The sequence below is a fragment of the Pelecanus crispus genome, chromosome 2 (assembly GCF_030463565.1).
Source record: "Pelecanus crispus isolate bPelCri1 chromosome 2, bPelCri1.pri, whole genome shotgun sequence".
NCBI classification, from domain to species: Eukaryota; Metazoa; Chordata; class Aves; order Pelecaniformes; family Pelecanidae; genus Pelecanus; species Pelecanus crispus.
In genome coordinates, this window is record NC_134644.1 from 35759830 (window position 1) to 35831918 (window position 72089).

The 72089-nt window shown below is 40.6% G+C and overlaps 1 protein-coding gene across 1 annotated transcript; it reads left to right on the forward strand.

The window, feature by feature from the left end:
- Positions 1–12136: 12136 nt before the first annotated feature.
- ABCB5 (ATP binding cassette subfamily B member 5) lies at positions 12137–45099 on the forward strand. Its single transcript, XM_009483885.2, has 28 exons — positions 12137–12185; positions 13224–13311; positions 13431–13479; positions 14518–14671; positions 15127–15193; positions 15429–15620; positions 16754–16925; positions 17943–18067; positions 20400–20574; positions 21559–21672; positions 22553–22663; positions 25027–25152; positions 26397–26600; positions 27746–27916; positions 30499–30660; positions 31153–31392; positions 33335–33481; positions 33915–34019; positions 34784–34861; positions 35972–36055; positions 38001–38204; positions 39053–39153; positions 40514–40654; positions 41133–41289; positions 41889–42086; positions 42993–43199; positions 44222–44368; positions 44902–45099. The coding sequence occupies exons 1-28, from the start codon at positions 12137–12139 to the stop codon at positions 45097–45099; spliced, it is 3966 nt and encodes a 1321-aa protein (XP_009482160.2).
- The last annotated feature ends 26990 nt before the right edge of the window (positions 45100–72089 follow it).

Genomic DNA, 72089 nt, shown 5'->3' on the forward strand with positions numbered 1-72089 from the left:
CAGGCACATAAAGGAATATCAGTATATTTCAAAAGCTAGTCTCTGACAGGCTAATCTTTTTTGGCAGTCTGTTGCTAACTAGAAAAGCCTAACCGTTTCCTGAATCTTTACGAGCTATTCAGGTATGTTCTTCTGCATACCTTGGAAGCACGAACTCCTCCTCAAAAGGAAATATCCTTCGTCAGACCTTTTTGATGCCCATGTTAATATAGGTCCAAACAGAAGTTCATTAGAGTTCTTGTAATCTGTTTAGAAAGTAGTACAACAGAAGGAAAGTTAGGTGAATGCCGAAGCATGACTGTGCAGTGATGCATACAGAAATGTACACTTACATAACTAGTTTAATATTGCAAACACAGTTAGAGCTAAAAGTTCAGCGCTGCATGAAAACAGTACAGACAGTCCTAATCTAGGTTTTACATCGTAGAATCATAGAATGCTTTGGGTTGGAAGGGACCTTTAGAGGTCATCTAGCCCAACCCCCTGCAGTGAGCAGGGACAGCTTTAACCAGATCAGGTTGCTCAGAGCCCCGTCCAACCTCACCTTGAATGTTGCCAGGGATGGGGCCTCCACCACCTCTCTGGGCAACCTGTTCCAGTGCCTCACCACCCTCATTGTAAAAAATTTCTTCCTTATATTCAGTCTAAACCTATTCTTCTTTAGTTTAAATCCATTACTCCTTGTCCTGTCACAACAGGCCTTGCTAAAAAGATTGTCCCCATCCTTCCTATAGGTCCCCTTTAAGTACTGAAAGGCTGCAATAAGGTCTCCCTGGAGCCTTCTCTTCTCCAGGCTGAACAACCCCAACTCTCAGCCTGGTCTCATAGGAGAGGTACTCCAGCCCTCAGATCATTTTTGTGGCCCTCCTCTGGACTCGCTCCAACAGGTCCATGTCCTTCTTGTGCTGAGGACTCCAGAGCTGGACACAGTACTCCAGAGCAGAGTAGAGGGGCAGAATCACCTCCCTTGACCTGCTGGCCACACTTCTTTTGATGCAGCCCAGGATACGGTTGGCCTTCTGGGCTACAAGCGCACATCAACAGGACAAAAACCAGGATCTGTATCTCACTAGCTCCCTTAGTTGCCTGAGCACTCCCCAGTACAAGTGAAGGGTTTTCTTCACTCTTGTGAGTGTAAATTGTTAAGGATTACACTGGACAAAACATGCTCCTAAACTCTGCTCACCTGTCAGCTGAAGGACTGGGTTAGGAACTAATGGGAAAAGGAGGTAGTTTTAGATCCCAGTCTGCAGAGTATGCAGATAACTAAGGTCAGTGAACACTGTTACTTCTCAAGTGGAAGGAGGAAGAAATAAAAAAAGGAGATCGTAGTGATAACTGGGAGTCTACTGCATGGCACTTAAAAGGGAAGGATATTTAAAAGATGCCAGCATCTTCCTTTTAAGCACCGGTGTTTGACTAAGTCAGCTTTGGGACATGGAGTTCTTGTTCTGCCTCTCATCACAAGCTATCTACACGTCAGCGAGGTGTAATACTTTGTTCCTCCCCTCAGCCCTGTCAGTCAGTCTTGTTCCCTCTGAACCAGAACTTGGTGCCATGGAAGCCAGCATCAGGACCGGCCACCACGGACACAGCAATATCTGAGACACAGGAACCACTGATTAGCAGAAATCCTACTGCTGTTGTCTGAAGTGCCAAAACATTTTTCCTCAGAAGAGAATATGGACAAGCACATGGGAATGGGCTGTCATGGAAAAAACCCATCTACCTCAAGGGAAAACAACATTGTGACCACATAACGCAACTTTGTGAGCAGAAGTAACATCTTCTCTAACCTGAGAGATTTAAGCCAGGTTTACAATTAGGATAATTTATTCTGGTGATCAGTTGTAGTTTGTGCACAAGTAGTAAAAGGCAGCTGCCTTCAGAAATTTGCCCCATGTCCCCTGTTCCACGATAATTCCTCATTAATCCTAGGATCCCTTTTCCCATTCATGCCCTCAGGGACCATATAACTTGGAGGTGACCATGAGGTGAAATGTCAGGGGATAGGTAGGATTTTCAACACTCAAGGCATGGAAGAAGGATTGGGAACTTCTAAGCAAAGGAAAAATGTGGGGTTGGAGTGAGGGAAGTGGTGATACCAGCTGCACAGGCAGGTGCTACAGCTCTCAGAAAAGAGGACAACCATGGTGTGAAGCACTGTGGGGGAGGGTGTTGTAGCAGGTCATTTAGGAACAACTGTGCTCCTGAACCACATGGCATCACCTCCAGCCCAGTCCTGATACAGCCACCTGCTCCATCAGTTAGGAGGTACCTATATATGTTATTTAAATTGGGAGCTCAGTTTTATTTGTCTTCCTAAGAGTTTTATTTCAGTTAGGGCTAAATGTTTTAACATGTGTCTTCAAACACTTATCTTCTGCCTCTGCTTTTTAAACTTTCCATTTCCTAGATTAAATAGTATCAGTGGAAGGTCACTGTCCACACACATCTTTGCAAAAAAAAAAAAAAAAATCCATTTTAACCATGGTCTGTCCTGGCAAGGGAAACACTCAGTGATGTGCTCATAAGAGTCATGAAGTGCATGCTCGGTGAGCAGGGATGTTTACACTAATTCCTTCAGATTAAAAGGATCACATTTGCTGACCCTTCGGAGCATATAAACATTTAATCAGAACATCATTCAGTAGTAAACACATGCACCTGTATGAATAACATCTGTTTGATTCAGTCATGTTATTTAAATACAATACATATATTTATTTATAGATAAATATAAACAAAATTTACAAAATGCTAGATTATCAGAGGGGGAGAGGCTAGATAAAAAGAGAGGGGTCCTTGCCCTCAAAACTTGACATTGCATTGAGAAATACAAATATTTTAAGGGAAAATAATTATCACTTGTTAATTTCCTCTGAGGGTCTGGAACTAAAGAATAAATTAACTGAAATTCTCTGTACTGCCCACACCCTGCACAGCGCTGCACAGCACATTCAAAATGTTGTTCAGGTCAAAGAAAGGGGCTTGGCTGGTGCTCTCCTTGTAGTAAAGACATCTGATATTTTCTTCATATTTTCATATGTGAACTGTTGATAATTCACCATCACCTAACTTTTTGATGTGAGATGGGACAGTCCTTGAATAAGACCTTTCAGAAAAAGAATACGTGGTTTCTACCCACACAGCTTCTTCGTTCATCCCAGAGTTATGTTAGTAAAACACTATGAAATCCTACCAGTGAACAAACCATATCAGTAGCTATGTCTACACTGCTAAAAATATATAACTCCTGAAGAGTTCCATGGCCTTCATGGTTTCAACAGCTTTTATCCACTTTATTTAGAAACATCCCCTCTGGAGTGGACTGGCCACATTACTATGGTCTACCACTTAATCTGAGTTTCCTTTGCATCTCATGTGGTGCACCCAAAACCCTAAGACATACTGATTACTTCTTGTCTTTTAACAGTCCATAGTGCTGTGTATGAGTGCTGAGCTGTGTCACAGTGATGTTACACAGAAAGCAAAACCACAGAGAGATATTTTTATAGTCCAAAGTGAAGGATATGGATTGCATGCTCTAGGATATGGCATGATGGTGTGTAGAAAGGAGGGCACAAGGACCATGCTCCAGGGCTGCAGAATATAGAAAGAACCAAAACTGTCCTATAGAAGTTAGTTTTTGAGAGCAAACTCAGGAATAAACTATTCTCAAAACCAAATCCCACTTTCATCTGAAAGTGAACTAATTGGTTGACTCAGAAAAGAAGTCTACAAGTTAATACGTTCAGCATGTCAATGACACACCCCGGGATATAGACTAGGTAGTGAAGTCATTTGACAGTGCTTGAGATGGCACCTGGCAGATGTAGGTTAGAAGAAGCTGAAGAAAAGGACGTTATTAATCCATCCTTGAAAAACACCATGTCCTCTGAGGATAGGAGTTCACTTCTACATCACCTTTTCTAAGTGCTCTGCCATTTGTCCAATTTCCCATCTCTCACCAGCAGAAACCTTCACCAAAACTGTTGCCAGCTGTTCCACTCACTCAGTTTATACCTGACCTCATCTCTTTAACCAAAATACAAGATGTACCAGCTTTGTTCCTTTTTGTCCTTCATTATGCTTATCAGCACAACAGAGAAAATAGAGCTGATGAGGATCTCAGAAGACAATATTATCTTTCCCCAAGCCTCAAGGCAAAATCATCTACACCAAACTTTTCCTCGTAGACAACTTCTTGACTTGACCTGAAAAAAAAGAAAAGGAAAAAAAAAAAAAAGCCACTCTCCTAATAGCTACTTTTTGTCTTTCTTACCATAAAACAGTGCAACAGTAGATATGGAAGACACTGGATTACATTGGTTTTGCAACAGTCCCTCATATTTTTCTAAACTGAATTACATGTTTCCCACTACATCAAACCAAATTCCATCTGTCTTTCCTCAGAGGTCATGTCTTTTATACCCCTTTAATTTCACTTTCTTCCATAATTCCTATCACCCACATCTTTCTTGAAAAAACGAAAATTAGACACAGCTCTCCAGCTGAGGACCTAACAGCGCCAAGCAGAGAAAACACTACTCCATGTGTTTCACGTATGACTCCTCTGTGCGTTTGTGAATTTTGCCTTTTTTCACAGCAGTTTGACATTGCTGGCTTCTGTTCAGTTTTCCATTCAGTAGATCTCCTAGATGCTATTCTGCAGCAAACCTGCCTACAAAGTCATTCCCAACCTCTACTTATTGATAGATTATTCCTACATGAAGATAGTATCCTGTGCTTCTGCATGAAAGAATGACCTCTTACTTGTGTTTCAAGTCCATAACAAGTTTGTATTAATTGCTAACTCTTTTTATCCCCTTTGCTCTTAGACTGCCTTTCCATGAGTAACAATGATCTTCCTATACTCACTTATTTTCTTTATTCTGTTGTCATTCCTCTCTTTTTTTCTAAAGAACCATGAACTTCTTCATTTCACCAGCACTTCCATGCAAATTTTCTTCCTTAATCGCATTCAACTTCTCAGGACGAAATGTAGAAAAGCCCATCTCCGGTTAATTCTCTCACATCATCTTCCTAATTATTCCTGCTCTGACGGAACAAAACCCATTGGTTTGTCTTTCTCCTGATATAGAGAAAGCCTTAGAATAAGTAACTTGCTTACATAAAGCAATTCTTCCCCCTTTTCCTTTTCTGTCCTACCTGTCTTTCTGAAATAGGTGCATGTCTTGACATTCAGTCCTGTGAATTATCTCTATAGGTCTTTATCAGCCTAACTCACCATTTTGATAATGTATGATGTTTTCCTGTTTAAGGTATATAAAGGGTTCAGCAGAATGACTGCCTTCTGTGCTTCGTATGATCTTACTACTTATATCACCCTATTCCTTAGAAGAAAAAAAATAGGTATTTTCTCTTCTTTTATAGAAAGCAATGAACCACAATGACGTGACTTTTTTTTAAAGGCAAGAAGAATTATAGTAATTACTTGAGAAATCTGCAAATTCTTTATACATATCAGTTAAGTCTCTCCTAACACAGACATGCAAACTTCACATACTTGGTTTTGTTCTTTGAGCAAATGTGCACTATAGAGAATTTGTAAAACCATTCCGGCCTCAATAAATTCTTGCAAGTTGTTCTGGTTAGAAACAATTACAATTAAATAGCTATCTTCAGTATAACTCTGTTTAGTTAAAAGAATCAGGTATGTTCCTGCTCCCCAATTTCAGGAAAATCACAAATACATGTTTTGCTTGGTTAGAGTGATAGGACTTTTGGACAACATAGCTCAGACTTTCTCAGAAAGTTCAAGAAGTGTCATGACATATTTCTTTACTCTACTTTATCTGATTTTTAATTCTTCCAACACTCACCTCTACCCAGACTTTCTCCATCCTTCTCACCAAATCCCTGATAGCTCTGCAGTTGTCAATACTATAGTAGTATACATAGAACTTGGTTTTGATTTGGAGAATTACACGATTTTAGTTAGCTGCTCCCTGTAAAGAAACTAGAAAACTTCTTAACTTCTGGTTTGCAAATGTGATTAATATCCCCAAACTTTCTCACTAGCTTAACCAGGTGTAATTAAGCTTACCTTAGTAAACAGAATTTACCCCAATCTCATTGCCCGAGCCCGTATTCTGAAACTGTGGGCTTTCTATTTTGTAGTACCTCAGCTAGGTTTAGCGTGGATCACTGTAACAGAGAATGGGGAAAAAACTGTCTCCTCTGAAAGACACGGAAGCCCACAGCTGCTCCACAAGAGTCCTTTTCATTCCCTGTGGGTACTTGGTACTGCCAGTTTGTATAGCTCAACTTGGTAGTGATGGAGAAAACCTACCCTCCCCCAGACATTAATTAAGCTTAGGCAGAATCTTTCTGTTCATTTTTTATATTAACAAAAGGTAATTATGTAGGATATATTCATAAGTCCCATATTCATACCCAAATGACAAACATACATAACTTGTTGATCAGTAATTCAGTGAAGAACTTTGGATGATAATGAGCCACTCCTTTTATGCCCACCAAACTATGACCCTCTCTCAGAGTAAGGCTGCAAGTACTGTGCCATGACTACAGCTACCACCAGTGGTTTTTAATAATATTACTTTTGAGCTTGATTACAATACATATGTCCCTGTACTGCTGTAGATATGTGGGAGTTGATTACACCTAATGATGACTAGCCCACAAGACCTACAGTATCAATCTTCCATTTTGGTCTGATTTCTGACAAATAAATAAGTGTCCTGGTTTCGGCTGGGATAGAGTGAGTTTTCTTCCCAGTAGCTGGCATAGTGCTGTGTTTTGGATTTAGTAGGAGAAGAATGTTGATAACACGTTGATGTTTTAGTTGTTGCTAAGTACTGCTTATGCTAGTCAAGGATTTTTCAGCTTCCCGTGCTCTGCCAGGTGCACAAGAAAGTGGGAGGGGGCACAGCCAGAATAGTTGATCCAAACGGACCAAAGGGCTATTCCATACCATATGATGTCATGCTCAGTATATAAACTGGGGGGGGGGTTGGCCGGGGAGCAGTGATCACTGCTCGGGAACTGTCTGGGTATCGGTCGGCAGGTGGTGAGCAATTGCATTGTGCATCACTTGCTTTGTATATTATTATTGTTATTATCATTATTATATTATTATTATTATCATTTTACCTTATTTCAATGATTAAACTGTTCTTATCTCAACCCAGGAGTGTTTCTCACTCTTACTCTTCTGATTCTCTCCCCCATCCCACCAGGGCAGGGGGAGTGAGCAAGCAGCTGCGTGGTACTTAGTTGCTGGCTGGGGTTAAACCATGACAATAAGAAAATAGGACTTTTTCATTTTATTTTTAAGTGATTCTAGCAGGTCATTTCTGGCTAAATCACATGTACAACACAGATGCAAAAGTCACAAAGCAGCTAACACTGAAGAGCAGTAAGTAAAGCTAAAGGTCTTCTATAGCTCCATCCTGTTAATTACAACCCAGCCGCAATTAAGGTAATGGGTCAAGTACTAGCCCTGACTCCCCACATGTTGTTTGTGGGTGCAGGTTGGGTGTCTTGCTGGTGCTCTTCTGGTCTGTTACAGAAGTCAAAAAGCAGTAAGCAGCTATGATACTTGTAAAATACAATACACCTTCTTTGTATTTGACTGTTATTTTGAGGAAATGTTCCAGTAAAGTTGGGTGTCTACTACTTTTGCATACCATACATTGTATTCTCTTCAGCGTTAATGCTTTGTTGGGGAAATGAGCTCTCATTTCCAGATTGTGTTTGGGGGTTTTTTGGTGTTTTTTTTTGTTTGTTTGTTTTCAATAATATTGTGCTTATGGTTAATAGTTGTTTAAAGTAGGTATCTTTTCTAGTTCAGCCAGTTATGGCTGGTCTTAATTAATGATACTTGACTGTGTTTAATTTTGCTTTTCCCGTCAGTGACTGCTTTTGGACAGATGAACCAAACACATGGAGACATGGGTGAATATTGTCTGTTTGGAACAGAATACTTTTTGGATGTGGCAAGTATTTTCCAAGGTTACACAAATATTTTTGGATAAAAGAAGAAATAGTATTTCCCCTCCAAATTATATTATGATATTTTATCATAATGTCACCCCCAAAATTACAAGGGTATTACTGTAAACTACCATTTCTTGTGTTTCCTATCTGCCTTCTTTTGTTGATGGGGCCTTCTCTGCTTGACATATGCACTTTTACTTCTGTGAAAATGTCAGATTGTGTTAATTTATTTTTTTATTATTTAAGCACAGAGTAGTTAGCTGTATTTAGACTACAAGTCCATGTTTCTCAGTAGTTTAGATCAGGAATATTTTTCTAGGAGACTATTTTTTACTCCTTCTTTTATTAATTTTCTTTTTAATCTCATTGTTTATGGTTTTGGTTCCCCCCCCTCCCCGCTTTAGAGATGCTCATTAACCTGCATAGATTATAAAGTCACCCCCAAAGGAAGAAACCGAAGGCAGAGAAGGAAACAACTTTCTTCTCAACACCATATGCTTCTCTCTTCTGTGCTATCAGTTGTTTGTCCTGCTCATCTCACACACACTTTTTGGACTGCCTTTTCTATGCAGGGGAACTCTGAGGCTTTTTCTTACCAGGCATGCAGTTTGTAGAGCAATGGATCTGAATCATAATTGACACTTTATTGCTACTGTGTGTGAATAACTGACAATGAACTTTGAAAAGTGCAAGTATCTGTGTTTCAGAGGTATCAAACACCCCTTAGCTGCCAGTGATCCCGAGTAAGATATGTGGGTACTTAGCAGCTCTGAAAACTGGTCCAAGTTTTTTTAGTTCAGACTACCTTTGTTGCTCTACTTTGTTATCTATATGCTCTGTCAACCCCATACCTACCATCAAATCCAGGCATTTGCTTTCTAAGTGGGATGTCCCTATGTTTAAAATTTTAAATGTGATGATGTTTTCTTCTGAAAATAACAGTTAATCACCTATTTTAACAAAAACTGAGACATGGTGAGGAGTTGTTCTAGCTCCCGTTGGGATGAATAAGAAAAAACCTGTTGCCTTTGGTGAAGGAAATACTGTGTATGACTGTGAACCTTAGGGCTGGGACAGTGAAGTACTTCAGCTTGCTGTTCTGTCTCTTCTCCTAAAAATCTGTCAGTTCAGATTCTTCATGGCAGCGGAAGCCAAAGCTTTTCATTAATTTTCTGGAACAGAGAACACAGCCATGGATACGCATTATGCAGTCTTAATGCTGATTCTGTAATATAAAGCCTGAGTAATGCTAATGAGATAAGAAAGTACTAAAAAAGTAATAGGTCTGACATGCAGGCATTTGAATCTAACTGAACATGTCAGGTCCCAGTGGGCAGGAGACAATGATGCCTAATAATGCCTTTTCTTCTGAGGTTCTTTCAGGGCATCATAACCAACATGTAAAATGTAATCTGAATCCTGCAGGGAAGGGAGAAAAGGGAAGCTTAAATTAGGCTGAGTCCTGAATTTGTTACTTGAGAATAACTTCAGCTGAGTAACTAGTTTAATTATCTGGGACTTGGCTTTGGGATAATGGCATTTGAGTGGATGGGAAAATAACTAGGAGTTTATTTTTCATAAACACTAAAGGCGTTACTGGAAGAAAACGATACAGGATCCAATATGTGCGGGTGGGGTAGCTGAAGAACTGTTGTTTTTAGGGTTGTGCAGGAAATCTAATTTGTTTACCTGACTTCTTCGGGGGGGGGGGGGGGGAATGGGACACACGAAAACAAACCTCTGAGCTAACCCAGACCAACCAACAGTCTTACTTTTGCCAAAACAAAACCCCACAAAAGTTGTGGGAAAGAGGTAGGAATTAAATGAGCAAAATGTGATGCTTAGCTTATCTAAAAACAATGATGAATTTAGCTAGCTTCGCTCTTCATGTCATTTTAGAAGCGGGAAATGAAAACACTTTATTTAATAAAAACATTTCTTAATGTTAATTCACCAGCATATCATAGAATCATAGGATGCTTTGGGTTGGAAGGGACCTTTAGAGGTCATCTAGCCCAACCCCCTGCAGTGAGCAGGGACAGCTTTAACCAGACCAGGGTGCTCAGAGCCCCGTCCAACCTGACCTTGAATGTTGCCAGGGATGGGGCCTCCACTGCCTCTCTGGGCAACCTGTTCCAGTGCTTGTTGTAAAAAATTTTATTTTTTGTAAAAAATTTCTTTCTTATGTCTAGTCTAAATCTATTCTTCTTTAGTTTAAATCCATTATTCCTTGTCCTGTCACAACAGGCCTTGCTAAAAAGATTCTCCCCATCTTTCCTGTAGGCCCCCTTTAAGTACTGGAAGGCCGCAATAAGGTCTCCTCACAGCCTTCTCTTCTCCAGGCTGAATAATCCCAACTCTTTCAGCCTGGTCTCATAGGAGAGGTGCTCCAGCCCTCGGATCATTTTGGTGGCCCTCTTCTGGACCCGCTCCAGCAGGTCCATGTCCTTCTTGTGCTGAGGGCCCCAGAGCTGGACGCAGTACTCCAGGTGAGGTCTCACCAGAGCAGAGCAGAGGGGCAGAATCACCTCCCTTGACCTGCTGGCCACGCTGCTTTTGATGCAGCCCAGGATGCGGTTGGCTTTCTGGGCTGCAAGCGCACATTGCCGGCTCATGTCCAGCTTTTTATCCACCAGTACCCCCAAGCCCTTCTCCGCAGGGCTGCTCTCAATCCCTTCATCCCCCAACCTGTACTGACACCGGGGGTTGCCCCGTCCCAGGTGCAGGACCTTGCACTTGGCCTTGTTGAACCTCATGAGGTTCACACAGGCCCACCTCTCCAGCTTGTCCAGGTCCCTCTGGATGACATCTCTTTCTCCTGGTGTGTCAACCGCACCACTCGGCTTGGTGTCAGCTTTACTCTTAGTTGAAATTTGCCAAATGCAGTGAAGCCATTCCTCAAATTCGATACGGCCCTGCAGATAGCTTTCACAAGCCTGAATTTTTCACCAGACGAGTGACTCTTCCTCAAATACCCCCTCACCTCCGCTAATCAGCAGTTTTCCAGACTAAAATTCTTTCGGTTTTAGTAATGGGGAAACCGCAGGTGGAAAGCGGCGCTCCCGTAACGGGGCCGGGGGGCTGGCCGGCTGCGGTTGGCAGGGCCGCGGGGACTGCGGAGGGCGGGAGCCCGCCGGCCGAAATCCCCGGCCGAAACCTCCCTGCCGGCCCCTCGTCCACGGCGTCTCCTACCCGGCTGCGGCACCGGCCTTCACCTGAAACCCGAGCCGCCGGCGGGCGGGGCCCGCTGTTATAAAGCCCGCGGCCAGGGCGCCGGCGGCCTGGCCCGCCGGGACTGGGCCGGGCTGGAGGCCGGAGGCGCCGCGGGGCAGCGGGCAGCGGGCAGCGGGCAGCGGGCCGGGCCGTGAGGGGCCGAACTCACCCATGGGCACGGCGTGGGTTGGGAAGGTGAGGTGAGCTAACGTCAGGGGAAAAAACCCCGCAGCCAGGAATCTGTCAAAAAGGGTGTTTAAAAATAATAATAATTTATTTCTATGTCGGGTTGGTGATGCGTTTTCTTATCACTATTATTTTAGCCTTCATCAAATTCACGTGTGGGGTTTTTTCCCTTGGCTTTGGGGTTTTTGTTTTGTGCTTTTGTTGTTTTTTTTAAACCTCCGTATGAGATACATCAAGAAGAAAAGCCTAGGGAAACTTGGAGCATCAGTCATTTACCGCCTCTCAGTCTTACTTAGTTGGTGTATGGCGTAATGTGTACGTCTGTCTTTAGCCCTCATCATCATCATCGTGCTACTGCTGTTCAGTAAGTTCTGATCAAACATAAGATAATGAGGGAAATCCTCTCTTCTGTAATAAGTCATCCACAATAATTTGTATATGAATGATCTAGGGATTTAGCATAAAAGACTACTAACAGGCTACTGTGTTAGGTTCTGTTGTAATAGTGTGCACTGTTCTTAATATCTCATCAAAAGTAGTTCTTTATCACGCTGTTACCTTTTTTTATTTAGTCATTATATTTAAGTAGGACAGTGTTGAGACCAAAATGTAATGAGTTATGGAAAAACCCACAAATATTTTAATGTGATGTCTTTAAATATCTACTATTTCTAAATGTTTTGTTGCTTTTTTTAATGCAGGTTTTGATTAATGTGACTTTATCTCCATAAGCATATGACAAAGAAGAAGAATGAAGGACTGTTTTGTAAATTCCACAGAAAAGGACCTCTCCGATGCTGGTAAGCCACAGGCATGAAAGCCGTGTGTGCATTTGAGGAATATATTCCACAGCTCCGAATCTAAAGGTGCATTATAAGCCTTTCCTGATTGCCATAGTGGTCTTATAGGAGATAACACAGGGAGTTTCCAGTCAACTAAAGCCACCACCTAGAAAACATTTATGCATGAATCATTCCACCAAGTTCAACAAAATTAATTTACATGGGTAAAACTATTTAGGCAGGTCCTAGCCTGGGCATGAAAATGCTCCTAAGATAAGCTCAGTAAGGTGGAAGCACATTATTGCCTTCAAATGATTGTCTAAACCAGTCTTCACAGACTGACATTAAAAACAGTATGTGGAAAATTCTATTCATAGTGAGTCAGCAGTTAAGGTAAATGTAAATTGGGGGTGGCTGGTGTGTGGAGCCCTTTTCTCCCCATGCGATTCACAGCTGGGTCCCTGCTGTGGCTGCTCATCAGTTTCTTTATCCATTTATTACATCTCATTTTATGCATTTAGAGTCATAAGCTTTCTGGGGTAGGATTCCTCTTTTGTGTAGATTTCTAAAGCCCTGAGCACAAAGGAACTGGGACATGTGGCAACTACTACAATATAAAGAAATAACAAAGATGGTTATTACAGGCAAAGACATGATTCTTCAGTTAACTCGCATCTATTCTGTGTTACCTACAGCATAAGCAATTCCACTTACTTCAGCAAGGCTTCTCCTCATTTGCATTCAGTTGTGTAGGTGTTTGCAGAATTAATTCTTGCTTTTAGTCATTGACAGCCTTTCTGTATAAATATATTTTAATTGTAAAAATGAAGTTTGTTTCCATCTCAGAAATGGAGCTGGAAGCTTTTTTCTGGAGTAGAGGAGAAGAACTGAAGAGAAAGGAAGTTTCAAGAAAAATTCACCAGGCTGTTCCAAGAACATAAGAAAAACTAGTCTTTAAGCTTTAAATGTGGAAGAATCAGCAGGGAAAGCTGCAAGAAAGTGGTACAAAAGATGGGTTATTGTGTTTAAATAAAAAGTCTGCTTTTTATTTCACAGAATCTGCAAGCAAGGGATATGACAACCCTTCTTTCCAGCATGATGAAAGTCTTGAACAAAGTGACCAGTTAAAGCACGAGAAAAAAAAGTAGGTATTCTTTGAATTTAACACATTGGGTGCTGGTGTACTGGGTGTATGGGGGGCAGAGTTTAATACAGCTTTGCTAGAAAAAGATCATCTTAATTAGTCTTTGTATTTTCCTCTAGGAAGGAAAATGAGAAGCCAGAGAAACGGGTGGTTGGCATTTTTGAATTGGTTAGTGTCCAGTTTGATGTTCTGCTTTATATTTTCTTTTCTTTATTTGTCATTGTGAGTTGTTTACGAATTGCAATTAATAGGCAATCAAAAACCAGAGAAGAAGCCTGAGGCCTACTGATGCTAGGCATCTTTAAAATTTGGCCTGTTAGGTCAGATTCCCCCAGTGTATTGGTGGCACTGACAGCAGTTCAACCTTAGTGCTGTTGGAGGATGAAGCTCATCCCTGCTGAGGCTGATCTAGGACATATATACTCTACAGGCCCTTGCCTTGGCTCTATTTATAAAGGATTTATCCCGTGTTTGACATCTGAGGGATCTGCTCTCTGAGAGAACCAGTGGTATGGTTTTGTGTCAGTTTTCCATACAACAGCTATTCCCAAATAACTCTTGCACATGGACTTGCTTATTCTGGAACAAGAGAAGTTTTATTCTTCTCTGGTTTATTCCATGTCCATTTATACTTTGGAAGAGGGTTAGGACAGTCAGGAATAAAATGTTCTGATTTCAGATTAACCACATCCAGGAATAGCTATGGCAGTTTAAATTCACATCCTTCTTTAAATCAAACAAACGTTCAAGGGTAGACAAGCCTTAAGATACAATCTCTGCTGCAAACATTTTCTACTGGTAGATGTAACCCAGGTGCTGGTCAATAACTCACTCTTGTTTACATTTCAAAGGTATTATCTTAGTAAACATGTAACTTACTGGAACACAAAATGCAATATATTGTGCAGAGAAGATCATCACTTAGAAACATGTAGAACGTACACGTTGGGTTTTTCCTGCTGAGTTGGGGAAGAACCATGTGTCCTGCCAACATTCCCTTAGCAGCCTTACTGAGTACTGTTTTAAAGATGTATGGGACCTACTACAAAATTCTTATGTTCTGCGTTTACCTTCAGTTGTAGTATGTAGAATATGCAGGTAGAAATAGAGCATGTTCTGTAAGTCTGCTGTACTGTAACCAATATGTGAACTGTCACACATAACTTCACTTTTTTTTTTCTCTTTTTTTTTTTAATGCTCACATAGTTTTGCTACGCTGATTGGGTGGATGTCCTTTTGATGGTAGTTGGTTTGATCGCAGCTGTTGCAAATGGTACTGGATTGCCGCTTATGATCATTGTCTTTGGAGATATGACAAACAGCTTTGTGCTAAGCGGCATGAAATCAAATGTGTCAGAAGGTAAAAAGTTAAAATTAGAATTCTTTACATACAGTTATGTTTTGCAACAGGGGTTAAGATGTTCCCCCCCCCTGCCCCCAGACTATGCACTGCTGCACATCTAAACAAGTACATAATGAGCAAAATTCATCCTGCTGCAAATTACCTAATTGTTTTAATCTTTAATGGCTAGACCAGGGCAAAAGCGGTGCATTGGATGTGCTCTTTATGAATGAACTTCAACTTTGGTGAGATAGTAAGGAGCATGACCACCTTCTGAATCATCAGTTATCAGGCACTAATTACTAGAAGTTCCTTAAAAATAAATGAGTATTTGCCAAATGAATTTGTATTTTGCAAAACCCCACTTGCAAAATACAAAACATTCCCAAACTGATGACCCTAGATTGCCATGATTTATCTTCTGCATATAATACTTTCACAAATATTGCTACTTTTCTTTCTCCCTCCCACAGATACTTCAGTAAATAGTTCCAGCTGTCCGTCAGTTCCAGGCATAGATATAGAAGGTGAAATGACAAAGTAAGAGTCTTTGTAGTTAATTCTGTTAACAGAGTATTGAGGGATTTTCTTTTACTGTGTTATCCCTTTGAGCAGAAGCCAAATGTTTGCCTTCTCAAAAAGGCTTCCCAATAATGTATCACAGGCTTCAGTATTTACTTTGATGGGGTAAATGAAGACTAATTGTTACTTTGTGTGTCTGACTTCTCTCGCAAGACACAGTGGGGTCATATGGCCTTTTGTTCCCTTATCACAGGTTTGCTTACTACTACGTGGGAATTGGTTGTGCTGTGTTGATCCTGAGCACCATCCAAGTATGGACGTTTTTGATTGCTGCTACGAGGCAGACAGCAAGGATCCGGCAGAAGTTCTTTTTTGCAGTGCTCCATCAGGAGATGGCTTGGTTTGATACTACCCAGATAGGAATGCTGAACACCAGACTGACAGAGTGAGGGTTCTGTTCATTTTTTACACACACACACACACATGTACACAAGTATGACATTTAAAAGAAAACTGCCATTTATCTTCTATGGAATGGCCTATAGAGGTTAAAAAAAAAAAGACACAAAAAACTAAAGTGTGAAATACTACAGCCCTGAGGGAGAAATTCGTTATCCTTTTCAGCTTCGTTTGTGCAGTTTCTGTGATATATGCATTGGAAAGGTTTTTGCTGTGAAATGCCTGACATTGGCTTTCTTAATGTCCGTGAAGTACATGGCAGACACTACTAGATAAACAGCTTTGCTGTCTCCAGCTAGCTTACAAACACTGAAAGCTCCGACACTTTATTGAATGGAAATGAACTTGCATTTACATCCAGCCAGATCTCAGGCTGGACTCTGTCCAGTCCGTTAAAGTCTTTAGAGCTTTTCCATAGACTTAAATAGACTTAGGGATGAGGACTGTATGCTTCAAGATGCAATGGGACTATATACATGAGCAGAGATTTTTTTTTTTTTTTTTTCCCCCCTGGATTTTAAGGTAGGTTTGGACAGAGCTGTGTCCCAAAAGGTGTAAGAGAAGCCTAAATGAAACCACTCTCAGCTCTAACATCTGTATGTGCTGGGAAGAGAAAATGGGGAAGGAAATTTGTATGAAAAACAGAGTTCTTCCAAATAATGGTTGTTCCGATAGAACGGAGATAACCCTTGATCCAAGTCTGTAGCCAAAATTAAGAACATAAAATGCATCAGAGCACTGAGCGGAAGGAATCATTTGGAGATGGTCACAAGAGGTGAGGAGGCTGTTTGGCTGTATACTTGTATTGCTCCATTTGAATGCTGGATAAGGAAACTAGGTCATGTGTGACCTAGTGACAGGGCATAGAAACAGCAGAGAATGATGGAAAATACAGAAAATGAGTCCTGAAAAATAGGAGGTTTCTGCTGTGTTTTGGCCACGCAAGAGACTAATGGTACCGTTCAGTAGCTGTGGTTAGAAAATTCACTGTGCCAGTTAGGAAATGGCAAAACTTCTGACATTAGGCCACACAGCATGAAGTGGAGGGGGAGGGAGTTAGAATGGAAGGCATTCAAAGCTAACAAATCTTTTTTTTATTATTATTATTGTTATTTAAAGTGACATCAACACCATCCACGAAGGCATCGGAGACAAGATCTGTATATTTGTACAGTTTTTTGCCACATTTCTGGCAGGGATTATTATAGGATTCATCCACGGGTGGAAGCTGACACTGGTGATTTTGTCAGTCAGCCCTCTGCTTGCTGCATCAGCAGCAGTTTGGTCAACTGTAAGTGTGTGGGGATTAATAAACAAAGCAAACCAGAAAAACATTTCAACCCTTATGCACAGGAAAGGGGGAGAGAATGGGAGAAACCTAGTGTGGTTTCTAAGTTGGGAGGTTGGCCCCACACCTACTTTATGATTTCTGCTCCTCCTGTAGCTTTTCTCTGGGTTCCCAAGCACATACTTGTAAGTCATATTCCTTCTGTCCACATACTCAGTCCTCATGCCATGTGGCAGGAGGGTAATTTGCATCAGAGCATCTTCCTTGCATAGCGATTTCTTCATGCAGAGCACTGGGGAAGCCCAGGCACACACTTGTGACCCTGCCTCTTCCCTCTAACACAAATGCCTTTCAAGCTCTTCCCATCTGCACGTATATGATACCACATCTCTTGCAAATAATTTACCAAATTTCATGCTGTGTACAGAATAGACCCTAGAATGTATGTACAGCTGCTGCAGACTAGAGTGATATAAATTAGTGAAATATCTGGAGAGGTTACCCTTTCAGATCGGAAAACATTTTCCCCTTGTGATCCGTTGTAGCCACATTAATGGGTACAGCTTGTATTCTGGAGTGGGTACTTTTATATATAATACTAGGTGTTTTTCTTCTACTTGAAGCATTTCAAATAAGCTAGGGAGAAAGAACATCAGAAACTTTAATGCTACTACCTTGCTTACTTCAATGTCTACTGGAGCTCTAGTTTCTGAACACCTCAGACACCCCCCAGAGCAGCTACAGCACACCTCCCTGACCCCATATGCATCATAGTGTGGCTGTCCTCAGCTTGGGAGGAAAGTGGATCAGTCATGAAGCTCATCTGATGCTTGTGTAGTCTTTAATGAGGACACAATGAGAGAATGAGCTGGATTTTGGGGAAATTCAAGGCACAGAGAGCAGTTGACCCCCTCTTTCCTGAACCTCATCTTGTGCCTCGAACATTGATCATTCTTATTCACCAATACAGTGCATACGCTTTCAGTAGGCTGCAATAACATCTGTTTTTCAACTTTCCAGCTCCTGGCATCCCTTACTGCTAAAGAGCTGTCTGCTTATGCCAAAGCAGGAGCTGTGGCAGAAGAAATTTTGACGGCAGTCAGGACTGTTGTGGCTTTCAATGGACAGCAGAAGGCATTAGCAAAGTAAGTTTTTTGAAATAATAATTACATTTAAAATATGGAAAAGGTGTTTGGCTGTGGGTTGGGTTTGTGAGGTTTGTTTTGGAGGGGCGGGGGACTGGGATTCTCTGTAGCATCATTTTAACCTTCTGTAAGTGGACAGCTCACCTGAAAATAAAGATGTGTAAATAGACGTAGTCAGTGAATACAGGCTATTTTGTGTTATTGCTGCAGCATAGACTGAAACTTCTCCTCTGATTGAGATCTGGAGTTGAATTTAAAGTGAAAATGGTGAGCAGAGTGTATTTACCTAGTAGTTAAATGCAGCAAAGCATGTGATTAATTGCTTAAGTTCTAGAACATGTGCACTGCTGTTCTGATCCTTGATTAATGACCTTATATTTAAGCTTCACTGGATAACAGCCATAAGTAAAATCACATCACTGGCTTTTATTTCTTTAATGATTTGCACATAACACTAGTAGGTGACCTATTCCAGTGTTGGCCCTAGTCAAATGTAAAAGGTGAGGTGGATATGGCTGACCACAAATTTATTCACTTAACAAACAATAAATTCAGTGTAAAAATACAGGGCATCACCAATACTGTGCAGCTGGGAAAGGCAAACCAGAAGACCTGATCCATACAATCCATGAATCTCTTCTGTCTTTTTCAACTCTCATGTTTACCCTGGTCTTGTGCAAAATTTCCCAGGTGATTGTTAGCCCTAGCTCAGGGTCCTACAGCCTGCTCCTACATTTGTCTGCTTTCAAGGGCTGAGCTCTGACTATCTTACAGCACTGTATTCTGCTTACTGGGATTTGTCCTTAAGTTGCAAAAATATTAAGACCCTTTCTGCTTATACAGTAAAGGCAAAAAAGCCCTAAGATGGCCTAGATCTGTTATCCCTCTCCTCCTCATTGTCTTCTTGGTACCTGCAAACACCAGTGCCTGAAAATCCAATAGTAGGAGCTGCTTCAAACTACTTTTTCTTCCTTTTTTTGAGGTCTAGAAACAAAATAACTGATACCTGGGTAACTCCATGCCAGTAAGGCCTTTCCTCTCCATGGTTGGCCAGTCAGCCTCTTCCACAGCCCCACCTCCATTTAATGTGTTTAAAAAAAAAAAAAAAAAAAGGTGGAACTGGTGGCTCTCCTAGGAACATCTTCTACTACAGACAGGCAAACTCATACCAGGGACTGACTAGGCATTTTGCAAACCATGGGTTATGACTCCTACACAGCTCTTGAACAATGGCCTCAGAGTTAGGAAAAGCAACCTTTCACTGCACAGGGACACTTGCAAGGGACCCTCAGTCGTCTTCTGCTTCTGGCAGTGACTTGGCTCTTGCTTTGTAGTCAAGTGATCACGTGTACTTGTAACAACGCTTAAATCCAGCTCTCATTTCCCTGGAGGACCTATGATGCTGCTGGCTTGGTTTTAAGAACACAGCCAAGCCAAAACATTTAAATATATTTGAGTAACAAATACAGCATTGGTAGCATGTGAGCAATTTACATGAACAAAATTAATGCACATTGTTTTAAGATTCCTTCCCGGCTGACTGAATTTCATGCTTCCTACTATGGGGATGTTTTGTGTAGAAAATATGTATTAGGAAAAAAGTGTAAGCTGCTGAGCATGTTGCTGACAAGTAAAAAGATACACTATTCCTAGGCTATACTTTCCATAATGAGCTTGAGTAAGTAAAAGCTATTAGCTGGAAACTATACACGAATGAATATAAACTATCCTTAGAAGAAATAATTATCTCATTGAACTTGTCAGTCTTTATAGTGGTCTCCCGTGTCCACTTGTTTGCTATATTGCCATATTAATCAGTAAACCAACCTAAGGGAAAGATTCCTGACTTCCCAGAATGGCCAGTAAGAGAACAACTCAAGTGTCAGAGGGATCTCTGGCTTCTGTTCATTTACCTGCCTTCAACCATAGTGCCTGGGGCTTTTTTTGTTGTTGTTTTGCCTTTTTTTAAATGTGGAAGGCTAAACCTTACCTTTCATAGGTAATGTTAAAATTTTTTCAAGGTTTTCCTTCAGGACTAATGCAAACAAATGGCTCCAGTGGTATCTTGTTTTCCATGAAGTCCTGCTACTCAGTTGTTTTCTAAATATGTCTTCCATAGTGGTATGAGCATGTTGCCAGCATATCTTTAGAGCACATTTATTCAAAGGAATTATGTCCCTACTGGTCCTGTGTCAAAAAATCTGTATTCTCTTTGTGAGACTTTAATTGCTTTTATGGCAAAAAAAGTTTAATTAAAAAAGGGCACTGGGAAATATTAATCAGAATGGCATGTGGTACCTGTCAAATTAATGGTTTCCTTATCCACTTTCAGATATGATGTTAACTTAGAGATGGCTAGAAGTGTTGGAGTGAAAAAATCCATTACCACCAACACATCTCTAGGTGTTTCACAATTTCTTATCTTTGGATCCTATGCGCTTGCATTTTGGTATGGAACCAAGCTCACTGCTGAGGAAGAAAATTATGACATTGGCCGTGTGTTAATTGCAAGTACAGCAATGCAGCTTTGAAAAATTATCTGTAATTTCATGAAAGTAGTTATGTAAGTGGTATATATAATTATCTCTATCTTCTGCCCAGTACTTGCTAAATAAGCTGTTAGAGACTCACTTGGTATAAAAGAACTGAAAGGAAGGCATTCATCTTACCTAGCTTTTGATATAACAAGTTTGAACAGGGCACCTTGAATTCCCACTCTAATCAACGCAGAGTCAAAAGTGTCTGCAGAGAGTTGCTTTCCTCACTTGCCTTGGACTCTGTTGTAGGGCAGGATGAACAACCTGGAGCTGGAGGTTAGGGAGCAAAGACAAGTAACCCGGACTGCCAGCAAAATTCTAGCTAGCCACTAGGATTAATGAATCCCACTCATGTGCTGAATGTGTACTGGGAAGTCCTCAAGATCTCTTTTAGCCCCAGTGTCTTCTCTGCATTTTGTTGTTGTTTACTTGCAAGCATTTACTGTCATTACCGATATGTTTAAGTTGGTATTGGTTTGAGGATATTTCGCTATCTTCTTGCCATCAGAAGTTTGGCTACATGCTTAACTTTCACACTCAAGTGACTTCTGATGTCCTGACTCCTCAGTATGGTTCCTCACAGCATGTCAAGTTAATTGTGTGTTGGTCCCAGAGGTGGGATTTCAGTTAAGAAACTCTGGACTAAGTTTTGTAAGCCTCTTAACTTTGGAAACATCTGAAAGCAACAGAGAGAGAGATTTGTTCTGTTTGTAGATGATAGAAAATGCAAAAGCATCAAAAAAAGCTGTTCATGCCACAAAAGCGTGTGTCAGTAGTTACCATTCCCCCCCAGGAAAATGAGGGGTGGACAGGAGTGACTGTGAAATGCACCTTTCACACTTGTATTTAATTCTCCCGGAAAGGGTGTAGTAGGAAGACTTGGGCATTCAACAGCCAGGCACTGGTGGCTCCGTAATCACTGTTAACTGTGATGCTTCCCTCCATCTCCTGCAGGTGTTCTTCTCTGTGCTTATTGGAGCCTTCTCCCTGGGCCAGGCAGCTCCCAACCTGGAGAGTGTGGCTAATGCACGTGGGGCTGCCTATGAAGTATATCGGATTATCAATAAGGTAAGTATCTAAGCAGAAAAGAAGCCTTTCAACCAGACTTAATTTTTTGCCCTTGTTTCTGTTTGTTTGTTTGTTTGTTTTCCTCAAAAGACATAACAAAAGCACTGAAAAGTCCCTAAACCATAAACTCTGTAGATGCCTACCACTGAAACCCATAATATTTCCATTCATATCAAGAAAACTGCCTCTTTATTTGTTACAGTGAATGTTGGGAAAGCTGGCATGCATATCTGAGATTTATGGATGAGGTCTTTCTCTAATATTAGACTTTCAACTACAGAGGGAAAGTAGTAAGGCACTAACTATTTTTTAAAAATGCATGTATGCACAATTTCAGCTGAGCTGGGGTTTTTTTTGGGGTGGAGTTGGTGGGGAGGGGATTAATAGTGCTATTGAAAGCTATAATAATATAAAGCTACAGTGCTGATGTTGCTATGAAAAAGGGTTTCCACATTGTTATTATCTTGTTCTTGCTGTGTTATGCGGCAATTGGATATCTGTATAAAAAATATTTTAAACAAGTAGGACTAGAAAGTTCATACAGAAATGGCTACGTGGTTCTTGATGTAAGTATAAAAACCTCCTATAAGGATAACTGAGGGCCATGTTTTGGCTGCAAAATAGTGCAGTTAAGTTCTGCAATTACAGATTTTCTGCTGTCGATTTTGTTGCGTTTGAAAATGTGCTATAATTGTCAAAGCAGAATTCACGGTTAGATGTTCCCCTGCATTCAGCATCCTGCAAATAAAATGCGGCAGCTCTGCAATGGTGTGCTGCAGTGTAAACCAGCAGCCAAGAAAGCAGAGAACAATGTATCCAGCTGAAATAGCAGTTCCAAAAGTGTAATAACCAGCAATATATTTTAAAAATGTCTTTCCAGAAACGGCTCATAGATAGCAGTTCTAAGGAAGGCTACAAACCAGACAAGCTCGTAGGAGAAATTGAATTCAGAAACATTCATTTCAATTACCCATCCAGACCTGATGTTAAAGTAAGTTTTCATTTTAGATTAATCTACTGTACTGAAATTCTGCACCCTGTGTCCGTATTATTTCTCTAATCTTGTTGTTGTTGACTGCAAAATGCATTCCTATCTTGGGAGATTGTGCGCTACTGGGAAAAAAAATAACATCCAAAATAAAGCTTTAGATCTATTGCCACTGGCTACCTGTTCACCATTCTCATGTGCTGGACAAAGCTAAGAAGAATGTGTTGCTTCTAGTCTGAATTTCTGTGAACAAGAGCTCTGATAAACCAAATAAGACTTTTTGCAAGACCTGTCATTAAAACTTACAGACCTTACACAGTTAAACCAGGAAGTTGCTCTTTCCAGTCCCTTGGTTGTTCTGAGTTGCTGTGATACCCCATGTGAAAAGTGACCTGTCAGATAGGCTTTAGAACATTTATGCCATTAAATGGATTGAAACATATCATCCTAAATATATATTTGCAAGTCAAATGTTGTTTTGGGCAGATGTTAAAACGGCTGTTCAATAAACAGACATCCCTATTCTTTGCCAGTTGAACTTGCCTTAGTAACTGTATTGTGCAGTGCTATGTACGTCATGTCATGGTGATCTACTTTTGTGGCAATAGAGTTGGTTTGACCTCTCTACCATATATAACAGTTTATTATCTTTTGAAGACATTGGCAAAGGTGAAAGGAAAAGGGATTTGCTGCTTTTGTTACTTGATGAAGAAAATGGTAGAAATAGAGATTTCAAATGTCAACAATTAAAAGCCGGACATGCCAGTTAAGGGGGGGAGAATGGGGAAGTTCGTAGCACTGTGGTTATTTCTTCAGATAGCTCTTCCCACCTCAGCCATCTGAGGTCTGTCCCATGGTGCATCAAATCTGTTTCCAGGACACTGGGGCTGCTGAAGGACCCAGAGCTAGGCTTTCTGCCTAACTGAAGTCGGTGCAATGCATTATCTTTCACTCTTGGCTCAGAAATCAGAAGTGACAGAGCAGACTCTTCATCCTTCTTCCTAAAAATGCTATTCAGGCTGATGAGCCATGTTATGGGTCTGCATGCCAAATGTGAGGGAAATATTTTGTTGTCCTTCCCAAATCCACTGAGTCAGCAGCTCTCCCTACTAAGAATATCAATGTTACTTACAGAGCCAAAAGGAATCAGGAAAGATGTGTAGAAGTTATCTGCAATCTCTCAGCAATTGATGCAACACAGTCTAATCTCCCCTGTCCAGGCTAAACCAAATCAGAGAGATCTAAGGAGTCTAGTTATTGTCAGTTTTAATCTTGACAACACCTTGCCTGATAAGAGTTAGAAATAGCTATTAGGTGATTGTGACTATTTGCATCTGGAGAAATTATGGTGTCCAAAATATAGTTCTTGCTTGATAATGTAGGCACCAGGATATCAGCTTCTTGGATATACAAACCCTGCTGGATGTAACACAGGGAGAGGAGAGCAATATTGCAACTATTTTAATCTCTCATTGTAAAAACATGTGTAGGCAAAATTATAAATCAGCCTGGTATAAACAAGAAGAGTTCCCATAGCAGCCAAATATTTTGGCAACTACACAGCATTACTCATATATGACATGGACATCTTTTGAGGTAAAATGTTCCTAAATGTGAAAATGGCAACAAAGATAACATTAATCTGTAACTACTCCCCAGGTTGCTGAGGCTGTTAACAATAAGGATTGGGATTTATTAAGGGATTTCCAACAGTTACCTTGTCAAAACAGCCATTTATATTCCAAAAATAGAAGAAAGCAGGCTTGTTTCTCAGCAATAATGTTTAGCACCTTAGAGATACTTCTCTGTGAGATTCATAACTAAGTGTTATGCTATTGTCTAAGCATTGGAAAATGGGGGACGGCAGGAGAAGGTAAGACCCTGAGCCTGCTACCAGATCACACAAATTGGAGAAAATGAGCTATCAAGTTTAGAGTACTGTGGCTGTGTCTATATTAGTTGATTTGAGTGTGCTGGGGAATTTTCCCAGGCACTGGAATGCAATGGTCTATGCAAGGGAACTCTTAAAATGTTTCTTGGCATGAACTTGGCCTGTTCCAGTTATCAATCTTCTCAAATAATTCCCAGGCTTGGTTTGGTAGCCAGAAGGATTCAGAGACCATTCCCAAAAGGCAGGTTGCATGTAGCCATCCTGTTTGGAAGGTTAATACACTTCACAAGCATAGATGCAGGCTCTTTCATATCAGTGCCCCAGAATATTCCCAGGTACAATTAACTTAGTAATATTGCCATACCTTCAGACTGTGCCACTTACTACTGCCTTGATTATTGCTACGGTTATCTTGACAGACTGTTCTCTAATCAAACTTGTCAAACTAAAATGTAATTTTTTTCCCCCCCCCCAGATCCTCAAAGGTCTAAACTTGAAAGTTCAAACTGGGAAGACCATTGCTTTAGTTGGTGCCAGTGGCTGTGGAAAAAGCACTACTGTTCAGTTGCTGCAGAGATTCTACGATCCTGTCCAGGGAGAAGTGAGTGCCTGCAAGTGAACTGTAAAAGCTGAGAGCTGTTAGGATAAGCATGAGTTTCCCATATTGACTGAACCTTGACTTTTATTTTTATTTGTTATTGAATTTGAGCATATCTTTGTATAGGTCAGTATTGTCACAATTTAAATTTCAAATTAACTGTCTTCTGTTAGCTTGACTTCATTATTCTCCTCATTCTTGCAGTACTATGCCAGAAGTAGTAAATACCACAAATCTTTGAATAGGTGCAAGGTCTGAATTTAAAATTATTTTCATCAACAGTTGGCTTTTAAGGTTCTGTAAACTTTTTTAAGCAAACAGTGCTCTGTTGTGTTTTGCTTCCTTTTCACTGAACGTAAACTAAAACCTGGAGAGAGTTTTCCTATTTTGAATGGTTTTTTTCTTGGCTCATTTTTCTCTATCTGCTCACCCACAGCAAAAGTTTCCATTGTTACACACTGTACTTCTGATCTACCACTAAACACTAGATCCAGTGAGTAAATGGTAAATATTTCTCATAAGAAACTTCCAAAGGAAGAAAGGAGGAAAATAAACAATATATTTTTTTAAGGAAAATGTTCTTTTTATATTTAATATTTGAAGAATACTACTTAGTAGTTGTTACTGTTAGTTGGAACTAGGTATGTGTTTCAAATACTAAACACTGAACTATCACTACATGATGTATCAAGGTGGCTATCTGTTATCAACAGTTGTTTCTTAAACTTATTGTTTCTGTGGCTGTTTATCCCTACCCCCATGCCTCAGTTTGCTGTTCCTCTCCTGTGCTAATGTCAGTGTTCATAGGACCACACTGCAAATGATCTAGGTTAAAAATAACTTTCCCTTCCTTTTTAGTCATCTTGGATTATTTCTTTGATCTGGTGTAAAGCACAGCCACAGAGGCAATTGTGTAGCCACAACTGTGAGGGCAGCAAACTGGTACAGGGGCATGAGAACAGGGTAAAAAGTATGCATGGTTATTGAAGGGGGCAGGGGGGAAACACACCAACAAAAAAAACCCTGAAGTCTTCTCTGTTTATGCTGCTCCTCACCATTTTCTAGCTTGTGCAGTGGATGGAAAAACTACAGTTGTAACTTCTCCCCAACATAGTTTTCCACTAAAGACAACAGGTTTTTTCTTTTTTTGTCCTTGTAGCTGATACTTAAGTCAAGTAATAGTAATCAATTGAGGAAAAGCATTCTGTTACTAATAAATCAACTTTGACATCCACTTTTCCTCTCAGATTACCTTAGATGGTCAGGATATTCGGACGCTTAATGTAAAGTGGCTAAGAGAAAATATTGGTATTGTGAGCCAGGAGCCTGTTTTGTTTGCAACGACAATAGCAGAGAACATTCGCTACGGCCGAGAAGATATTTCTGATGCTGAAATTGAGCAAGCAGCCAAGGAAGCCAATGCTTTCGACTTCATATCTAGACTGCCTGATGTGAGTTCATGAACTTCTTTTGAGTGTAAGAACGAAAGGTCCATTTAGGCTGGTGTCCTGTTTCTGAGAGGGAGAGCATGGGAATTCAAGTTGTAGTATAACTTCCCAAAATACTGTTATAGCCTCCAGCAGCTTTCAGTTCAGGGACTTTCTGGACTAGATATCATGCCTTTGTTTGGCTGCCCTCAAAGGATTTGTGCTTAAATCTAAAAATAATGTCAATGCCTTAACTCAGGAGAAAAGAAGCTTCATAGCTGTATTAGCATCCCTATACCCCCTTCATGAGGCATGGGAAGAGTTGGACTTTTAAAGAAAAGATCCAGAAATCCAAAATCCTTTGTCAGGAGCTGTCCACATGTCTAATGGGAAATGGAGGGTGGGAGTAAATAAGTCCGCTCTGAACCAAGGCTATTTTTAGCAGCTGGGAGCTTGAGCTCTCCCTCTACCTGAGTGAGATTCACATCTTTGAGCCATCTCCTAGCAGTAGGTGCCTTACTACTTTCAGGGTGGGAGTGGGAAGTGAGATCAGTCATTCAAAACACATCCTCAGGAATTCTTCTACTACCTCAGCTCAACCCCCATCTCTCAAGCATGTGCCATTTCTAGCATGTCTGTCTGTTCCAAGGTTCCTTCTTCTTTGGAAAAGTTATTTGATCATATTTACTCTTAAATGGCTATATAACAAAAGACTACAGTGGACTTTGGACTTGCCACTTTGGAGTGACACAGTCAGTAGGAACCGAGCCATGGCTCCAGCGGAGGTGTCTCAGGTTCAGAGGTCCTGGTGGGTTCCTGTGATCCCAGTCCTATTGGAAAGGTAGGCAGTCGTCAGCAAGTGCAGAGATGTGTTTTATGGGCTTGCCTTGAGAAAACCCAGGGTTTGAAGCGCTCTTTGAGCAAGTAGTAAAGATCAAGACTTAAAGAACCATAAGTTCAAAGTTAGGCATGTGAAGTACATAATGCTGTAGAAGGGCTTGGCTACAGGCTAGATGGATGGGTGTCGTTGCATGTTTGCTCTGCCCATGCTCAAGTCAGCCAGACAAAACTACCTCTTGTCTAGAAGCTGGGTGCTTATGATTGCACAGAGAAGCAAGCAGTTCATTTGAGACATTCCACAACTTCTGTTGTGGTTTCTACTTTCTCAGAAATTTAACACCATGGTAGGCGAAAGAGGAGCTCAGCTGAGTGGAGGACAGAAGCAGCGAATAGCTATTGCCCGTGCCCTGGCAAGAAATCCCAAGATTCTTCTTCTGGATGAAGCTACATCTGCTCTAGATACTCAGAGTGAATCTATAGTGCAAGCAGCTCTCGATAAGGTAGGAGTCATGTTATTGAAGCTACCATGAAAAGGTGCAACAGCACTTAAGGAAAATTAACATAAAATTTCCACTGCAGGTTTCCATTGGAGTAATGAACACTGGAAAATAAAATTTGGATGGAAGCTTTAATTTCAGGGTTTTACCAGGGAGTTTAAACAATCAAATTTTTACTTAGGAATCATGTCTATTTGGGTTCTTTAACATTATTACTAATTACCAAGACACTTATAGTTGTGTGTAACTGTAACTTAAGTCTCCTGCACTCCCTTCCTCAAATAGCAATTGTTCATTTGCTGGTGAAATATGGATGACATCTTATCAGGGCAAGGCATGATGACTCAATGGCCTTTTTCAGGTAGATTAATAGAATTGTATAGTATAATATTCCTAGTACTTGTTCTTCATTGAACAGTTGCTTCATAATTTTCAGAAAGCCTTTGGGATTTAGTAATTTTCTTTCTTTATAGAGACTGAGCGCAAATCAGACCCTACATAGAACAAAAAGCAGAGCCAGTTATAAATACTGAGTCTCTGCCCCTTGTATTTTTTATCAGCCCCACAGCTCTAGGGCAGGTGCTACTGCAGAGCAGAGCTGTCAGAGCTCGTATCCATGCCTCTGTCCCACTGGCTCACAGTCCCTTCCTTGCCGTCCTCCTTCATCAGCAGTTTCCACCAAGATGTAGTGGAGCCCGGAGGCTTTGATTAATAAAGAAACTCATGGTTGGGCTGGCATGTTGTCTCATTTATCTAATACTTATTTTAATGTATTTTTAAAAGCTAAGTGAAAAATGCTGCCTTTCATTTCAGTAGTTATGAACAGAGAGTTCATGAGTCATAAGTATGGCTCAAGGGAAATACAGAATTTACTACCTTCATTGCCAGTCAGTTTAAATATGAGGTAAAAAGTAGCTCTTGGTTATATTCACATGACTATACTGATATTATTAGTATTGAGGTAGTGTGGATGCAAAAATTATATTAATCTAATCTAATTTGTGTATATATTATTGCTACAAAGTTAAGCAGTAAAAGATTGCTGCTTTGACCATATTTAGCTTTCTTCTGCACGTTCTTCAGTTCCGTGATCAAATACTAACCTTTTTCAGAAGCTTATTGCTTCATTTAGTGCATAACATAGAGGGAGATCACTCAGTTAAGGGCACTGTTCTATATATTCTTCCTCATCCTTCAGCATGTTCCCAGAACACACCAAAATGAGCCCTGAATCATAACTTATTCATCTTTTCACAGCTTTTTGGTGTCCATCAATGTAGTCCCCAAATGGGATTTACAAATTTCTTCTCAACATCCCTGAGTGGAAAAAGTGGTGCTAATACCATTTATTATTTCTACAGCTGAGGAGCAGAGATATTAACCTCACAAATGCACGCCATTTCTGAGCAGTTGTATGCAGATGCTTATAATCTTCTGTTTTTCAGATAACTTTGCATCTTTTAGAGCATTTTGCTTGTTCTGATTGCAGCTCCCAGCTGCAGTGGTGAAGGCTCCGCAGCTCTGCGCATTAGGGCACAGGCATCAAAACTGCACTGAGACAGACCTCCTGTGACAGGCTTTGAGTGACTTGCATCAGTTTCATGAGAACTTGGTGGCAGGTATAGGGGAAGAATCCAAACCTCCATGGAAGCATTCATCTACTGAAACTGTCCTCATCTTCTCCACACCCCTGTTCCTGTGCCCATATGATGTACAACTTCTGTAGCAAGTAACTTCTAGCAGGCTCCTTGACTGCGGAACATATTTGTTGCATGAGGTCCCCTTGGATTTCTCCTCCTGCCCCCAAGCCACCGTCTGCTCCAGGCATCAGTGAGGAGGGAAACTGCTCTTTCCAGCAGCCACAAGCTGGGGTGTGCTTATTTGCTGCATGAGGACTATGTGCGCCACTGGTCTGCGTGTAGGACCTGGAGAGGGATGGAGCATGTAACCTGCAGACTGAGGGTTTGTTGGCTCTCCCTGCCAAATGCCAGCAGGCCCCTAATTTCAGATGTAGCTTATTTCAAAAGGCTAGGAGAGAGCTGTAGGGAGTGGCTAAAACCCATTTCTGACCCAGATGTGCTCCACTTCTCTGTGCTTTCCTGCTAAGTCTTGTCAGAAGTCATGCTAATGTTATACCTTCAAAAATATGCACGGACAGTATATAAAGAAAATATCCTTCCTTTATACGCTAGCTATCCTAGCTTTATTTTGAGAAAGATCTAACTATTCTCACTGCATATCCCTCACATATGTGCATACACATGGAAACGCTTTATGGGCAACTTCAGCTCAAACAGTTCAAGTTTGGTAAAAAGTTAAATAACCTTAATTACAGCCTTTAATACCTGCACTGCCTGTCTAATAAGATTAATGTGGTTTTCTCTGCCTTAATTACGCAATTGAAAGTGTCCTTAGACTGTTAAACAAGAGACATAAAACCAGGAAAAAACAATCTTTGCTTTTAGAAGAAAGAATTCTTTTTAAAGGTTGGATTCATTTTATAATGCCTGAAATAATTTTGTTTTATTTCTGTGCTGTTTTCTTAAACATTTTAATGTAAATTGCTTTTGTTGTTTTTCTGTAAGGCTCGGACTGGACGTACCACCATTGTGATTGCTCACAGACTGTCTACCATCAGGACTGCTGACACTATTGCTGGATTTGAGAAAGGCATCGTGGTTGAACAAGGAACACACAGTGAACTCATGTTGCAGAAGGGAGTCTACTATTCTCTTGTAATGCAGCAGGTGAGGGCAGATTTATTTATTTTCTTTCGCCATTTCACAAAGTTATGAAATACTGGTATGTGGAGCCATTTTCTCTCTGTAGTTCCTGCATGTTGTCCAGCTGGCAGCTGCTCAGTCGCTTTAGTCTGGGCACAGACACAGGCTTGGAATTCTCAGGGGTTTTACCCATGACAGTTTCACATTTACACAATCCAGTATGTCAAAAACATAAGTGGGTTGAAGGCACAGACTACATAATTATGGCATAACCACAGAATTGTTAGATTCCAGGTGGATTCCATAGACTGCTTAAAGAAAAAAAGAAAAGAGAGAGGAAAAAAAAAAATCAGGACCAAATAGTCTACCAATCTTCCATTACAGACTGAAATATATGTGGCCTATAGGCAACAGTGATCACATGACTGAAACAGCAGTAATCATGAGAAAAAAATTTTACTCTTCCTTCTCCCTGCTCAAAATGTCTTGTGATTGTATATCCTGAATTCTCGCTAGGGTTGTAGCAATAATGTTCAAGATGAGGGGACATCAGAAGAAAGTGAAGACACAGGGGCTGAGGAATATGAGGAAAATGACAGAAATAATCTTGTGGAGGAGCTGACTCTTGAAGACAATTTTGAAAAATCGGTGTTCTCTGGGAGAGGCAGCATTCGAAGAAGATCCAGCAGATATAAGAGCAAGAGGTGCTCTTCTAAGAAAAAGTTCTCTGGAAAAAAGAAAAAAAAAGAGCTGGAGGTTGGTATTAAAACTTTAGTTTAGAATTTTAGTGATAACACATAAACATAAAGTACATTAACTACTTTTCAGATAGCTGGCTGCCATGCAACTTTGGTGCTATTACAGTCAGTACTCACCAGGCTGACTATTTGTCCTAGGAATATGGGGACAATCGTGTACATTTTGCCAAAAACTTCATTTTAACACTGTTGACTTAGTGTGGAGCTGGAAAAAGCTTGTGCTGTTGATTTGTTACGCTTCATAAAAAATTAAGTATATTATTTCAGTTACTGATGTTTTAATTCTATCTAATTAAAATGAGTTGTGAGATTTCATTTGCAGGATTCTTTACTTCCTGGTACTCACTGTTGCAAATACTGGTGGATAATGTAATCCCTGGTGTGTGCATACCAAGTTTTAAGGCATTTAGGAATGTCATATTACCTTTATGTTGAACAGAAAAAAAAAAGTCAAAACCCCAACATTTTGAAGTGTATTCTAAATAAAAGAACCATTATTCTCTCTGTCTCTCTGTCTCTGTCTTACTATATGCTTTAAAACATCAAGTTCTGGAGGTTTTTATTCAGATAAAGTGCTTTAGTTGACAAATGTCATATAGAAATAAGTCATAGAAGTAGTTCAGGTTTTAGAAGCAGAACTTTATTTTGTCAAAGTTGAGTAAAACTTGCTCATGGCAGTCAATAGGAGCAGATTTCTACTGGACTCTGGGTCAGACGTTGGGTAGACAGCCTAATAGAAACTTCATTTTGTTTTTTCCTATTTTGTATTGCTTGCACTACAGCATTTTTTTTGCTTGAAATGTATTGTAAGAATTGTTTGGAAGCGAAGAAATAAAATGCAAATTCTGAAGTAAAACCACGGATCCTTTTAAATCTATAGAAATTAAAACCTATGAACGTTAGGATCTCATCTGTCACACAGCATCTGATTATTTAAAATACTTATGGAAGCCTTACTGTAATTTGTATCTATTGATATTCCTTCTCACTAAAATATAGCTTCCAGCTAATACATATTTCAAATAGTACAAAGGAGCTGGATCCATTCCTATTATCACAAAAAAGTTATGCAACTTCAAAAGATGCTTTTTGTCTGTGTATTAATACTGCTGAAGACCTCAGAGGAAGTAGTGGGTGTTCATGCTCGAGAGTTCAATATTCATCACATTCACAAAAAAAATATGAAATCAAGCATTCAGCAGTTGTAATTATTTCAGAAAGCTCAGCCCACTTTTATGGTTGAGGCTTAGCCACCCTCATTCAGCATCTAAAACATGGGATAAAATAACCAGGAAGCAAGAGCAACTTACTTGTAATCCTGCCTAATATTTTGTCTCATTTCCAATGTTTTCATTTTTTGCTTTTCCAGAACTCCCCCTGTGGAGGCATAGACATTCGAATAAATTAATAAAGCAGAACAGGGCATTTTTTGTACTTTCAAAGGAGATGCATGCTAACTGACTGTTACATATGCCTCTTTCATGCTTTTGGTAATGATGCATAGGCTATAGTTTGCCAAAGAGAAAGATGACCTCTACCCAATTGTATTACTGCCAGCCCACTAGCATTTAGCTGAACCAGAGGGATCTTTTCTGTGCTCTGAACAGTGAGACTTTTAGTTCTTTATAAAGATTCAAGTATTAAAGTGCCATTCATGGTTACCAGTCCTATCTGACTTTCAATGAACTGTCCTGGCCCTTCTCCCTTCATGACTTAGCCTTTTGTTAAATTTTTGCCTCCAAACTTTTACAGTGCAGTTGAAGTTCTAGGATATGAAACAGCAAAGCTGCAAATCTCCAGCATGTTTGCTCACTCCAAGTGCACAGAGAGGGCTTTCAGTAGTTTACCAAGACAGCTCACTACTCAAAGCTTAATGAACACCCACTGTCTGGGGAATTTCATGTTTCCAAGGAAAACTTGCAGCCTTCCCTTTCCTGTAGGAAGAAAATCTCCCTGCTGTGCCTTACTTGAGAATCCTGGCTCTGAACAAACCTGAGTGGCTGTATGTACTGCTGGGAGTGATTGCTGCTGCCATCTCAGGTGGGGTCCATCCTGCATTTGCTGTTATATTTGGAAAAATCATTGGGGTAAGCTTTTTTGCAAATGGACGTTGGAGTCCTGAGCCTCCTCCTACTCATCCAGTTCTCCCTATGTCAGACTCTGGGTGGGATTCACTTGTGTAAATGGATCCAATGAAAAATGGATAAATGTTGGTCAAGTGATCAACCAGAGGGTCAAGTGACCCTCTGGAGGCAGAGCCCAGTGGAACTGCATCTGACTAGCAGAGGAAAGGAGCAACAACAGTTGGAGCTGGGGGAACAAATTAGCAAGATGTAGGCTAAATGGAAGGCTGGGCTGTCTTCTGGCCCTCAACAGAAAGTTGACTGCAGACTGATTTCAGGATCCAGGATACTTGCTAAGAAAAATTGAAGTAGACAAGTTTCTTGAGATGAAGGCTGGCTTATGCAACTGGCACTCATTGTCTACGTACTCATTTTTGTATTTTTTTTTCTTGCATAGGCTTTTCAAGAAACAGATCCAGAAAAGAGGAGTAAAAACACTTTGGTGCTTTCTTTAATGTTTCTTTTACTTGGAGTGATTACCTTAGCAGCATACATAATCCAAGTAAGTGTCACTACACTGAAATGTTAGAAGTTATAATTCCCCAGAAGACTGCAGGTATAACACATATCAATGCAGTTTGAGAAGCAAAACATGAATCAGAGCTTACAAAAACAGGGTTCTTCCTGAGATACATGGGTTTTATTGATGTGTTTACTTGACACATGTACATATTTGCTGTTGGTTTAAATAAGCCACTGAAGGCAATGTGGATTCAGCACAACTGAAATCAAAGTTGAGGGTCTGGCCTTCAAAGTCAAAGTTAACTGACATTTCTCATTGACAGTCTATAGACTCTTGCCAAAGTATAAAGTAGAGTCTTTCCATAGCAGACAGTCTTTTTCATACCATCAAACTAACTCCATCGTTTGCTGTCCTCTTATGATCGCTCCACAGCTTGCAGGAAACGGTTACTGCACGTTGATGGCCATATCATAAAATCCATTGGTATGACTGCTGCGAGTTAACGTCTGTGGTAGCAGTCAGAGTAGGGAGGCCAATGACTAGATAGGCTGATTTACCCTCTAATGCTGCTGAGGCATACGAGTAAGGCATTACAATGAAGCTCCTGCCTTCTTTGCCATGTTGCTTCCTTTCTGTGGGAAAATAGTTTCAGGTTCCAGGAATGTGAACGGCACTTTTCCCAAGACTAATAAATGCACAGCGTTGTTGTAGGAGGCTTTTTGGTGTCATTGCTTTTGTTGTGCAGCCTTATAAACAGAGTTAAAGCATCAGATGAGAAAATGTGACTCTCTTACCTCCCCCAGGGATTCATGTTTGGGAAGTCTGGGGAAATACTAACAATGAGACTGCGCTCTTTGTCCTTCAGAGCATTACTTCAGCAGGTATGAATTATGCAGCAAGGGTATCGTGAGAGCCAGATGGCTTTTGCAGACTGTTACAAGGTACACGTTGGGTTTCAATTGTGTGGTCTGGAGAAAAGAAAAAAAAACATGTCTCTTCTACCACTAGCTTAGGAAAGAGTACAACTTTTTCTGAAAGTCTCCTGTCCCATGTGCAGTTTGGCTCAGTGCCACTCCTGCACATAGTCTAATTTTGAAGGATTGTCATTGCAAGTGTGCACACCTGTGACATGCTAATATGCACACAGTTTGCAGCTGTCTGCATGTGCAAGGATGACCAAAAAAGTTTAATCTCCTCTTGCTTCGGCGGTCATGATGCAAGTATGTAATATATAGATTTAAGTCTATTCCATTTAGTTATTTAGATTTAAATCTACGTACTGTAATCCATAGCAAGTAGACAATCTGATAATTTTTTACTGCAAAAAATTCAAATTGCCCTATTGCATCAAGAATTACCCACAGGAAGAATAAAGTTACTTATGTTTGTGCGATTTCATGTTATTTGCATAGGAGTTATGAGAATGCCTAACTTGGCACCCCACACACCCATTGGAGACAAGAATCTGTGTGCTCATAGAAACATCTGAAAGGGACTAGGAAGAGAGAAAATTAGTGATTAAAAAAAAAAAACAAACCTGCCATAGCCTTTAGAGATAAAAGGGCCTCATTTCCTTTCTGTATATACAAATATAGATGAGCAATTGCTGTTCTATAGTTAATGGGATCGGTAACGTGTAAGAAGAGAATAGTTAACCGCTTCAGGCCCAAGGAAGGATGCAGTAAAAGAGGTTTAAAATAAGTTTCTAAATAGGCACATTCAGAAGAATATTACAGCTAATAACACTTTGTGAATAATTAGATGTTCACAACAGAATAATACTTTTTAAGCTTTTTCTTTTAGTTTACTTGGAAGATGCTGACTGCAGAGGAATAATATTGCAGTTAGCTATCATGACTTGTACTTCCATTTCTCTGTATGCTACCTGAGCTGGAAATGTTTGTCCATGTTAATAATGATCCTGATAAATATGTTAAGAACATGTAATTTTTTTTTTAAACAAAAATTACTAACAGTGTCTTTTCTTGCAGGAGGTTGGATGGTACGATGATCAGAAAAATGCTGTTGGTGTTCTGCTAACTCGGCTTGCCACAGATGCTTCCCAAGTCAAAGGGGTATACCAATTCTTTATGTGCTTTTTAAATGTTTTTTTTTCCTTACAAATATTAATTGTAATTGGCAAGGGACACTGAGATTGTTTCAGAACACAAGATAGTAAATCTACCCCACAGACTGGCAGATGCATTTATATAGCATGTTTTTGGCACCTTGGAAATGGCTTCCCAGCTGATTATTTGAGAACTATGAAAAATCCAGTAGATATTCATTTACCTTTCATTTCCCTCCCTGCAAGTCTTTAAGCTAAGCATATAATAACTGTAGACTATTTCACCATGCAAAGTGAAATCTGTTTGTACTGGGAATCAGAATCAGTGGACCCCAGGTTTTTATACCCTGTGATGGGTGTCATGTGAATTGCATCTGCAGATGATACAAACCTTTACTAACCTTAATGAAGAGAATTCTCCTTCCCATCCCAACCAAATGTGCTTCACACACAAGCAGGCCAAACAGTAAGAAATGGCCCAGTGTTAGTAAAGAACACCAGGGAGGGTGACGGCCAAGGGAGGGAATAACTCAAGGTACTGGTATGGGTGAGGTGGATACTGGACACTGGCAGGAGAATATGGCAAATTCTGCACAATTCTTCCTACTGCTCACCGCATCAGAAGTCCCTGCCAAATGTCTCTCCATTTCTTCCCTTCTTCCTGAGAGGGGTTGGGGGCAGAACAAAACCCAAACACTGCAGGACTTGTAGGGGAAAATTTTTCTGGTTTGTTTTAAGATGTCTGTGTCCTTCAAATTTGTACATCAAAAATTCTTTAATCCCTACATTTTTGAGTCTCAGTAGACTTTTGTTTGTTTCTTCTGTCCTATGGGCTAGTAGTGAGAAAATAGTCTTTGACAAAACTTAGTCATTTTCATTTTTTAAAGTTTCAGTTTGTTTCAGTGGCATTGAACTATATCATCCTGTCAGGGCAGAAGAAAGGAAGGGTGTACAGGGTCCCCTAACTACAAAAGCCAACTAAGGGCATGAATTGCTCTCCAAAGCTATTGTGTTCTCTGGAGCGCTACAGAGTGTCAGTAAGTACCGTGCCTCATGCTGCGCTGGCTGAAGTTTCCAAATGGATCTTTATGTGCAGCCCCTAGAACATATGGCAACAATTCACCTTGGCATTGGTTTAATTATTACTATTTTAAATTTTATTGAACAAGAAAAGTCTTTTCAGGGCAGGAAAGTCTTTGGCAAAAGAGAGAAGAATTTTGCTTCCCGCCCAAGGATTTTTGTTTTTTCTATCAAGCCAAATTTTGGAAGATGAACTATTTCCACAGAGCTGTTTTCAGACCTTTTTGCTGCAGATCAGAGCCCACCCGGATGCTGGATGCTAATCATCTCTCATTTTAAAAGTTCTTGATGAAAAGGTTACACAGGCTGGAAGGAGACAGGAGTTCTTCAGTATGAGTTCATCTTTCCCACTCATTATCCCTGCTGAGATAAAGCATTTTTGAAGGGTGGCCAAATTCAGATTTTTTTTTTCTGAGAACACAACCCCAGGTGCGGCACTGTGAGAACCTGAGGATGAGTAGTTTCCACCATCATTAGTGGGATGTGTCAATGGATGACTGTTGTTAGAAGGAAGCCCCTCTTGCCTAATGCTGGGCACCCAGCAGCCAACCTGCCCTGCTGTGACAGTGGCCACAGTCTTCTGTGCCTCAGGTAGTGCAAGAAGTCCCAGATACATATTTCATTAAACAATTGCCATGACGAACTGTTTAGACTCCCTTAACCTCTCTTGAAGGCCTGAATGCTGGCAGATAAGAGGAACATCTATGAACAGTTACATACGTAGGTGCATAATGTCCACACACGTGACCACACATGGCTTTGTTTTCCAGCTGAACCAGTGGCCTTGAGTGTATAGCGATTTCAAGTGGTGATATAAGTAACAAAAAGAAAATCTAATGGTAGACATTTGGGGGTTTCTGGGGTTTTCTTAGGCAACTGGAAGCCGACTTGGACTGATGACTATGACTGTCTTTACTCTTGTGACTGCCATCGTTATTGCTTTTGTATACGGCTGGCAGTTAACTTTGCTTATCCTGGCCTGCATTCCTTTCGTTATTGCTACAAATGCTGCAAGAGTTAGCTCTGTGTCTGGTCATGCCGCAGAAGATCAAAAAGCTTTGGAAGAGGCTGGAAGAGTAAGTTCTCCAATTTTAACTACAGGGTTATGGTGTGAGATCACTTTTAAGGACAATGCTGTGGCTATATTACAGCTGACTCAATTATCCAAGATAAATGAAGGGGGGAGAGGACAGGACAGGGTGGGGGATGGAGGGAATGTTTATATATCCCCAAGAAAAGCAAAACATAGATAACACAAAACATCTGTGAATTAGACTATAAAAAGGCATTTGAGAGCCTCCATAGTGGATTTCTGGGCAGGGACAGCTGCAACAGCAGCAGCCCCAGCGCTAGCGTGCCCTGTGCCTAGGGCAAGCAGCGTAGCTCTGCAGTGCTCTGTGCTGTAGCCAGAAGAGTTGCAGGGCTGAGCTGTGGATCTCTGACATGGCTACTTTTTTATTCCATCATAAAATGCAAACCAGTAACCTGCTCAAGAGTTTCAGGGTACTGTCTTCATCCACCTGATAACACTCTTCCAGGAGATAGAAGTAGCCCATGCAAAAAGTACAAGCTGTGTCTAGATGACTGGGGTTTATTGCTATTTTAAAAAGTAGGGTTTAAATCACCAGGATCACAACCCACGGTTTAGGGCACGGGCTGCTGACGCTTCCTGCATGCTGGCCCAAGGTGCTGAACTCAAATACGTTGCTGGCTTCAACCCTGCCTTGTCTTGTGACCGTGGGGTGAATAATTTTGTTGCTCTGGCCTTTACTCCAGCTGGTAATAGACCTCGATCTCTTCTCTTAAGCAAACACTTTCTGATCTAAAATAATGAACGCTAGAGAAGAGATCAAGTATTTAGGAGATATGTTGTAGATTACAGTTGTAAGGGATTACCTCTTATTTGTTTTATCTCCCAATTTAGATTTCAACAGAATCAGTTGAAAACATAAGAACTGTAGCTGCACTGACCAGGGAAGAAGCATTTTATGAAAGATACATTACAAGTTTGAATGGTCCCTATAGGTGGGATTTTTTTCTTTAAAATTCATTCTTTGTACATTTTAGTCTTTCAGACTTACTCTAAATACATTTCTTGCAAACTATCCAATATCCAAAAGATTGGGAAGAATATCAATAGCAGTTTACATAGTTTTGAAATTTGTTCACTCAGTGTATTTTAATATACATTCTTAGATGCAGAGTGAAAAAACATTTGAAGGATTTGCCTTTTCATTATGCAAACACTTTATAAACTGCATTCTCTGCATATGTGTTACAGAAGATTGTGTTTTCCTGTGTGTGCCTAGAATGTAGGACACGTTCACTCCATTTCAGTGTATTGGATTGATACTAGTTAACTCAAGAACTGCAGTTAACTCCCATACCACACCCTTTATATCATAAACCAGTTTTATTGCCCTCATATGACTTTGAAACCTTGAGATTAACTTCATGTTTCCCTTGTTTGACCCACTACATCCCACTGAGTTGTCTCTACTGAAACGCATTCGAATCATCAGGGATGCCAGATTTTTCTAGTTCCATTTTATTTAGACAAAGTAGCCCAAAATCTAATTTGTTTGTTTCCTCCTTCAAGGTAAATAATGTAAAAGAAGGAATTGAAAATGATACATTGTATAATCTGTCCTCAGGCAAAACAGTGTTAAAATTCAGTGTCTGGTGAACTGGTAATACCCCAGATATGGGTAGGATGCTCTCCTGGACTGTCAAAGGTCTCTGATTTACAGCTCAGACTGGAAAGGAGATTTTCATTTCCTCAGAGAGCATCCTAAACCACGAGGGCAGAGAGTCCTCCGGACCCTGATTCAGTGTGCATTCAATTAGCTACACAAAATGAAACTTCTCTAGAAGGGTGGATTGAGAAATAGAGGCTTAGTCCGAATCCCTGCGGGGATACCCAGCAATATGTCCCTGCTCTGAATCAGGATGAGAGGTCTCTGCTTGGATGGGAAGACCTGGCGGAAGCCCGGAGGCAGCTCTTAGGCTGGGCTGGAGCCTGCTTGTTTTCTTAATAAAATGGGTCATATGTGGTCTATTAAATTTTATTATTTTTTTAACTGCTCTAGTGATCTGCCCTGCTATAGAAAAGCAAAGGAAGAGATTCAAGGTAGCGTTAAGTGTGGACGAAGGATCTCATTGCTCTTTCTGTCCTAAGGGCAGTTCCACGTCATGATGTGGGGTGCTTTTAGGGTCTGGCAGGGCTTATTTGTGAGTGTGCATGTGTTCTGGGCTGATTTGTTGTGTTTTCATGGGGTGAGCTGTATTGCTTGAAAGCTTTAACTGAGAAATCTGGCCATCCCTCAGCCAGTGTCTGCTGTTTCTGTTTTACAAGTTATTTACGGACAGTCTCTTCCTTTATCAGAGATTCTCTGAGAAAAGCCCCTTTCTATGGATTTACCTACGGAGTAGCTCAGTGTGCAAACTACTTTATTAATGCGGCAGTCTTCAGATTTGGGGCATGGCTCATTGCCCATAGTCTGAGCAACTTTGAAAATGTATTTATGTAAGTATACTTTATAAAATGTAAAGAAAAAAAATTTGATCCATGTGATAGCGATTTCAATGCATGCAAATTATTTCATCAATTTACAGAGGTAATGGGGCATAGAGATTCAGGAATTCAGTCTGCTTGGGAGTGCAGTTTGGGCAGAAGGGCTGTTTTGGGGAAAAGTACGTACGCGGGCAGTTGAGGCAGCAAGCGTGTGGCCATGATCAGCACGCCTGCTCTGGAGAAGTCTTTGCTGTTTAATGTTCCTTCCAGGCAGAGGGTATTAGATAAAGAAATTACATGACACCACTGCTCATCTATAAAGTAGTTATAGGAACAAATAGGACTTCCTAATACTGGGTGACATTTTGTGGGGTGAGGAGTTCTAGAAATGTCATAATCTAAAGATGCTAAAAAAGCTTTATTCTGAAGGTTTGTTTTACGTGTGAAGAAAACTACCTGAAATGAATGATGCTTTATCTTTTGTTTTTAGAGTCTTCTCTTCTGTCATATTTGCAGCTATGAATGTTGGTCAGTCTGCTTCTCTGGCACCAGATTATGGCAAAGCTAGAATGTCAGCCCAAAGAATCTTTCAACTTTTGGACAGAAAACCTCTAATTGATAGTTACAGTGAAGAAGGTGAAAAATTGGTAAGAGTTTTTTTTCTTTGGTTTGGGTTTTGGGTTTTTTTTGTTTTTCAGAAAAATGTTGAAACAAACTAAATTAGTAATGTTTTATTGTCTGCAACTGTATTCATAGCTTCATATTTTTTAGGGTGTCACAAAAGACAGACATATAAAATAGTGGTAACGACTCATTAATTTTTTTTAATGGATTGTATTATTTCTGGTTTTCAGTCAGAACTGTATAGCCTTAAATATAGTTTTGCTCTGAATGAGCTAAAAAAAATACTTTTCATTTTACTGACAGAAATGAAAAATATTAACGTTGTTTATTTGTCTAAAGATATTCTTTTCAAAGCTGAAGTGAAAAATAGGTACAAGAGATGCAGAAAACTGTTTCTCCAGAAGAAGCTAGTGACTTACATCTGCAGATCATCCCATAAACAATGACACTACACTGATTCAATACGCAATTGGAAAGAAGAACTTCAAAAGCAGTTTTGAAAACACATTCCCAAAGATCCTTTTCAGTTCTCTCACTTAAACAACCAAGTCTTACAAGTGTTGCTTTAATTAAAGCTAATAAATGCTAATACGAGCATGTGAACTCTCTATTACTTTTTCAGAGCAATTTTGAAGGCAACATTGAATTCAGAAACATCCATTTTGCATATCCAGCAAGGCCAGAATTTCAAGTTTTGCAAGGACTCAACGTGAAGGTTAACAAAGGACAGACTCTGGCATTAGTAGGAAGCAGTGGCTGTGGCAAAAGCACATCCATTCAGCTCTTGGAGAGATTTTATGACCCTGTGGAAGGACAAGTGGTAAAAATAAGACTTGTGTGGCTGTTAATAACAATTAAATCTGCAGAACTCCATCTGTTTAAATGATCCTAGCAATATCTCTGGAGAGTTGCCTTTTTAAGAGGTGTGGGCTATTGAGGTTGTGGCTCCAGTGGAGCTGTAGACAACCTCAAGACCCCTGTCATTGCCTGCCCCGTGCATTAGACATACATGCCAGCACTGGCACCCGTGTTGGCACAGTGCGGTGGCTTAGGGTGCTGATCTTGCTGGGGAAGAGAATGACGGGGTCAGATTGTGTTGCCTCCCCAGCGCTGCTCACAGCCTGGTCACACAGGGACATAACGTTCCTGTTGCTTGTCAGTGTGTAAGTCACCTCATTATTATGAATTCACACATTAGAGACATAGATACATGCTTCAGATAATACAAATGTAGTCCCATAGGGATGCTACTGCATCACTGTCAGAAGGTTGCAATGGGCTTTTTGATGCAGTCCCCATTAATGGGTATAGAAAGTCCAAGGAAACCTCGTTGGAGGTTTTAAGATTGAGTTTAAGGCCTGCAGCTGAGTTTGTTTATTGCTGTGTTCAGCTTCTTAGGGATAGGCTTTCCCATGAGGTTCCTGGTGCTTCTTGTGGTCAGTAGGGCTGGAAGGACTGCAGGAGCAGCCTGTGATCTGCACTCTGTATTTCTGTCTGCTGGGAAATGGAAGCAAAAACGCACGCAAAATTAAAAACTAATGAAAGGAAATATTTCATCTATACTGCTGGTTCTTTTCCATTTTGCATGCAAAATTTACTTGATTTCAGCTGGGAATCTAACACGTAACAGGCTTCCTCTTACAATTCATGTTTCCTGTTTACAGTGTGTATCTGTGGATAAGCTCTGTAGTCAGCTTGGCACCATTTTTCTGTTGTTTTTTTCTAGTTAGCAGATGGACTTGATACTAAATCTTTGCATTTACAATGGCTGAGGTCCAGACTGGGCCTGGTGTCACAGGAGCCCATTCTGTTTGACTGCAGCATTGCTGAAAATATTCGATATGGAGACAACAGTAGGGTGGTCAGTCAGGAGGAAATTGAAGAAGCAGCTAAAGCAGCAAATATTCATACCTTCATTGAAACACTGCCAGAGGTAAGAGATAGTGATCTTCTCTTCACAGTGAGATCAGATTTTTGGAGTGACGTGGAGAAATCTAGGCAATGCTCACTTAGGTCAATCAAATTAAAAATAAGCATTTTTGTTTCCCTTAATAGGAAAAAGCATAGAATTGATGTTTTAAAATGCTGGTGTGTTTCAAGCTTAAAATCTGTGTTATTTTGTTTAAAAAAAGTCAATGTTCCAATTAATATAGTGGTAGACAAAGCAGAGTATGAGGAAAAAAATAAGAGGACTCTCTATGTACAAACAGGTCCTCATAATTTTTTTGATATTTTTTGCATTGACAGCTGAAACTTCTCAAGTTACTCTGAGAAAGACAATTTTTTTTTTTTCTAAAATAATTCAGTAAAACTAAATGCTGTATTTCTGCTGTATTTCTAATTGGATGAGCCATTCATAGGGAGTGTTTCTTAACAAATACAAAGGGGCAATAAATCAAAAGTGAATGACATGGCATTTGACCTTCATGCCTGCCAAGAATTTGGTTCTAAGAAAAAATGCTTTGATAGTTTGTTTTCACTGTAGTTCTGTTTAACTTGAAAATTATGTGATGATGCTGAAAAATATTTCATCTTCGTTACTACTAATGATGTTTGGGATTCTTTATTCACAAGTAACGCAGGATCAAGTTCTTCATGTACATGTCAGTAGACATTAAATCTCTAGTTATTCTTATGAAAGGACACTTATGGCCAGATGTCTGTGGACACACTGGTGGTACCATTCAATACCTATGCCAGTCTTTGGGGAAGGAAATTTTCAGACCAGGTATAAATACGTGGTACCTGCATATATATATATATATATATACAGCTGTGTATATGTTTATACTGGAGGTGTTTATAAAACCTTAGCTTTCTTAAAAACACTTGCACTTTTCTTTCAAGATGTAAATACCTAATCATCTTTATAGCCACGCATAAAACTTTACTTTTCTAATCTTCCTTCTCTTAAGAGTATTCACAGATCATCTTTTTTTCATTTTTAACATCCAGAAATATAATACCCAGGTGGGTGAGAAAGGAACACAACTCTCTGGAGGTCAAAAACAAAGAATAGCAATTGCCCGTGCTCTGGTTCGTAATCCTGCCATTCTGCTTCTAGATGAAGCTACCTCTGCTCTTGATACAGAAAGTGAAAAGGTGAGTAGTGATTATTACATAAAATATATATGTCTATGTGCATGGCTAGTTGCTTTCTGTAGAATAACATCAATGCAAACATGCTGTAAATGCTCAACTGTGAAACAACAGGGCAGGGGTATCACGGTAGTTTTTCTAGCTGCAAGCTATGAATTGAACAACACTAGGAAGCTGTGCATATCTACTGAATACACAAGTAGAAAAACTCAAAACTTTAAGTACAAAACACCATGGGGAGCTGATACTCTCAGTTGTCCTCCTATTAGCTGTATTTGATGGTAAATACTGAATTTGTGTTCTGACCCAAACTGGATGCCCAAGAACCCAATTCTCAGTGTCTCATGCTCATTTGATCAGTCTCACTGACCTCAGTGAGAAATTGTGTTGAGTAAGGGTGTCTTGTGCGTGCACTGATTTGTATATCTATGGGAGATATATTCAGGTGATAACAAAGAGTAGGAAATCCAACGTGGTTCCTATGACAAGTGAAGGCTTTCAGGTGCTAACAGCATTTTCACGACATCTGTGTGCAGATCGTCCAGAAAGCTCTCGATAATGCCCGGCGAGGTCGAACCTGCATTGTCATTGCTCACCGTCTGACGACCATACAGACTGCAGACATCATTGCAGTGATCCAGAATGGCAGGGTGGTTGAGCAGGGCACGCACAGTCAATTACTGGCAAAGGAAGGACACTACTATGCCCTTGTAAATGCACAAGTCTCTAATTAGTACTGTTTGCAGATTTATTCATTTTCTTTTTCCTGGGAAAACATGAAAAGCTTACAGAGAATTAAGGTTGGCTGTGTCTGTGCTGATGGAGCAGGGACCGTGTGTTGTAGCCTGGTTGCTCTACCCAGTGTAGTCCTTGCCCCACCCATCCATGAGGATGAGCAGTGCATGCCCCGGGGTGGGTCATGGAAGGTGCACGGGGGAGTCCCAGGGGCTGAATCTGCTGGGCATTTGTGGCGACTGCATAATCTGGAGGGAGCCAGCCCTTGGAGTAATCCCATCTACACTTAGGTGGGGCACCCTGCTCTTGCTGTGCCCCCAAACCCTGGCCGACACCAGGTGGCATAGACCAAGGCGGTACCAGAGTATGACAGTGGTTAAGCATCATGGATATGCAGTAAATTGGTGCTTGTGCTTACGCTTTGAGTTTCTTCACCAGCCAGATGCAACCATAAAGTCTTCTTAATTAGATAAAGATGACTGTCAATTCTTACTGCTGAGATTCCAAATAAAGGCATTTGTATTAAATTTAGAGAGAAGGGGTTGGATGTGTGGCTTTGTTGGTTTTTTTTTTTTTTACCCCACATTATGCCACACTTCTAATATTACAGTGCTTCATGCATTTCTTGGAGATTCAATATTCTATTTCAGGCAATAATTGTAATAGTTACAAGCCTTCCATATAGAGATAAATTGACATAAAAGATACCATTGTTTTGTTTAGAATTTTTCAGCTGCTGACCTAACAGTTTAATAACTCTTTGCATCCATCACGGTCATTTCAAAAGTCTTCCAGGGGAGCTAGGACTGGCTCCTTCTGGAGTGGACTCATGTCAGCCATGTAAATAGCTTTTCTTTTTTTTTTTTTTAAAAAAATAAAAAAGTGGTTTTCAATATGGGATCCTTTATTTTGAATAGATGTGGTGCTTAGGGACATGGTTTAGTGGTGGATTTGGCAGTATTAGGTTAACAGTTGCACTTGATGATTTTCAGGGTCTTTTCCAACCTAAATGATTCTATAATTCTGTGAATAATTTTAAAGATTGTTTTAAGTGTTGGCAAAACTTGTTTACACATGTGCTTTAATAATTGGTTATTCCTGTGATACATTCCTCGGGGTGCTGCAATACATCCTTTAACAGTTGAAGAATATGTACTTGTACTCAGAGTGACTCAGCAGCTGGTTTTTTTGGCTGGTTAAACCCAGTTGCAGCATTTTAATTTTCCAAGGCTTTGCACGTGGCTTTGGGTTAGGATTTATGACCTGGAGCAACCTGCAGTACTTTGTAATTTCCAGATAACTCTGCTCCATTGCAGCAGACAAAACTTACAGTAATGACTATCTCCTTTGCTCGTTTCACTTGTTTTCCGGCATCGGGATCCATGGGGGGAATAAAACACACAAAAGAAAACAAATTCTCATCTCAGCTTTGCCAAAATAAATACAGGCACTCTCCCTCACGCGGTTTTTCTCAGGGACTGTTACAAGAGCAGTTATCACTCATTCAGGCACCCCTCTTGTGTAACCTCTTTACTTTCTTGTCATAGGCAGGTACTACAGGAGCTGCTGCTCTCATTATGTTCCCAATTAGCCAATGTGGGCACCCATTAATTCCCTTTTCACTGTTTCTTTTCTGCACTGGAGTTAAAATTACAAGCAGTAGAGATTGATTCTCAGTTTTGAAAATAAAATATCTTCCTCCTTAATCCAGAAATCTTTTGGGGAAGGAAAGAGTGATTTTTGTACTTTTGGGTTAGACATGTATGTGTTTTTTCATTACAATTGTAATGAATAATAAATTTGTGTAATACTACAATTCATTACACTATTGCAGTAATGAGCAAGATGAAGTAAAAATGCAAAATTAATTTAAATATGTATATAGAGGAGATAACCATTAAGCTAAGGCTCTGTAACATAATGAATCATCCAACATCTGGGGCTAGTTAATGGAGCATCTTTGTGGAAAACACTGCATTCACATCCATGCAGATAATGGAGAAGAATCCAAAATGTGCTTCCTTCCCACCAGCCTGGAATTATTTAGTAGCACAGGGGCAAGAGGAGTGAGGAAATACACACTATTTGACCGGAAAGAGCTACAGCATGGTCAGCCTAGAAAAATAAGTTCTGTGACTTGTGTTTCCCTTTATTTGCTCTTTCAGAGGTGTATTGGGTTTATGTGGCAAGGTTTTGGTAGTAGGGGGGGCTACAGGGGTGGCTTCTGTGAGAAGCTGCTAGAAGCTTCCCCTGTGTCCGACAGAGCCAATGCCAGCCGGCTCCAAGACGGACCCACTGCTGGCCAAGGCTGAGCCCATCAACAACAGTGGCAGCACCTCTGGGATAATGTATTTAAGAAGGGGGGGGTGGAGGGGGGGTGGTGGAAATCACCAGGACACAAACTGCAGCTGGAGTGAGGAGTGAGAATATGTGAGAGGAACCACTCTGCAGATGCCAAGGTCAGTGAAGGAGGAGGAGGAGGAGGTGGAGGAGGTGCTCCAGGCACTGGAGCAGAGATTCCCCTGCAGCCCCTGGTGAAGACCATGGTGAGGCAGGCTGTGCCCCTGCAGCCCATGGAGGCCCACGGTGGAGCAGATATCCACCTGCAGCCCATGGAGGAGCCCATGCTGGAGCAGGTGGGTGCCTGAAGGGAGGCTGTGACCCCATGGGAAGCCCGTGCCAGAGCAGGCTCCTGGCAGGACCTGTGAACCCATGGAGAGAGAGGAGCCCAGGCTGGAGCAGGTTTGCTGGCAGAACATGTGACCCCGCAGGGGACCCATGCTAGAGCAGTCTGCTCCTGAAGGACTGCACCCCATGGAAGGGACCCCACGCTGGAGCAGGGAAAGAGTGTGAGGAGTCCTCCCCTGAGTAGGAAGGAGCAGCAGAGACGATGTGTGATGAACTGACCACAACCCCCATTCCCCATGCCCCTGTGCTGCTCAGGTGGAGAAGGCAGAGAAAATCGGGAGTGAAGCTGAACCCAGGAAGAAGGGAGGGGTGGGGGGGAAGGTGTTTTAAGATTTGGTTTTGTTTCTCATTACCCTACTCAGTTTTGATTGGTAGTAAATTAGACTGTCAAGTCTGTTTGCCCGTGATGGTAATTGCTGAGTGATCTTCCTGTCCTTATCTCAACCCACAAGCTTTTTGTTATAGTTTCTCTCCCCTGTCCAGTTGAGAAGGGGAGTGATAAGAGTGGCTTTGGTGGGCATTTCACATCCAGCCAGGGTCAACCCACCACAAGAGGTCAACATTACCTACCATGGAAAGAAAAGAAGCTACCCTTGCATCCCTTTTGGCATGTTCCTCACCCTTGTTTACATAAAACATTCTCATGCTACAATAGTTGGACAGACTCAGTACCAGCTATGTATGTTAAGGATAAACAGATAAAGGTCTTGAAGTAAGTTGCTTGGCACCACTGTGTCACATTGTTCCTTATAGAAAGGTAGGCATGGGTTTTGGTCGGGGCCAAAAGGAGCAGGTGCCGATGCCGTGATGGAGGGAGCGTGCGTGCACTGCTCTGGGCTGTGGCAGCCACATGGGGAAAGAGCAGTGCCAGACAGATGTGCCTCGGGAATGTCCTTTGCTCATACGGGAATAAAAAGGAGAAATAGAAAACATAATTGAAGTAAATAGCATTGATTTACTTAAGTTCACAAGTGAGATGTTATGCAACAGAAGAATACATTTACTGATTTATATCAATATGAACATACTAAAAGCCACTCATATCACAGCCCTGTTTAAAACATCAGCTGCAGACCTGAGAAAAACACGTGACAAAAGCAAGTCCTACCCAACACAAAAGAGATGGTGAGCAAGGGAACAGAGCAAAATCCCAAACATCTGTAAGAATGACAAAAAAGCACACTACTGCATGCCTGCTAAAAGACTGAGATGGATGACTGTACTGACTCCATGAGATATAAATAGATTAATACACTCAGCCTGTAGGCACTAATAACAAACTCTATGCTCTGATGGTTTATTTCAGACCATCCAGGTCACCTTCCCAGCTGGATATGCCCATAGAGCTCACAGACTGGCTGTGCTCTGATTAGAAGTAGACCTAAATCCAGAGACAAACACAATGTTAAAAGCACTTTTTCAGCACCAAACCCTAGACTGATAATAGAGATCAAAAGAATTAGCACTGACAGAAAAGAAAAGCCTAGGAGGACACATCTTAAAAGTAGAGGATTTGTTGGCCCCATCGCTCTCTGTCCTGTGTTGCCATCTACCCCAGGTGTCGGAGTTAAAAAAAGACTTCCCTTATCCCTGCCCAAGCAGGGGCTCGTGTTCTCCAAACATGCGCACAACATGGTGAGTCGCTGCTGATGTCACTGGGGAGCTCACCCCTAAGACGACTGCCACGAGGGAGTGATGAAGGAAACACATCAGCCCGTACTTGTCAAGGAGCACCAAAGGCCTTGGTCATGACTAGACGAGAAGCACTTAGCCCATGCACTTGCTTTATGCCAGCACTGATCTAAGCCTCCTGGGGAATTATTAAGGTATGACATCCCAAAAAAGAGAGTGAAGACTTCAGAGAAGACATTCATAAGGGATTCAGGAGAAACAATTGAGTGTTTCTTAACTGCTTCACACCATTGTAGTAGCATACATAGCTGTTAAATTTGATTAAAACTTTTTAATTATTAGTCTAATTGAAATGTTAATTACTAATGCAGGCTGAAGCCCCAGAGATGGGATTAGTTGACAGAAGCATGTGAGGCCGCACCTGGAATACTGTGTCCAGTTTTGGGCCCCTCAATACAAGAAAGACATTGAGGTGCTGGAGCGTGTTCAGAGAAGGGCAACAAAGCTGGTGAAGGGTCTGGAGCACAGGCCTTATGAGGAGCGGCTGAGGGAACTGGGGTTGTTCAGCCTGGAGAAGAGGAGGCTGAGGGGAGACCTTATCGCTCTCTACAACTACCTGAAAGGAGGTTGTAGTGAGGTGGGTGTTGGTCTCTTCTCCCAAGTAACTAATGATAGGATGAGAGAAAACGGGCTCAAGCTGCGCCAGGGGAGGTTTAGGTTAGATATTAGGAAAAATTTCTTCATGGAAAGGGTAGTCAAGCATTGGAACAGGCTGCCCAGAGAGGTGGTGGAGTCACCATCCCTGGAAGTGTTCAAAAAACGGGTAGGTGTGGCACTTGGGGACATGGTTTAGTCTAGTCTACCCTTGACTGGTTTAGTGTGGACTTGGTAGTGTAGGTTAATGGTTGGACTGGATGATCTTAAAGGTCTTTTCCAACCTAAACGATTCTATGATTCTGTGAACTAGAGGGCACAGGACCTGATTATCTTTATGGTCTTAAAGAGTTAATTATCCTCTTGTTTGTACGAGCATTGGAGTGTACCAGTCCCAGTGGGTGTGGATGTTTCCCATTCCTGGATGTGCTATTTCGGTTTGAAATACTTGTCAGCAATTCAGGAATAACACTGTTTGCAAAACAGTAACTTAATATAATGTTTATCATCACGTGTTTTTCCCCAGATGTCTACTTTCCTCTGCAGCCTATAAAATTTCAATTTATATTCATCTAAAACCTGTAAAGTATGCATCCTCATTAAAAAGTTATTTAATAATGCTGGTTGTATGGCAAGAAGGAAAGCTTTCATTAAAATTGCAGTTCACAACCCTTGTACTTTTAGAAATTATCTTTTTTTTGAAAAGTGGGGAGAAAAGGAACAACTGGAGTTTTCCTAGGGTCAGCTGAAATACTACTTCAATGTGTCTATTTTTTACCTGGATTAGATTTATGAGTTTAATTAAAATTGGGAGAGTTTGCAAAATTCCGCTAAACAATCTGTGGCTGGTAATACCTACCTGTCCTCCGTTGGCTATAATCAACACACATTGTACCGCTCACTTTTCAGTTACGTGTTTGCAAGTGGGAATGTCTGGCTGAGGGGGAGCTCGCAGGGCTCTTGTCATACTGAGCGTTAGGAAATTCCTGTCACACTTGGGAGCAGGCCTACTTAAATGTTAATGGTTGGTGATTTCACCTAATTAGTAAAGGAAATGTTAAGAAACTATGCAGGATCGTTAAGGTCTGCTCACCTGACATTGCTGGAGGGTTTGAAGTGAAACTGCTCTCCTGGACTGTGTGTGCTCTAGGAAAATAGCTACCCTTGTAACACTGGTAAAAAAAAAAAAAAAAAAGCGAGATCTTGGTCTGCTCGATCCTACCATATAGATATCTGTAGGACAGTTGATAACCTAGTGCCGATGGAGTTTGGATTTCAAGGGTTAAGTGTCTTCTCTGGGTGAGGCTTGTGCCTCCCCTTCCATGAAGAACTGTTTTGTCACAGCAGTGCTCCAGCTCTGCCTGCATTTAGGGCTGACCCACTGCCTGGTACCACAGGCACTCTAGCCAAAGAACCCATTTTTTTCTAAGGAGAAACAACCATAAGCAGAAGAGTTCATACAGTTTATCTGGAGCCATAGTTGTGGCTTGCTGAAGATGGAAATAAAGTTACAGTTTTCAAAGTTTTTCCAAGCTCTTCTGTTTGCAAATGGACTTGGATTATACTGGAGAAATGTGGCTTGGCAGTCATTACAGTTACATCCAAACTGTACATGACCTGCTCAAGACAGTGAGTAAAAGTCAGTGCATTACTTGACCTCTTTTCATGTATCCATACAGCTGTATGTAGGACAAACTTGACTTCTGTAAAATACATCTTTTCCATGTCTGAGATGCTAAGGTTTTTCTAAGATCTTCAACGTAGTTAGGCAAGAAGAGAAATAGCTAGGCAACGAAGCCACAAACAGCATATATGTGTTTTCTTCTTGTAAAATACACCTGAGGGACTTATCTTGTTAAGTCCTGACCCTTGGGTACTTGTAAAGGACTGGTAGTTTTCTATGCAAAGGTAGAAGAATCCAGTTGCCTCGCTCTTCTTTACCAGCCCCCAGCTAGCCTATTAACCAAAGATTGCCCATCACCCTGACATTTTCCAGGGTTATAGTTCTCCCTGATCATACTCTTCCAGTTGTCCGGGCTGCTTTTCCTCCTCAAGCACCTTCCCTAGCACACACAGCAGATGCTGCACCATGTGATCCGATGCAAAAGGACAGACAGAGATGAGAGGGGAATTGCCAAAAGCAATAGCCATGCAAAAGGATTACTTTCTAAAATTAACACAAATTTCTCAGCAGAAGACTGGTCATTGCTCTCAGTTAAGTGAACCATTTACACTGGATTGCTTCCATCTGCCTCTGTGCTGTGCTTTGTCATCTAGGCTGCAAGCAGCTCTTATCTACCTGAGACCCTAGCAGTCATCTTCTCATTTTAGCATTTATTGCCTACCTGGCTCATCAGCAATTATGTCCAGAAACTATTTTCTGAAGCATGTCTTTCTGTCTGGAAATAATAATTTGCTGTGCCCTTAGGGAAGCTCACACATCCGTTCGAGTTATCCCCAGCCTGTCCAACATCAGTATTCACATGCTCCAAAGCAAACTCACTAAGCCTTCCGGTAATTCTCCTGAAGATGCCAATCTTTATTTTCCTGAGTGCTTTCACAGAAAGATAGATTAAAGTCATGTTAGCTCAACAAATAGATTTTGTGGACTTGTTTGAATTGACCATTATATATTTCCTTGCTCTGCTGTTGCCGTAGGAGTAACATCTTCATTCCCTTCTAACCATTATGCACGTTGTCTGTGACTGCTGCCTTCTATGTAGTCCTAAGCAAAACCGTCTTGCACTTAATCACCACCAGAATAGTTCCCTTTGTTATGGTCCTTGAGGTTTGAAAGAATGACCTGAATGTGGGTATTTTTGTGGAAATAATTTTTTGATTTCACGCCTGGATGCAAAACGGTATCCTCAGTATTTGATCCACCACGGGCAGCATTCCTGGAGAACGCACACAGTATTCTACAAAAAGGGAAACAAGGGGGAAACAGGCTCTGCTGTGGGACACTTACCACTCAACTTCAGACATTTAGGGCTGAAGCAATCAATCAGATTTCCTTTAAAGCACTCTAGGATATGACTCATCTGTTTCCAGATGTCTGTCTGAGCGTACAGTGAACTACACCAGGGAAGTGCCTATTTCTTACCATAAATGTAAATGGGGAGTCTCAGGTTTTTTTCAGATTCTACATTTACACTAGGTGAAGGGAGTTCCACTCGGAATGTTGGATCTTTCTTAAAGAATTTGCTAGGTTAGCTTATCAGTCCTGCAAATAATTTTTGGAGGACCTGACCAGAAAGGGACTGGGAAGCACACTCTTGCAGACAAGGAGTGCTTTGAGGAAAAGGAAGGGCCTCTGCAGCACAGGAGGGTGACATTTCTTCATCTAGGTATTAGCAGTGCAAGAAGATTGGAGTGAAGGACAAACATTCAGGAAACAGGAATTATTTATCCTGAATGCATAAGATGAAAACAGAATTTACAGATTGTGGAAGTGTCCAAAATGGCTTATAATAATGAGTGAATTAGCAGAATCTGGAATTTTTTCCCTCTTGGGTGGCATGAGGGGAATTTTAAGCAAAGAGTTAACATTTTCAGGGATCAAAATAAATGGTGTCTCTGACAATCCCATACATTGCCTGTTTTTTATGAAACCACACTAAAAATGGTAAGTGGAGTTCCTATTTTCACATCTGCTATTCATATGAACATACACCTGGCAATGCAGTGTGTGTGTTGCTTCAGAGAAAACTCAACCAACTATCACTTTATACAGCACTAATGGTCTCGGTTATGTACCCAGTAGATGTGTTTTATTTACTGTAAATAAAGTGTATATCAGCAACACTGAATATGAAAATGAAATTTTAATGGGCCACTTTTATGATGCTAGAGCAAAGTGAAGAGACATCTGTAATGTGATTTACTTTTTAATATTCAGTAATGTAGTTTTAATTGGAATAAATATGGTTCCCAATGAAGACTCACATGACTATTTTCTTCAATTTCTTATTTCACACATATTTTGAGACCTAGAGCAACTTTTTCCAGGAATTTATGCCAGTACTTTTGGGGCTCTTCCAATGATACGTTTTAGTGTTTTCTTTCTTTCTTTCTCTCTCTCTTTCTTTTTTTTTTTTAAATCTTAGTATTTTGCTATAATTATTTTACACTTATACATTTAGTTGCACAGTGTGATAATGTATATTGATTCTGATAAATTTGTCTGCATCTACCACCATTAAGTAATCTTTGCATCTATCACTTCTTAGTTGTTTCTCACAAATAAACAGAGTTTTGGATGTGCTTTTTCTGAGAGAAAATGTCTAATCTGCCCCATTTATGGAAAAGATGAAAGCATACACTTTGTAATATATATGAGTATATTTAAATGGATATATAGTTTTATATTTAAAAAATACATGTTTGTTTATCTTTAAATACATGAAAGATTGCTTCATGATAAGAAGTTTGGAAAGAATCCAAGCAAAAATCCAAATTAATCATGGGAAAATTCCCTTTTCTTTTGGCATTTTACTTCAGTTTTGTGAGTCAAAAGTAGCTTTTTCTTCTGACAGTCATCAAGTTTGATGATGCAATTTTTCTTTTCAGCTTAGTCCGAAGCTCAAGTGATCACTGTTGACTCACATACTGCACTTGCCCCCATGATTTTAGTCACACATATTTATTGCATTTTTCAGTAGATAAACCTTTGTTAGCTTTTATGTCTAGGCCTTTTACCATACCTCCTAGGAAAGCAATTAAACTCCTTGCACTTGAAAAGCCCAGACAGCTCACACTATGAAAGCAGCAGCAGGTCTGTCCAGACCCCAGAAGCTGCCCCCTGGCTTCCATGAGAGATGGTATCATGAAAAGCTACACAACCCAAACCAGCTTCTCGGAGAACACTTCTTACAGAAAAATTAAACCTCTCCTCATCTCACTGCTTTGCCAGAGCCTTGCTTTCTTCAGAAAGTACAGCTTTCCTGTGAAGGCTTCATATTTTCTTTCTCCCCCCAGCCATCCCACAGTTGCACATCGTTCTCAGAAAAACACAGGGACAGCAGCACCCCGCTGCTGCTCTGAACCCCAATCAGTGCTAAGAAAATGCTCAGCACGGAAGGAGCCTAGAAGTGCCACCTACCATGGGCCAACACCCCCCCACTGAGCGTCCTTAAAAACTATCTCAAGCCAACAGGAGCACAGTGTATCCCACCCTAGTCATCATTACATAGTTACTGCCAAGCATCAGTAAAGAACTGTATTATGTGGGTGACATTTAAAACGCATTTTGTTAAAGTTCAGCTTTTGCCATGACTTCTTCAGCTTGTTTTCATCTTTATGGGGAGCATAGTACATTGAAAAATGTATTTTATCCTCTTTTCCATTAAGTATGCTCAATCATAATGCCACCAGGACTGGCACATTCATATAAACATTCACATGTGTTTATAATGAACTTGTGCTAACACAAGTCATATTTAAGCTGAGTCTCAGGTTTTTAAATAAAAAAACAAAAGCACAAGCAAAAGAATACAGGCATTGTTTTTTCATGTTGCATATAACAGGTTGTATTATTTGCTTATGTGTGATTTGCAAATAGCAGAATATTGTTAAAAACTATCTACTGTATAATATATATAATTTTTTATATCAGTAGTTCTATGTGTTTTCCCCAAAATCTGATGGAATTTCCTTCATCCTTGCCTCATTTCTTCCTAGATTGCCCCATGTATTAGTCAATGTCTCAGCTGCAACCACTGCCACAGAGAAAGAAACTAAGCTACCCTGGTAGCTCTGTCCTTCACTAAGACTAGCAAGGGCCCACTTGGTGAGACCGTATTACTTGAGATAATGTTTCCCTGGAAACAAAGGTACACAAAAAGTGGCTTGCCATGTTTCATTTACTGGCGGGGGAGATAAAGATGGCCAGATCAACTGTTAGAACTGGAAATGTCTGGGAACTTCAAGTAGTGAGATGCAGTTACTGCATGTAACCCCAGTTTGATGCCAAGTCAGAGTCAGAGGGGGGTTTGCTATAATTTGTTAGCATATTTATTATTCAGACAATTGCCTCTAAAATGTGCCAGCTTCTTTCTGATGAGGCAGGGAGAACCCTGTCCCCAAATGAGATCAGTCTAGGAAAAAAGAAAACAGGAAAAATACCCAAACCTTAAACACTTGAAATACATGGTTAGATGAATACACGCAAGCAGAAACAAATCCAAATCTTTCCTCAGGACTCTGCACTATTCTAACCTTCCAAAAAACTTGGCAACTATTAAAGGTTGAATTGAATGATAGCCAGATGCGTGTGTTTTCTGGAAATATTTCATGAGGCTCGAGGGGTAAATTATGTTCTACAAGGACATTAGCCATACGTCTTTCATGTGGCCTTCCCTCTTTCAGCTCATCACATTCACTTGTCCTATCTTGCTTCAGATTAAATGACAAACCTGTCAAGAGAGGGAGAGGTATTTCCCTGAGTTGTTTATGAAATGACTAGCACCATTCAGCTTCAGTCCTGCCTGAATACTTTCGAGCACATGAAACACAATAATAAAGTGTCTCAAACAAAGAAGTCCTACGCACGAAAAGGGTAAGCAAACTCCAGAAGTGGTGAGTAATGATGCTACAGGAAACTAACAAAAGACAGAGGATTTCTGTCGGGTACGGTTGCTCTCTGAGTGATTAGTAGGAGAGATTTCAAAAGGTCATATTTTTCTTAGAAGCCTCGTCATGCTCAGATCACAAGACAGGGGATTTTCTCCATCCAGTGACAACCAAGCTAAGCAATCTGTCCACCCAATCCAAGGTTACAAAGCATGAGGGTCTATCACAGCCCCTGAAGACCACATCAAGAGACCCTTGAGGAGACAACAGGGAGGAGAACTATATCTGCAGGACAGGTTACTTTGTTAGATACACCTGGATCAGTGCCAGGATGTGTATCAGAAGGTTTCTAAAACCAGCTCAGGGTCTTACCTGACACCACTAATTCTGCCATGGCAAGTTGTTCCATAGCAAATTGCAATTGCAAAGCCATTGCAAAGATGTTCTCCCCCAAATTGTTTTGGGGGAAGCCAGAATGAAAATGCATTCACTAAAAAATTATTTTTGGCTAAGCCAAATATTTTGAACGTTTTGTTCAAGCAGAAACTGAAAGTATTGCTTCTGGTTTTAAAATTCTATATTAGAAACAATTTCTGCAGGTAAAAAGGTTTTTTTTGTTCTAGAAATATTCAGAGGAAGAGCTTCAACCTTCTCAGCAATTTTTCATGGCTAAAACCATTTTCCAAATTTAGCTGTGAATAGTTTTAGCTTTTTTTGAATAAGCTATGCATCCAAAGCCAATTACCCAGTCCTGTTTCTAACAGACTGGAGATACAACTCCAGCAGGTGACTCCTGCGACAAGGAGAACCTGCTGGGGAAAGGAGGCTGAGGAGATGAAAAACAGGTTAATTAAAAGAAAAAAAAAAAAAGGTTTTTTATAGCATCATAGAATCATAGAATCGTTTAGGTTGCAAAAGACCTTTAAGATCATCCAGTCCAACCATTAACCCACACTACCAAGTCTACTCTAAGCCAATCAAGGGTAGACTAGACTAAACCATGTCCCGAAGTGTCACATCTACCCGTTTTTTAAACACTTCCAGGGATGGTGACTCCACCACCTCTCTGGTCAGCCGGTTCCAATTCTTTATGTTTATTTATGTTCTGGTTATGCTCTGTAGTGCATTGCATAGTGCCATCTCACACCCTGAGGAAGACTGCTCTGTCCCTAGCTGTGCCTGCCTCATCTGGGGCAATGGGTTTGGCTTAATAACCTGGGCCGGGGAGGAAAGTGCTTTTCAAGCCTCCCTTGCACCGGGGAGGCCAGGCGGGGGCCGCAGCATAAGTTGGCAGCAGGTTGTGCACCTTGCAGAGCCCTTCTTGCTGAGCTGAGCTGCAGAGCACCTGACACTCTGACAGTCACCCCACCTACGCTCTCCAGGTTACTGAAGCAGGACCGGAAAGAAAGATTTATGGAAAATGGATGGAGATGTGTGGAAGAGGAAAAAGAGGCCAACGACGGGAAGCCATAGCTTCTGCTCCTGTGGGCTTTGTCCCAAGCTCTGGCCATGGCAGCTGACAGCCACTGCCCATCCTCTCTATGCTTCTCTCAGCGCTCACCCCACAAACACTCCTTTCAGCGTGAGGGGGGTGGCTGTGCTGCTCTGCACCTGCCCAGCATGGCCACAACCTGCACCGCCCCAGCAGACCCCCTGAAGTGCTGCAGGGGATGTCCCAGGTGGGGCACCTCTTCCACCCCCCTTCTCCCACAGGAGACAACTGGGGCCCGGGGCTGCTGGTAGTGCCCTGTATGGGCCTTCTGAGCAAGTCTTGCCCCTCTAATGTTCTCACTTGTGGGATAAATTGGGTCCAGATGAGAAAGGAGAGGTGTCACCTATGCTTTCATCCATATTTGCTTTGATTACCTGATTTTAACATTTTTACTATTAAAAAAAACCCCAACACCCAACTTGCTAATATTAAATAAAAAGCCACTCTTCCTCCTTCCTTAAATACATGTCCAGAAAACTCTCAGTGCTTTTTAATGCTTCAACAGCCAGTTGAAAATATTTTTAAGGTGCCATAAATCAAGATGTTTTTAGCCAAAATAGGTCTTGAGCAATGTTTTAATGAGAAATTCTCTGGATCCCCAATGCAGGAAATGTCTGAGATTCCTGAGGAAGAGTGGTATTAGCAGGGCAAGGTGATGATACTGTCTGTACCTCTAGCTTTTGTTACTGGGATGACAAAGATTTCAAGGCAGCTTAAGTTTGAGGTATTCTGGCTTTTGACATAAGTTTAGTAGCTTGCATGCTCCAAGAATTAAATTCTAATAATTTGCCAGAAATGGTTTTTGATTAGGACAGAATAAAGGGGGATTGGAAATAATAGCCATGATTTAAATCCTCATATATTTTTCCCCTTTTTTTTCTTTAAGTATATACCTTGCAAGTTGCGTATGATATGACTGGGGGAGGAGAGGAAATGAAAAAAGAAAGCAAGAGGACAAAACAAAACCTTCTCATCAATTGCACCCTTCTGTCTAATTTACAAGGCAAATTCCTCAGGTCAGAGACTCATCCGTGGGGATTTTCCGCTTCCCCACTCTTGAGGAGCACAAAGGCTGTTGCACTTCAGCACACACTGACACCCACGGAGAACTGAACTGTCCGATAAGAGATTGCTTTTGTTTCTCTCAAGCTCCCACGAAGGTAGTCAGTGCACAGACCAGTATTTGTATTACGCCATGAAGGGAAGGATTTAGGCCAAGAGAAGCTGGCAGCCATGGCTTTTTAATGAGCCATGTGCTGACAGGCCTGGTTGTGAGCTGTTACAGATGTGCGCCGGACAGTCTAATGAGATGCAGGAAATTCAGGAGGCCAAAAAACCTCTTTGGATTTTCTGGTTACACTGGTAGGATCAAAACCACTTGTGTTCTACCTGGCGTTGCCGAGCAAGGGATACGCTCGATGTCCTTACTAAAAACATTACCATTTGGGGTAAAGGCACTGATGCACATTGATTGCCATAAGGGGGAATAAAAGAGAGGTGAGTCATTAGCGAAGAATGAGAGCACAGGCAGGACAGGATCCTGCAGTGGCACATTAGTTATAGTAACATTTTCTGTGATTCCCCTGCTATGTAACCAGAGATGCGGGAGCATGAGAGGGGGCTGCAGCGTGAAAGGAGATGGCCAGGATGAATGATCTGGCAAGTAACAGAAAGCAAACCCCCGGTGAGAGAATAAAACCCCCTGAAAAATTCTCCTCCCCGCAGAGTGGAGTCTCCAGCTGATGCGTCTGGCGAGGAAGAGGCGCCTTTTCCCGGTGCTTTAGCAGAGGAGTGTTCTGGTATTTCTCTCGGAGCATGAGTCAGTCTCAGGGGTTGCCAAAAAGCCATGCCAAGTCCTGCTCTCGGTTACGTGTGCCCACAACAACATGGCACGTGAGCAGATATTATCTCAGTGCCAACTGAGACATCGGACCAGCTGTGGGCTGCTATGTGCGGCTCTGCAGCTCCTCAGTTTCATCTTTGTTACCTCTATGAAGTCTGATTATCAACTCTGTTGCAGATGGCATTGCTAATTGCCTGCAAATTCAAACAGATCAATGGTAAAGGTCTGCTTTAATCATTGTGTGACAGATAAAACTGATTTTTAATAATCTATCTGATGAAGCACTAGCCAGCAGATGCACCAGTTTGCTTGTTCTTTGTCATATGGACAGGCTTATATATAAAAAACCACAGACAAGACTCTACGAAACAAAATAGGACACATACACAGTCCTTTCCCAGCACGGCTAGGTCAGATAGCGTTTGCCAGAACTATAAAACTACATAAGATATGCAACAGTGACATCTATTGGCACACAAACTCGATACAGATCCCTGCTTGTTTATTCTGCTGCAATATTTTTAGCTGCATTAGCAACACTGTGAGTGCGCATCACATGCTGTTGCGATATCACGGGGCCGCTCTCAGGCACAGGCCCCGCACACTGGCAGGGCTGCTAGGTAAAGAGCCTCTTGAATAACTTGCCCTGAAGATACAAAGAAATTTAGTCTCAACTATGAACAGTCTCCTGTCTTTGCACAGTAAAAACTGCAGGTAGTCCATGCTTCTGCAATCCCCACTAACAGTGGATGCCCTCTTTTTTTTTTTTTTTTTAAAAAAAAAAGACATTCCTACTTGTGTAAACCTTCATTTGTATCAAAAACATTGTCTTGTGACTTGTTAGCTTGGGGGGAGAGGGGGAAGAGACTTCACTGCAAGAATTTCTTCTCTCTTGGGAACCCAGTGGTTCTCCTAGGCAAAACCAGGTAGAAGCAAGGCTGCTAGTAAAGCTATTTCTTCTTTATGGCTGTGAAGTCCTTGAGGCTGTGTGTTAAGTCCAGCCCCAGGGAACTATAAGCATCTTCAAGCTCTAGATTTCCCAGCCCATGAGGCAATTTCAGAGTTATGAGTTTTCAAAATCCTGGGAGAGTGTTTTTAGATCATTTGACTTACCAGACCCTCTCTTTCAATTTGACAAAATTTACACCACAGGAGTAACTTTGGTTTTTTGTTTGGTTTTTTGGCATTTTTTCATTTTGCAGTCAGTTCCTCTGCTGCATCTGTTTTTCAATAAGCCTGTGCATTGGGAAGGTAAGTGAGATGCTGTCAAGGAAATAGTTAACATGTGGGCATTAGAGACTTTATCACCTTCTCCTTGCCTAGCTGTGAACAATAAACAGGCAGTTTTACTCCCTTTTTTGTTCGCCATTACATTGCACTCTCATCTTTTCTGATTTGGGGTGGCATGGTTTAAGTGTTTTGAGGTTTGCTTCTAACTAAAGCTGCCTGTTTACCATGTGGCCAAAATAAAGATTCTAGCTGAGTATGTAGTTCAGTAACTATTATTAACTCCCAGTGATCTTTTTCTATTTCCATAATTATACCTGAAACTGTGTAGTTCAATGCAAGAGGATAAAGTTCCTAGAATCCAATGTGCTCAAGTGTTTTAGGAGCATTGTTAAGTCAAGTTAAATCTCCAGTTGTGTTAGGTTTGTTAGGTTTTTTAAGCTTTCTTTCAGTGAAACTATTTCCGATTATTTCAGTTGCAAGCAATTTACCTGGCGCCATGTGGCTCTGAAGAGATGTAGGGAAAAGCTTAAAGGATGAGGTATTTTAACCAACAGACATGGGTTTGCTTTCCTTGTCCCATCAGAGAAGCCTGGGAAAAAGGAGAAGAGATCCTGTAAAATTGATTTTAAAGTGGATCTTAATTTCTATTTCACCTGTTTCTTGTAATAAAGTGGTGTCTAGTCAAGTTTTATTGTATGAATGAGTTTTGAACTTTCTCACATCTAAATCAGCTATCTATAAAGAAACCTAAGCCAAGTAAGATCACACATCATGGTCATTATGAAATCTTGTGTTAAAAAAGCAAAAGAAGGGACTATGAGGAGACTGGATTTCCGTTGTGGTCACAACCATTGCTGTTGCCCAGGGAGAAGTGGTAGCTGATGCATTCGCTAAGAAATGACTAAGAACCTAGAGCACAAGCAGAGACAAATGCTGCCTCTAGAAGAAGAAAGTAGCTTTCCTATATAGCAGTGCAAGAAAATTCCCAGTGAGCAGTCAGGTCAGTAAACCTGTGGCATCAGCTATCCTGGGTGAACAGTTTTATGCATGCAGTACATGATAATGCCCCCACAGTTACAAGGTGTCCTGGTTTCAGCTGGGATAGAGTTAATTTCCTTCCTAGTAGCAGGCATAGTGCTGTGTTTTGGATTTAGTAGGAGAAGAATGTTGATAACACGCTGATGTTTTTAGTTGTTGCTAAGTACTGCTTACTGCTAGTCAAGGACTTTTCAGCTTCCCATGCTCAGAAAAGCACTTCATGTCTCCTCCCTAGCTTCTTTTTCACCTCTGTGTCCTTTCTTGATGTGGTGGTACATCTCCCCCTGCCCCTGTTCTTCTGTTCTGTTTTTCCCCTTCACTTCGGCCACTTTACAATCTCAGGAATTCCCAGCCACAGCTTTTGTGTAGCGAGTTGGTCAGTTAAGCACCCCTTAATTGTACCAGAAACTCCTACATGGCTGGAGCAGAGAGCAGCCCTGTTCTTATCAACATTCATATTATGGCTAACGAGGGGAACGAGAACAAACAGCTACCCTGGACAGCCTTGAAACAGGGTGGTATCATCACTGCTGGAATTCTAACAACAAGCCGACCCGAATTGTGGCTCGGATGGAGATTTACTGGTGATTAAAGTCAATCATCTCACAATCCTATAAATGGCTGTCCTAAGTGAGGCCTTTTGAGCTCTCCTGGACCACCGCGGGCTGCACCAGCATCTCCCTCTGATCGAAATGTCTCTCAGAGTCAGCGAAAACTAGCAGATTCCGAAAGTCTGCTGCCATGAGAACTCCATTGCCAGAGATCGACAACGGAGCCTGGGCTGCTGGTATTCTTCACTCCTCGAGACTCTACTCTCGCCCATTGAGAAATGCCAAGGCATTAGACGTGAGTATTTCACTAAACTTGAGGGGAATTTTTAATAGGTATACTATTTTCATATATGCATTTATAGTTTTAAGTGTGCATGCATGAATCAATTTAAGTAGTTTGTAGATGTATGATTTAATTTTAAAAAGAGTTTTATATTGCTGTATTATTCTTATAGCATTACTCTCCTAAACCATTGACCAAGTCTGAGACTAAGAGTGGGCCCAGCCGCACCTCGGCTCCTCTCTGAGGAGTCTAGAAAGCAAGGGGGTCCATTCCGAACCTCGTGACTCAACGGGAGGGTCCCCTTTTGCCCCCCCCCCCCTTTTTGCCTTTATTCCATATATATGTGCAATGCTTTTATGAATCATCTTAACTTGTGATTTAATTCTCTTTTATGTACTTCTGTGTAGTAATAGAGTGAACCTTGCCATCTTCGAATCTGTAACTAAGTCACTGTTTGATCAATTTTGTCTAATCACTTTATTAATCATTGATGATTGAGTGCTATTGAAAATATTATAATCAAATTCTGCAATTTGCTGCAAGTAAATTCTAACTTTTACTAAATCAAACTGTGTAAAGTCACTCATTCATAGTGAATCGACATAATCAGCAGGACTCAGAAACCTGCATTTGTGACACTTGATAAAGCTGTCCAGCACAGCATTGCATGGAGAGCCATCAACCAAAGCATCCAGTCACCAGCATGAGGATTAGGGGGACCAGCCACTGAAAGAATTGTTAAAGTAATATTAACATGGAGACAAATGGGGGGGGGGGGAAGGACGACAATAAAAGGGTAGTCCAACAGCTTTCCTACTTTGCCTCAAACTTAGCTTGCTGTCATTTCCTGGGGTATCAAAACTTGTTTGAGCTTGGACCTTTGAAGAAGTCCTTATCTGTGGTTTTGTCCCTAAAACAAAGTCTTGACAGATACTGACACTTGTGATGAATTTGGAGAACTGGCATGGACACCCATGGCTTGAAGATGGACAACATTATTGCAAGGAGAGACAGATGTACACAGGGCTTTTTTTTTAATTCCTTAGCTTTTACCAATGTGTTTTGCAAAGAATGTGCTTTGATAGGACTGAAACACAAGGTCTCCCTCTAGCAATGCTCACACATGTGTTTTGCTGAAATCAAAGCAAACTCCAGAAGAAATGTCTTAAATAAAAAACCTACTCCAAAATGCATCATGTCTTTCCATAATCCAAGTACAACAACTTTCATAATTCTGAAGAGAAATGGCCTGTCATTTAAAAATAAATTATTTTATTGCTTCAGAAAAACATCTTCATGCTCCAAACTCCATGCTGTCCTCAGACACATTTTCCCCATCATCTAAAACTTTCTGTTAAGGTAGGAAGCTGATTTTTATGGTGCATGGCCATAAGTTTTATATTCACTTTTGGCAGTAGAGGAATGTTTATTTCCATCAGAATTCTCTTGTAAATTCACTAAGCCATAGAAAAAAAAGAAGGTGTGAATCCAGAAAAGCTTCTGTATAAAATTGAGAAGCTGTCCCACTGAACTTATATTTTGGCAAACTATTGATTATATGCTCAGGGCCAAACGTCTCAACAAGAAACACAGATCAGATGCTAATAAGAAAATCCTTTCAACACATCAGTTGGAGCATTCTCAGAATTTTCAAATGCTGTATGAGTCAAGAGTATTAATCTTGGGGAAAGGAGAGGTCGGGGTGTAATCTGTTTAGAAAAGAAATATCTTTTGTTGGTATTTTAAAGGAAAAATACAAAAAGACAATAAAGCTAAAGCAAGTCTGTAAGCATGCAATTACACAACATGGAAAAACTGATCACAGCTCTTTTTTTAAACAAGGCGACCCTAAAATCAAGGATTTAATTAATTAATTAAGAAAATACTATATACTGACCCAAATTTCTGTACTCTTTCTGCAGAAACACATATATATACCCATCCAGAAGAAAATATGAATCTTGTAACACATACACAGTGTATAAGTGTATATCACATGCAATGATACATTTAATACATTTAATATATTACATATGATATAGGTATATAATATATAAATATGCAGTAGTATTTATTTTATTACAAATATATAAAAGTGTGTAAGTAGGTCCGTCACTTCAATTGAAAAAAGAACTTTTCAATATAATTTACAGAATTTTGCATCCCATGGCAGACTTTGCTCTGTGTAAGTCATCATTCATCCCCATAAAATTGACAGACATCAGTCTTGAGTTGTGTATAGTTAGTATATTTTGTGGAAAAAGGAGAATTTTTTTTCTCTCAGTTTTCTTGTTTCTCATTTATCTTTTTAACTGTCAGCTTCTCCCTTGGCAGAGGATAAAGATTCACCTGCAAAAGAAATTAATGAGAAACTTCCTTGCTTCAGATGACCGCTGTCTTTTACTGCTTTGAATGGATTGGAGGTTGCAGGTTGCATAGCCTTTGCCACTTTTATTTGTTGCTTGGACATCTATACCCTTCCTCTGTGAATACAGAGAGCAGCATTTTGCATAAAGCCAGCTCGCATCACTGCTAGTTGAAATAAGAGGAGACAGCAACCGTCTTAGCTGGAAGAACGTCTTTAGGTTCTTTAGTAATATAAAAGGTATTAACCATAGAGAAGCATTTATAAAATCTATGTGTTATACCAAATCTGCTAAGTGTAACTACAGAGAAAAGTGAAGGGAGAGATATCTGTCAAACAGCAGCATTTTTCAGAGTAATGTATTTCTGACCATAGCTCAATCTTTGCAAGTCAGGTTGTGTGCTCTAGACCTCATGTGTGTTGTGTCACTTAATGATGATGTATTTTTATATGTGTAATTTATAAATTAACAGATCTAGAAGTGCTCTAATACCATGTCAAGGCACCAGTGAAATAATAATTTCTGGTCTGAGCTTCTGCTTTATATGCAATAGTAGTGGCATGAATCACCAGTCTTAAACACAAACTTCATACACTGTATTACGCTATCTGAATTTAAAGGAGTTACAGATTTAATTCTGAAATGTCTTGTAAACAGAATATTCTGGTGGATGTGGCCCTGTTGCCTTGTATTACACCAGTTAATGTATTTTTTTTCTGGATTTGCAGGTCATATTAATCCCTGGGAAAATTTGCACCAGAAACTTCAAACAAGTCCTCAGTTATGTATTGAAAGGTTCTATTTATTTAACCTGGTGATTTAAAATTCAATTTTTGCTGGTCTGGGAAGAGTTAATTAAATTAAATTACTGATTATCAAATTGAATACAAATTACACTTTTCCCTGATTCCTCTTACACTTACCATCAATTCAGTAAAATAAACTGAAGATTACCTAAATTGTTCACACAAGTATAGAAGATGATAGAGATATTCCTAATCAGTTTCTTCACATCCAAAAATACTCATAATACCTACTTTCTGCCAGGTAAAGCATGTAACATGCTTTTGATGCACGCAGAATGTCTCAGACTGGCTGCCTCTGGGCAGAACCTCACATACCATTTCCTTTCTGGAACAGAGGTTATCTGAGCTGAGCCCACGAGACCTGTGACTGTGGTCATTTCCATTCCCATGCTGTCTGCCCCTTTTGTGATTCTGCCTTTCCCACATATGTGACATCATCAGCTTCCTGGAAAGCTGAGACAAGGTATTGCCTCAGTAGTTTAGGTCATGCCTACATTATGTAGTCATGGTGGAGGCAATTATACATGATGGCCTTGTTGCTTCTTTCATTTCCTATCCATGTGTCTTGAGAACTAGCTGATATTAGTCTGAATTTTTTGCAGCATCCGAATCTCCTTGATTTGAGGTTATTCACACTTCATCTTTATGTTTCCTGACATGTGAAATACAACTAAATTTCGTGATAAATATATTTTTCCCTTCTCGTAGGTTCTTTGCTCACTCATAGTATCTTTTCTGAGATGAGTATTTGCCCTAAGGCTGTTCAATTCCTAGTAGTTTTTGCTCCTTCTGAATAGAAGAACCTTCCAGGTGTCCTCCATATTCAGTCCCTGAGCTCTACAGCCCCATTGACTTCACTGGATATTCAATTCAGCTGAATAAAATTGATACTAAGCTTTTTCAGTTAACATGATGAGTAGCGAACTCAGTGGAAGAATGGACTGTGATGGCTAGTAAAGGGTTTGTTTGTCTTTCAATTTTAAAAACATATCCCATCTATTGCTAACTATGTGTTGTCAATCATCCTAAAATTGGTTCAATCGAGTTTTTCAAGACTAAAATCTTTGCTCTGTTGTTACAGTTCTGCACTAGTTAGACAGTGAAATTCATGGGTTAGTTATGTTTATACATTTTTAAAAGCATCTTCAACCACTTCTTAAATGCTGCCTTGGAGATTTCACTCCATTTCCATTTCCCTGCATTATAATTGAAAGCAAACAGGTGTACCAGTTTTTCTTACTCTGTACTGCTTGCTATTTTTTTATACTGCTACCCTTTCCCTCTCCCACACCTCTGACTGTTCTTGTCAGCAGCCTGGGAAGCTCTTGGTGAAAGGTATGGTTGCTGCTGGCATTCATACAGGTGTATCAGCTGAGGCATCACCTGGCTTCCTAGCATGGTTTGGATAAATGTACTCTTTAAACCAACTCTGTATAGTTGTGTTGCAGTTTTATTTGCTTCTAGAGGCAAAACATAGAGGTAAGAAGCTACAGATCTGAAGGTGTGAGACATCTCAAGAGGATGATTTCAGAGGATCCTTCAACCCTCAAACTTACAGTTTCTCAGGACAACTTCAGCGGTGCTTGTGGGTCCCTCGACAACTGTCAGCAGCAAAGGCTCAGGGCGAAGGAGCAATCATTGAGAGTGCCCCCTTGTCCACCACATCCAAAGTCAGCAGCTTAGCTGAAGGACTTTAATCAAAGCTGGGAGTTCCTGGAGTGGTTAACACAACAGGCTACATCTTCCACAGATGATGGCAGGCAGATGGTCTTTCCCTATGTTTTGCTTATCGGTCCCAAGACCTTAATTTCATAAGGTTTTGCACAAGTGTTTTTAATATATCTTTTGCTATGATTTTTGCTTCTAAAATAAAGGGCAAGAGTATTATTTCTGCCTTTACATACTATCTGAATAAGTCCTTTTTTCCAAGTTAACATTTGCTTTGATAAACGGAAAACAGTACTCCTGTAGCTATCACAACATAGTAAAGATATAATAAGCCAAGTTAAAAATAGGCTCATGCAAAGTAGTCTCCCATGGCAAAGGGCAGGAAATTGGTTGCAGTTGAACTAATATTTCTCTTGAAATAATCTGTAGCTGCTATTTGCTACGCAGCTTCTGCACACCCCCAGGCAATTCTGGACACCTTTAGAAAACCTTCTGAACGTAGTGCATGCAGCACTGCCTATATATGGAGAGGCGGTGTGATTTCTCATGCTTGTAGCTCTTTAGTACAGAAGAAATGTTTATCTTTACAGGAGCACTGTAGAAAGTGTATGTTTTATCAGATGACTCATTTATAGTATTTCCCCTTTCTGAGTAGAGAATAAAGGAAGTGCATGCCAAAACAGGGAACTTGCATCCAGGCTTGTAAATTCTTCTGCCTTGGATGTTTTAAATAGATAAACAGAGGCAAAATCACACAAAAGGACACATACAGTCCAGTACAGTCTAGGTTAGTATATTGCACATAAGGCTTGTTACAATTTTGGGAAATAGGTACAATGTTCTTCTTGCATCTCTTCTCTGTGTACCCTATATACAAGTCATGCCCTTTCTATTCTCTCCCAGGTGAAATATTCCCAATCTTTTTTTCATCTGTTTATATGATAGATTTCCCCATCCCCTGGTTTTCAACAGTTGTTCCTTTTACTCCAGGTGTAGCTGGGAGTAGGGACATTACAAGCAATGGGGATGTCACAACTGGTATAATACAAAAGCTCATAGATATTACATGTACAGTTGTATTTTTTAATTTTTTCTTATAGCTGCCACACCAACAGAAAATGTGTTCTTTACCAATTAAAAGATTTTGCAGTAAATAATAATCTTAACATTACTATATTTTTGCAGGATAAATAGTTTATAGGCATGGTGAGGAGGAAAAAAACCCACTAATACACAAAAATATTCAAGGATCATATGGATGCCTGTGGCAAGTAGGTTTATTACTACCTTGTTCTGATTGACCTTTTTTCTTCAGTAGCCCAGCTGTCTGAAAAGCTCTGCCTAACGTTTTCAGAGTAAATCTTCAGAGCTGATACTGAGATCAGCTAATGGTATTAGTGTTCTCGCAAAAGCTTTACTGCTGCTGTAGCCCCATCTATTCCATTGCAATTACTCACTCCCCAGTTTAAATGAGGTCAAGGAAGGGCCTCACCAGCGCTGCTGGCACTGCATCTTTAACTGTCCTTACCTCAGTCAGCTACTGAACAGAACTGAAGTGTGACGGGAAAGAAAAGCAATCTTGGCCGTATGAAAATGTATATTTTCCTGTCTGATGTAAATATGGTGCTAGCAGAATTGAAACAGCTTGAAATGTGTGTGAGAGGTGACAGTAAAATTCACTTTCTAGACCCATTAAAGCAAAATATATGACTTGTGAGACATTTATTTAACTGGGGGACATAGGCAACATTATGTGACTTCATGGAAAATTTAATTTCTAGTTTCAAATACCTAAATAGAGAACATCATAAGCTAGATAGGGACAATCCAATAGCAGAAGAGGAGAGTATTCTTGGAGTGTTCGTCACAAAATACTGACTCTACTAAACATCATGTGGTTACTAAAGCCTAACCAAAGCTCAGGTTGCCTTTCCTCTGAACAGCAGTCTGCTGGGTAGAGCTGAGCATTTTGAGTACACAGAGGTAACTGAAGCTTGATTTGCTACTTGACATAAGATTACAGATGAAATAATGATATTTACAATGCGGCCAGACAAAAAGTTCTCCCTGTGCAGACTGCAGGAGGCTGCAAGTTTTCTGTAAAACTTGCTATAATAATAACTACGTATGTTAAGCCAATGAATATTTGAGAATTACCTTCTTCTTGGTTTTTTTGCGTTAATCACTTTTTCTCAACAGGACATGAGTAACATTGAAAACAACCTATTCTTCACTTTCTAAATTTTCAGCCTATCAAGCATTCTAAGTTTAAACTTAGTCATGTTTACATTTCATGTGGGCATTATTTTACCCAGTTTTAACCATCTAGAAGTTTGATGTCTAGCCTAAGCTAATCATCTAGGTTCCCTTTGCAATCAATGGAGGGAAGATAAAGATGCCTCCAGAAAGGCTAAATGAAAGAATGGAAAATGCTGTCATTTGGGGTAACGCTTATGTAGGTGGGATTAAGTATAAGAAAAGTTAACAGAATTGAAGCCATTACGGCATGCATTTTCTCTCCAGCTCAATCTGCAATGTGGCAAATACATTCAAGCCTAAACTCCAGTGCCAGACGCTCTTCCATGAAAATGCATGAGTCAGTTGTTCAGCTCTGCGACCACTTGACTTATACGTATATGTATGCGTATGTATATAATCACTTCCTAGTTGTTATCCAAAGAATCTACATGCATGTTTGCCCATCCACCCAAAGCAGACAAAGCATTACCTGATGACTCGTTAATGTGGTATCAGATTGCCCTATATGTCAGTCTGATTCAGCAATGAAAGGCCATAAAATGCAATTTTGCACTCTGATAGAGGGTGTGCTATTTTCTTTAGATCACCCTGTAGGAACATGATGTAAAAATCACTTAACTTAAGAGGTTTCTAAGAATTTGTTGGCACGGTCAGCCAGGCAGTCATCCTTTTAAGATGAGAATTAAAACAGGTGTAAGATATGGCAGAGAAAATGTAACTGATGAAGTTGTGACTGCAGCAAAGGAAGAAAACATGTATGTTAACCTACTGGATTTTCCTGTTTTGATATTGAAATATCTTTCTTCCTTGGAAGTGAATTGACAGAAAGTTCAGTATTTGAATAGAAGCTGCTTTTTCCATTTGTGTGGTGGAGTTCTGTGTGCTTCTCTATAAAATACATCTTATCTCTAAAACCTAATTTATTTCTAAGCTCACTGAAGTGAAAACCAAGGGATGCAAAAGCACATTGAGACTAGAGAAATGGAGTGCAACAGAGTAATAAGTACAAAGTCCAAAGCTACAGCGTGGCTGAGTGAATGTAAATATAGTCGAAAAGTCAGACTGACATCTCGGGGCGGGGAGGTGGTGGTGTTATATGCCAGTCCCAAGTGTGTCACATCTGCCCCTCTGCAAAACAAATAAAACACAGGGATGAAGGCGGGGGGGGAAGCCTCAATTTAAACCAAACACTAATATTCTGCAGCCACCTTGTGTCGAAAATGGAAATTGCAGCTTTCCAAACCTGTGGTTTTGGAAATAAGCACAGCGCTCTGCTTCACCAAGAGGCTTGACACAAGTATAACTTGAGGCTCATAAATGTGGCTGCTGTTGCCAGGGGACCTGCTCCTGTATGTTGAGTTATGCCAATGGGCAAAAATTCTGAATTAGGGTGGATTTGCACTGATACTCAGTTTCTAGGAGGAAATGTCACATAGCAAGAAATCATCACTTGTAGATCTCATTTCTTTGCAGCTTGAACTCTACAGAAATCAAAGGGGCTCTTCCCATTTATCTCTACGTTCAGTCAGATCTTACTCAAAATTATTTGTTTACAGTGAAAAAAAATGATAGATCTCATACTCTTGTTTTTGAAAAGTGCTGGAAATCTGCAGAAATCAGGGGATCAGAAACCAGGAATGGCCATTGACTGAGCTTTAGTGTGCAGTCCTAAAATGCTCCTATTAGATGACACTGCATCTGCTCTGGACACAGAAAGCAAGATGCTAGTTCACGCTGGACTCAGAAAAGTAAAAGTGCTTTGTCATTGATATAACCCTTTCTCTTTTCTCAAATCATGAATTTAATTTAAATTCAGGGAGAAGACGCAAGTGACAGTTATCATTTTCCAGGATAGATTTGTAACAGGACAAGGATTATTTCCCCATTCATGGAAAAAAGCTGCCCACTG

Excerpts from the sequence above, each read along its gene's own strand:
- ABCB5 (XM_009483885.2), top strand. The coding sequence starts at position 12,137 with ATGAAGGACTGTTTTGTAAATTCCACAGAAAAGGACCTCTCCGATGCT. Across the intron at positions 22,664-25,026 it reads CATCCAGACCTGATGTTAAA|ATCCTCAAAGGTCTAAACTT; the intron begins GTAAGTTTTCAT and ends CCCCCCCCCCAG. Across the intron at positions 39,154-40,513 it reads AGTTTGAATGGTCCCTATAG|AGATTCTCTGAGAAAAGCCC; the intron begins GTGGGATTTTTT and ends TTCCTTTATCAG.